The sequence below is a fragment of the Carex rostrata genome, chromosome 16 (genome assembly GCF_964058835.1).
Source record: "Carex rostrata chromosome 16, lpCarRost1.2, whole genome shotgun sequence".
Lineage (NCBI taxonomy): Eukaryota > Viridiplantae > Streptophyta > Magnoliopsida > Poales > Cyperaceae > Carex > Carex rostrata.
This window is the reverse complement of record NC_135933.1, coordinates 6765906-6837994: the sequence shown is the minus strand read 5'-3', so window position 1 is coordinate 6837994 and position 72089 is coordinate 6765906. Positions and strand designations below refer to the sequence as shown.

General features: G+C 34.6%; 5 protein-coding genes and 1 long non-coding RNA gene across 7 annotated transcripts; 2 read left to right on the top strand and 4 right to left on the bottom strand.

Annotated features, from left to right (window-relative positions):
• Positions 1–16829: 16829 nt before the first annotated feature.
• LOC144567854 (uncharacterized) lies at positions 16830–23932 on the bottom strand. The gene is made up of 4 exons (XM_078318055.1): positions 23653–23932; positions 20919–21499; positions 19355–19530; positions 16830–17727 (listed from the first exon to the last, which is right to left on the bottom strand). Exons 1-4 carry the CDS (start codon positions 23678–23680, stop codon positions 17274–17276), a joined length of 1239 nt encoding a protein of 412 aa, XP_078174181.1. The 5' UTR covers positions 23681–23932; the 3' UTR covers positions 16830–17273.
• An 11995-nt stretch (positions 23933–35927) lies between these two features.
• LOC144567762 (Translin family protein) lies at positions 35928–39024 on the bottom strand. The gene is made up of 8 exons (XM_078317934.1): positions 38873–39024; positions 38672–38784; positions 38470–38549; positions 38226–38367; positions 37563–37712; positions 37153–37354; positions 36955–37074; positions 35928–36082 (listed from the first exon to the last, which is right to left on the bottom strand). Exons 1-7 carry the CDS (start codon positions 38952–38954, stop codon positions 36977–36979), a joined length of 867 nt encoding a protein of 288 aa, XP_078174060.1. The 5' UTR covers positions 38955–39024; the 3' UTR covers positions 35928–36082; positions 36955–36976.
• Positions 39025–39582: 558 nt separating this feature from the next.
• LOC144567192 (pentatricopeptide repeat-containing protein At1g80270, mitochondrial-like) lies at positions 39583–42890 on the bottom strand. Its single transcript, XM_078317268.1, has 3 exons — positions 42611–42890; positions 41612–42146; positions 39583–41079 (listed from the first exon to the last, which is right to left on the bottom strand). The coding sequence occupies exons 1-3, from the start codon at positions 42649–42651 to the stop codon at positions 39823–39825; spliced, it is 1833 nt and encodes a 610-aa protein (XP_078173394.1). The 5' UTR covers positions 42652–42890; the 3' UTR covers positions 39583–39822.
• Positions 42891–43559: 669 nt separating this feature from the next.
• Positions 43560–45061, top strand: LOC144567199 (uncharacterized). The gene is made up of 4 exons (XR_013515363.1): positions 43560–43786; positions 44381–44438; positions 44570–44636; positions 44893–45061. It is a non-coding gene; the product is annotated as an uncharacterized LOC144567199 (long non-coding RNA).
• Positions 45062–65494: 20433 nt separating this feature from the next.
• On the top strand, positions 65495–68198 carry LOC144567182 (F-box protein At2g32560-like). The gene is made up of 5 exons (XM_078317244.1): positions 65495–66743; positions 67014–67093; positions 67365–67543; positions 67637–67711; positions 67863–68198. The coding sequence occupies exons 1-5, from the start codon at positions 66165–66167 to the stop codon at positions 68048–68050; spliced, it is 1101 nt and encodes a 366-aa protein (XP_078173370.1). The 5' UTR covers positions 65495–66164; the 3' UTR covers positions 68051–68198.
• Positions 68199–68508: 310 nt separating this feature from the next.
• LOC144567183 (uncharacterized) lies at positions 68509–71232 on the bottom strand. Of its 2 annotated transcripts, none has more exons than XM_078317247.1 (6): positions 71063–71232; positions 70540–70939; positions 69769–70042; positions 69546–69656; positions 69067–69200; positions 68509–68955 (listed from the first exon to the last, which is right to left on the bottom strand). In XM_078317247.1, exons 2-6 carry the CDS (start codon positions 70929–70931, stop codon positions 68934–68936), a joined length of 933 nt encoding a protein of 310 aa, XP_078173373.1. In that variant the 5' UTR covers positions 70932–70939; positions 71063–71232; the 3' UTR covers positions 68509–68933. The 2 variants fall into 2 exon arrangements, with proteins under 2 accessions (XP_078173373.1, XP_078173372.1); XM_078317246.1 differs by having other exon boundaries at positions 68509–68969; positions 71063–71225.
• Between the last annotated feature and the right edge of the window lie 857 nt (positions 71233–72089).

Here is a 72089-nt window from a genome sequence, read left to right as displayed (position 1 = left end):
GGAATGCTATGAATGCACTTCTCTCATTTACGGTTTGAGGAAGAATAAAGCATCATTGGTGTACAACAAACATGGCTTCATGTCTTGGAATGATAGTCTCCAAGCCCCGTGCCTCTAACCTGGATATTAGCAGACAAAGTTATTGTTAATATAACAACAGTCAATGATCTCTAGAATAACATTCGGCAACAATTTTTCTTGTTTATCTAACGATTTGTAGAAACATTTACATGTTGAAGCTAGCTTTGGAATAAATCTTTAGAACGAAAACCAAATCGTTGACAATTCAAAAAGTTCGTTGGCTAGTTTAATGCACTGTTTGAAGAGCACTGTGCTAAATCGTATTGTTTTTTTTTTTTGAGGAAAAATAAGGGTCTAGCTCATATTTGATTGATAATTGCGGTTACAAAAACCGTAAACCGTAAACCAAAATTACAAGTGCTAAATCGTATTGTTACTAACGGTTATAAATAAAGAGCTCGTTTTCTTTATTTAATTTTTTTTATTAGAATGAAATGAGCTAGAGTGATGCGCCTGAGCAGGATAGAGTTGCACCATGAACATTACCTAAATTTTGCATCATAATTTTTTATACTGAGAAAATTGGCATCAAAGAAACTAACGATTATGATGAAAGAACATATTGTCACATTACAAGGATTAAATTTTGAATATATTTATTCTCCAAAGCCTCATCACTAATAGAGGCCCGAAATCGGGGCACATTCTTATCTATGTACAATATGCATTCATAGAGTCTCAAAAACGGAAAAAAGAAACAAATAAAGAGGCAGCCTTAGTTTTTCTCTCAACTTATAAGGTGTTCAAACTAAACGGTTAGCATTTTAATTTGGCAGAATTGAGTAATTACTCAAAACAATCTGAACACGATTTAGTTGGAAACAAATAAATGGGAGAGGATCGGTTCTACTTTTCAATACTTAAATTTATTTTTATTCATAAAATCAGAGTACAAAATGTGCACTTATGCAACTGCCTATTTCTGAATTTGAAAATTTTTTAGTCCAGTTTATTATCTATTTCTGGTGAACAAGTTTACTATCCTTGACCAGAGAGAAACAACAAGGAGGATACGTAGTGGTTTGGTCGGGCAAGCGGGTTAGCGACACAATAGCTCAGGCTGATGGGAGTTCGGCACGGATCATGCCTTTCTCTGACCAAATTCTTGAGTCCGCCCTGTCTTTAATTTACGGAAGGAATAATGAGGAAAAATTACGCTTACCAAAATGGTTTCGGTATCGTAAAAATAATTTGCAACTAAATAATTGAACTAACATACAATGCTAATAATAGGTTCGAGTTGCACAAGTTCACGTCTACCAAATAGACGGCCTGCCAGGTAGCCATCATTAACACCAAGTTGTTGAAGTGTACGTCTTGCTCCAAGATCTGCTTCAACACCAAATTCACTAAGCTGGATTTGCTACACCGAGAAGGATAAACAAACATAGAATGACATTTCGTGGAAGCCATTTTTATTTCACCTCATCACTTACATCAGTTTATAATTTGGTTATCAAATTCTTGATGATCCCTCTCCTTGTATAGACAAATAGAAGTCAACGTTTTTCTCCACTAGTGCCTCTAACATGTTTGCAACTTGTATTCTTAATTACTGTGAGAGGCACATGCATACTGCATAAAATATACATATTGTTGATTCCGAGGAAAATAAAATCAATTGCATAATAAAATATAGTAAATCATTGAGTGCCAATTTGGTCTCATTATAGAGTAGAACTAGGGTGTTCTTAAGCTCACCAAAGTGTTTGGTGAGCTTGACTCCAAAATCCGTCAAATCGGTTTCAAATGACGAATCCGAACCGTTGGAACCCGCCTATTTTACGTGTGATGCGTCTACATGTGAAATTTTTAAACTTTCGAATTAGTTTAGTATAAAGTCAAGCGGTCAAAAAATGTTCAAAAAAATGAATGCACTAAAATTAATTTATTAACCTTCTAATTTTGACCAATTGACTTTATACTAAACTAATTCGAAAGTTTAAAAATTTCACATGTAGATGCATCACACGTAAAATAGGCGGGTTCCAACGGTTCGGATTCGTCATTTGAAACCGATTTGATGGGTTTTGAAATCAAGCTCACCAAACACTTTGGTGAGCTTAAGAACACCCTAGTTCTACTCCTCATTATATATTTATTTTCAAAGTTTAAAAAGCTGATTTAAACAGGTTAATATAATCCTCATATTAAAACAATATGTAGTGTTTGGATCATCAAATTTGACATTTTTTTGGAACTTTTTTTTACTCTTTCTTTTAGAATTTTTTAGAATCACTATTTTTCAGAAAATTGTGGACTATAAAAGAATTTTTTTACAATCACTATTTTTCAGAAAATTGTGGACAATCAAAAACAGTGATTTTTAAAAATTCTAAAAAACAATAATAAAAAAGTTCCAAAAAATGTCAAATTTGATCTCCAAGTACATTTTAATGTGAATATAACATTAAACGGTTCGGTTCGGATAATCGTGCACTTGCAGCTAGTGGCGGAGCCACCTATATCCAGGGGTAGGCAGTCACCTAGCCCTGAATTTTGAAATATGGTACAAAATTTGTATATAGTTGGTTTGGATTTGGGTTTTGTCTACCTCTGGATTTGAGTTTTGTCTACTCCTCACTGAGTCAAAGCTCTCAATTAGTGAAATTGACCGAGTCGTTACAATTTTGGTAGTCTTTCATCAATTTATTTTGAAATATTCCGACAACAAGAAGGTTAATAAGAATAATGTGATAGTGGGACCATAATAAATTTGTTATTTTTTTGTGAAAGGAATAGACTAAAATGTTTTATAAAGTAATATGCTGAAATTTAATGTAATGCATTAAATTATTTTTATTATGTTTAACTATTCAAAATGAGCTGAATTATAATAGAAGAGTCTTGTGAACTATGCTTCAAAGTAAACTTTAAAAAAATTGAGTTTTCGATCTAATTCGGTGAATTTCTACCGATTTTCTCGATTTTAAATCATGGTTAATTATCGATTCCGCTTCCAATAAAAATTATTTAATAATATTTTATAATTTAATAATTTAAATAAAATAATAATAATAATAATAATTAATATAATAATAATTTATTTTGTTGACTGCTTGCAGCAATGAATATTCTTTAGGCGATTTCATTTTTTTTTTTTTCGCCGCAAGTTGTAAGGACCACTCTTTTGCAGCCCCCTTTTATCCGTTAAATATGTCCGAAATGTACATATATATATAGTAGTATATCAAAGTAAAGAGAACGAAAAAGACTATTTAATCCAAGTTAAATTTCGGTAACTGTAATGATATATTGAAAAGAAAAATGAGAAAGGCTTTTTTATGTTTTCCTTTTTATAAGAAGAAAATTATGTCCTGTATTTGCTCGGAGCTGTCTCTATTTCTTCATTATCTATCTGGTGTTCCAGTCTGTAGTGTGCTGTTTGAGCTTCTGAAAATTTTGACCAATCTTTTGTTCCAAAAATGAGAAAATTGGGAATGTCAAAAGATGTCATGGTTTTTTACTGATCTTCTACTACTTAACAATCAGTTACTTTAAGCACTGTATTTCATCATGCTTCTATAAGAATGTTTGCTATGTGTCATATGTCTAACAACACTGCGCAATAGGCGCAGCTATTGAACGGATGAAAGAACCGTCCCAGCATCATCCATACACATGACACAAACATTAACAATTAAAGTATTGTTAATAATTGGTCTTGGCTTTGTAAAAAAATACAAGACCAACGTGAACTTGTTCGTAGATTTGTTCGTGTTGTGGAGAAAAGACAGGCCCATCGGAATATGAGCTACTCTCCACTATGGAAAGTAAGACAATTTTATCGCCCAGAGGAGCAATACAGGTTCAAACAGAGAATCAATTTAAAAACACCTTCCTGCTATTTCTGGCTTTTTTTTAGGAAAACGGTGTGATCTATTAATTGGAAAAGAGTCTTACATGATTACAAGAAGTCTAAAGCGGTAATAAAAACAGTAAGCTATTGAAACTTTCTAACAAATTGAAACAGCTTCCCTAATTTCACCCGCCTTTTTCCAGCAGTGAACAGAATAAACAAACAGGGGGTTCCATGTAACTTTCTTTCCTTGCGTCTGACAACTCTTCTCCTTACCAGTAAGTTGAAGTTGTGCTTTGCCTTCGCTCTAAGAACCTGGTTCCTTACCAAAAAACAGTCCCCCCCATCTTGAAAAACCTCTAAAATATGGCAGAGCTGGTAAAACAGAAAAGAATGGTGTCAAGTTCAGTGACCATTCCAGTTGTTACCATCTGGTCTTCTCATCGATACCTTTATCTTCCTCTCGGTTTTTCTTTTCTTTAGCAAGATACTCTAAATGCTGAAATTAATCAAATTTGTTACAATAATGGCATTATTGGTCAATTTTTTTCTAAAAAGAATGGTAAATTGAACAAAAAAAATACCTTAGGGCAGGTTCTGATGTTATGAGGCTCTTTGGTCTGACAATAGCTGCAAGTTCTTCACCATCTGACAGTGGTCTCAATGACAGGTTTGAAGCGTGCCGGTCTTTTCTTTATCCTCTTGCACTGTGACAAGGGAGGATCAAGATATGTATGTTCCTTATCTCTGTCTTTTTATCCTCTACTGCTATTGTCTCGATTGGTACAGACAACTCTAATTTCTTAGTTGAACTGGTGTTGGGTACCATAAGTCTCACCTCATTCATTATATCACCAATCCTTGACCTTACAACTCTAAAGGCAGCACTAGAATTTGAAGCTAAGTCTTCAAGTTCTTTGAACTCAAGGCATAGAGTGGCCTTTCTAAATGCTTACAATGACTCAGATTCTCCTACATCCATGCTTTGCTCACCAACAGATCTCTTTACATTAGCATTAGCTTCCTTGCACCATCTCTTTAGAATATATCAAGAGGGTAGGTGCTCCATACCAACATGATGTAGCACCTTCATTGCATGCTGACATAGGAGGCCTTCAAATTCAAACCCTTTGCAATTACATGAGAACTTTTTGTTGGCTCTATCAACTTCAACCATGTAATTTTCTGGAATTCAATTAGAAATGAAAGGATTTGTCCTTATAATAACCTCATATAGAACATCTCTTTCTCGCTCAACGACAATACCTAATGTACTCTCTTTTAGTATTTCCTTAAACACTGAAAAGTTACCTAATGTACTCTCCAGATTTGGAAATTCTTAATTCTTCAAACCCGATATAAGGGTCATCGCCATCCATCTGTTTTATATCAAACACAAGTATATCACCAACATATATATTTTACTTGAAAGGCAACAAATTAAGTAAAACACAAAAACATCATTATCCAAAGCTTTATGGGACCGTGGTTCTCGTGATTAGGCGATTCCAAGGAAGGTGCCGAGCTGATTGAGACTGCTATGCTACATGAAGCAGCTCCAAGTGACATCTTGCTGCTTGTATTCATTCTTAAATGTATAATTCAATCCTAAAAAGTTAGCTCTTATAATTACCTCATGTATTAAGTAGATAGAATACCTAAGAGTCTAGTGTCATAAACCAAGAGAATCTCATTGTCTTTTATTAGGAACAAGATAAAAAGTTTCTTTTCAACTTAGCAAACTGACAATACATTCAAAATATGAACATATATATATACATTGAAATTTGTTATAAGAAGTCGAAAATTCAGAAAGTGGTGACTAGAATTTTTTCTAAGTTTTTGCATTTAGATAACAAAGAATATATATATATATATAGAGAGAGAGAGACCAAATGACCGATCCAAACCGTTCATCTTGTTCTCCATATGACCGATCCAAACCGTTCCAAAATCACTGATTCAAATTTTATATTTTTTAGAATTTTTTTACTATTTATTAAGGCACTTTAAAAATCTGAAAATCCGGATGAACAGTAAAAACAGTAAAAATTTCTAGACCACTGAATCGGCGATTTTCAAAATAACTTAATAAATAGTAAAAAAATTCCAAAAAATATAAAATTTGGTCTCTAAGTACATATTAATATGGAGAACAAGATGAACGGTTTAAATCGGTCATTTGGTCTTTGAATCGGTGATTTATGATCCAATGCACAAGGATGCCTATGCATTGCAATGCACCATAGCCCATCTCTCTCTCTCTCTCTCTATATATATATATATATGGGCATGGCTAGAGTATTCTCTACCTTCAATTGTGTAAATATTCAGCTAAGAATCGATTGAACTTATCTGATTGTGCTAGTCTGAACTATTAATTGCTTCCGTAAAAAACAAATCTACCCCTAACTAAGGAGAGAACTACAAAAATAAACTGCAATTTCTTATTTGCTAAATCAACTACAATTGACCCTTAATTTTCCAATCGCTAATTTGCTATATGAAATTTCAAGAAATAGTCTTCGAAACAATTTCTGAACAAAAATACTACATATTAGAGTTGAATCCAACTAACCAGGATTAAAATTATAGAACAAAAGGGGAGGTGGCGACCAAGACTCCCTAGGGCTTCCAGGGTCGGTTGTAGTGAACAATGAGAAGAGGGGTCGAGGGGAAGAGGGTCGAACAGATGAACCTGAAGAGATCGAGGGGAGAGAGAGCGACCCCTTCTGTAAGAGAGGCGAAGGCAGCACTCCGCTGGAACTCTCAGCGCGGAGGGAGGCCGGGGAGAATAGATGGTTGAATGGGAGAGAGAGCGGAGAAAGAGAAACACGGTAAATTTAAAATATTAACGGAACGCTCTGTTACGGCCATCATCTTGCGTGAATTTTTACACAGATCGGACGTTCTCTGTATCAAAGCACAACCAGCAGTGTGTTTGGTACCATGGCTTTACTTTTTTATTATTTATTAATTACTTGATACTTGATTTTGTACTTAATAAATGTAAAAAATAAATTACATATACACGCATCACTCGTATAGTAAATTGGTTTTAATATTTTATTTTTGTCATTTTAAACTAATTCAATAGAAATTAGAGAATTAGGATAGATAAGTTTAGTGGATTGAATTCGGGTAGGGTACGGGTACCTCGGGTACGGGTAGGGCGGGTAGTCGGGTAGGGCGGGTACGGGTAGGTCGGGTAGGGTTTTAAAAAAGTGTACCCTACCCGTTTCAAACCCGTGCCCGTCCCGGGTAACGGGTACCTCGGGTACGGGTAGTCGGGTAGGGCGGGTAGGGTACGGGTATTTTTTTTTTTTTTTTTTTTAATACTGTTTTTTAGTTTTTTTTTCTGTTTTTAATATTATTTTTTTCGGCGGCAAAATAATTTTGAATTTTGAATTTAAAAAAAACGGGTAAACGGGTAAAGGGTAATGGGTAAACGGGTAAAAGTACACGGGTAAAAGGGTAAAGTAGGTCGGGTAAACGGGTGCGGGTACGGGTAAAACGGGTGCGGGTAGACGGGTTTCGGGTACGGGTAAAACGGGTACGGGTTGGGCGGGTTTTTTCCCGAATCATTGAGTCCGGTCCGTCTCAAACCCGTACCCGTGTACCCGTTTACCCGCCTATACCCGGGCACGGGTACGGGTACCTCGGGTAACGGGTACGGGTCGGATAAAACGGGTCATACCCGTTCGGGTAAAAGCAAACCACTAGATAAGTTGTCCATTTTAATGAAACGGGTATTTTATGTCTTTTTAAAAAAAAAAAAAATTGTCTTCACTCAAAAGCTGATATCAGCAGTGTTATTAAAACCGGACCGGACTGGTTGGTTCAACCGGAAAAAACCGAAACCGGTCACCTGTCCGGTTCGGTTCTTTATAAACATCGCTTCAGTTAATGAACCGCTCAAAAGGGGTTTAACCGGCCGGTTTTATTAAAAAAACGCTAAATCAAACCGACCCAAATTCCCGGTTCAAAACAGGTTCGCTTGAGTTTTTCATTTCCTCTATTCGGTATTGTCCTATTTAAACGTGGCTCACATAAACCACTTACAAACACTTTCCATGGCTCACGTGCACCAAGCTTAGATGGGCGAAGAGGTCTTCTATGCCATCTGAGAACACAAACAAAAAAGAAGATGTCCGACAGAGAGGAAAGCAAAACCAACAACGAAGGTGGAAAAGGACAAAACTGACCTTCTTAAGACAATTCCTTGTAGCCACCAAAATAAAGAGATGAGGAGAACATACTCGAGTCGTCAGTTCCAAACTTGGTCATTGAAATTGAGAAGAAAGGAATGCATTGCTCGGACTTGACTTAATCAACTAGCCAATTCAGGGCACAAGACTCTAAACCTAGATGCAGGTTGGCTCGTGGGAATTTGACGATGCTTCTTGATTGTTTTATTTAATCCGAGGTAGAGCCAGCATGATGAGCCAACAAGAAATGAAGTTGAAAAAATTGAACAATTGGGATTAAGTATGCACCGTACAGAAATGCAATACATTTTTTGTCATATTGATATGTTGAAAAAGCACAAAAATATGTAACATGCTGGAATAGGATATGCTTGAAGGAGGCCGGCAATATAGCATAGTATGAAGCTAACATAATATAATTTATTTAAACAATTGACTTGCTTTGTTAATTTTGTAGAAGTATATTGCTACCCTTAATTATAAAGATTAAATTTATAGAATTATTTGTAGGCATAAAAGTAAATATCATCTTGGACTTTCATGTTATAAGTTGTTATTATTTAAAAAAAATCAGCAATTGAACCGGTTGACTCACCGGTCCAACCAGTGAACCATTGACCCGGAAGTTTACCGGGTTGATGTCCGGTCCGGTTCTGATAACATTGGATATCAGGAGTGTCAGTTGATTCTACAGCAGTCGAGAGAGCGGTTTCTCTGTTTTTCTCTGTTTTCTAGCTCGTATAAAGAGGGGGAATACCGAAATAGGCCTAACCGTTTAAACCATTTCTTTTTCAGAAATCTACTCGATTAAGCTTTTAATATTTGTGTTGCCACCTCCTGTATTCAAAATATTTTTTAATCGCATAATTTTTAACAAATTAATTGTTTTGTTGAACCATTTTTCTCCACAGAGGACTCATATATTGTTGGATATTACACTTGAATTTAAATTAGTTCAATAGTCAAATTGTATTGGTTAATATACTATAATTTTCTAGATGAGTTAACTGTTTAGATTCTTTAGGGTATTTTAGTAAGTGTGAGACCATGGTACTACTTTTGAATTGCACAAAAATATTTAGATCAAATATTTTCTATCTTAGATAATTGTAATTTTTGTTTTAAATATAAGACTTGATTGGCACATATATTTTACTATGAAGATTATATTGTACAATTAAGATTAATTGTTTGAACTTTAAATTTGAAAATATAAATTCATAGTACAAACCAATCAGAGTCATGCAGAGACAGCAGAGTACCATAGCCTCACTCTTTAGGGTGTGCTCCAGAGAGAGAATTACTTCATTAAAGGAAAGGAAGGGGAAATCTGTTAATTGTCGGGTTGTCCAGGGGTGGAGCCAGACTTTTAGATTATGGAGGTCAAACATGAATGAGAGTTAAATATATAAAAAAAATTTACTATGAATGAAGTCAATTTCACACTATTCATAATATTTTAGTTTAAATTATATTAAAAATAGAGTATAAATACAAAAAAAAAAATGAAAATGAATGGGGGTCAACTGACCCCATTCAATGAATGCAGATTCGCCTCTGGGGTTGTCTATGTCGTTCACCTATTCCATAAGAGAAGAAACAGAGAGGGAGCGAAGGAGAGGAGTTACTGTTCAGAGGGGAGCAGAGAGTAGTGTGGTGTTAATTTTTAGCGAAATCTATCACCTTCAATTCGAGATGTAGCAATTATTGTTCGGAGGGAGAGAACTCTCATTTCTCTTCCTCACTTCCCTTCCTCTTTCTCTACGGTCTCTGATTTTGGAGCACGCCCTTAAGTAATTGTACGAGTTAACTGCTATTTAGTATGTTTTAGGTCTTTTAAAATTTATGTTGGAGTCTATATAAAAAGGATGGTGTTATTAGAAGAAATGAATAAGAGCAGAGAGTGTAGATTTATTAGAAAATTTTAGGCTCTCTCATTTGTACGTATTACAAACAAATACGGTACAAAAGTTGGGACTGCAGCGGCCTGAATTGGGCCTTTGATAAATAAAATATAATCTATGCAAACCCATTACTGAAATTTCAGACTTTCAGTGCTTCCCATGTCCCCAACAGCGTTGTATCGTTGAATCGCTAACAAAAATCTTGTTGGGAAATTCATTCATTTGTCTATACAAGTTATTGCATCATCATTTTAAATTTAAATTCTTCCTGTGTGAGGCTTTTAGCTTGTACAATGGTCAATGTACGAGCACCTAACATTACGGTCCTTTAATTTACGTGAGGTTAGATGCTGGCCAAGTGGCCATATTCGAATAGAAACAATCAATACTTTCCTTGGTCCCAGTAACTATTAGGTGGTGGATTAACGGATGATATTATGACCGCCACATGATTTTTTTTTTCTTTGAGAAACCAACTGATGCATGTGCAAGTATATACTTCAATTTGAATATATGTGATGCATATATAGCTCAAGTGCATATCCGGGGCACATACCTTCTTAACTTGCGACAAATTCTGAATTAAAAATTCACTCGGTATTCATAGAACTATGATCTAAAGAAAAGAAAGAATGTGGTGCACACTCTCCTCATGCGAAGTAACTGCTTGGGCTCCCAAAAAAGAAATAAGAAGAAAAACTACCTCAAACTAATTATATTATTTTTCTCACAGATAAAATTACAGAAACATGAGCATTATTGCTAATGTTGGTCACCGTCACCATCGCCGCCACCTGCACCGCCACCAACCCCAACACCAACCCCGATACCGACCCCAACTCCAAGCCCACCACCGCCACCTAGGCCATGACCTCCACCAAGACCGCCTCCAAAACCATGACCACCGCCAAGATGACTAGCTGATTCCCCACCTATGCCACCGCCACCACCAAATCCGCCACCATGTCCCTCACCACCACCAAGTCCACCGCCCCCTCCGCCACCTCCACCTCCACCGCCACCCCCGCCGATTCCTCCTCCCAAACCACCAAAACCAGCCCCGGCTCCAAAACCTTCACCATGGCCACCACCAATGCCACCACCACCACCCCCGCCACCACCACCTCCACCGCCACCTCCACCAAGCCCTCCAACTCCACCAAAACCAGCTCCTCCTCCAAAACCTTCACCTTTCCCTCCTCCAATGCCACCACCAGAACCACCACCACCACCACCTCCGAGCCCACCACCGGCACCACCAACACCACCACCAGCCCCAAAACCTCCCCCTTGACCACCACCAAGACCACCTAAACCGCCACCCCCACCTCCACCAAATCCACCACCACCTCCGATGCCACCTCCTGGGCCACCCCCAAGACCAGCTCCTGCACCAAATCCATGCCCTGAACCACCGCCAAGACCTCCCCCACCTCCACCCCCAAAACCACCACCACCTCCAAAGTTTGACATTCCGCCAAAACCGTACTTGCGGCCTAACACACCTCTCGGTCCACCTAAGTGACTATCTTTTCCTAGAAGGAGGAGGAGGAGAAGAAACGGGAAGAAGGGCTTTTCTAAGTACATCTTTTACTAGCTTAGCTGCTGTGTTACAAGCACTGTGTATAGAGGACTGGTCTTTATATATAGGAAAGCATGCAGAGACCAGCTTATATAGTAGCTTACTACTAGCTCCTCCACTTCTTCCTACTCAGTCGGTTATAAATGCACAAACCGAACAGGTGGTTGGATCGCAATTAGATAATTGACAGAGAATTTATGATCGATGTCAACGTTGACTTCAAAAGGTAAGCCAAAATAATTAAATACTGGTATATAGTCTCCTTAAGTCAATTTTGATCATTAAGATTTCTAATAAGGAAATGCTACATTGCTACGACTGCTTCGATGAAAATAATTGTAGTGATCAAACATAAAATATTTCTGGAGCCTTCAGGATATTGTGCCACCTTCCTTGTTTACTTCAATAGATCTTCTATGGCACTCTTCAACAGATAAAGATCGCATGCATGCACTTTGCATGAGAAACCTTTTATGCTATTGCTGACACAGCAGCACATTAATGGCATTGCGTGATTCCTTTTCTCAGTACATGAAACAATTGAAGCGAAAAAAAAAAAAAAGTACATGAAACAACGCGGAAACGTTGGTTGTGTAGGGCTGAGGCATTAAAATGCTTGTTTGACCACTTAGACCACTTGGGCTAGGTATGCAAATGGATTGGATATTATCGGTTCGTATCTGGATCAGTGTATTCGAATTGCTGCAGATACGGACATAATTTATGCGGATACGGATACGAATACAATTTCAGTTTAAAAGCGGATATGAATAATCATTTATATCCGTATTTTTTTAATAAAATTCGGATATATATTTAGATAATTATTTGTATCCAATTATATATCTATATATTTTTTACTTTTCAAATATCTATTTTTGTGCGGATACAAATACAAATATATATTTTTTTATTTATTTGTTTTATAATGATTATGATTTTAGATGAATATTTTTTGTTGGTATCTTTTTTTTATTAAAAATATGGTTATATTGGTGATTAATTTTTGTTAAATATATATTCTATAATAGCATAACAATTTTAATATTGAAAAATTATTTTGATCATCGTACTGATCGAATATCCAAAATTATTTTTTTATTTTTTGTTATTTTTAGTTTCCAATGAAAAATGATTTATTAAATAATACGTTAATTTTGTTATAATATTCAAATTAATTGTTCAAAGTACATTCGTATTTGTTTAATATCTTATTCATATTCATATTGTTTAATTAATATCTAGTTCATATATGTTTAATATTTGACTTGTATCTGTATTCGAAAAATAAAATCGAATGCGGATATGATTTTATCACTATCTGATCCGTATCTGTACGTTGCACTCCTAACTTGAGACATTTACACACACTTCGGTACTTCTCTGTGTAATCCTCCCGTATATATGAAGTGCCCCTGGCTTTGTGCACCAAAGATAATTAATTCGGAGAAGGGGGAGGAAATGAATGCGTTGTGGAATGCTAACAGGACCTCATAAGTTCAAATCCAGAGGCTGAGAACACAGATATCCTATGGCATAAAATGACTAATAATTATACACAGAAATGACAGGTTGGAAATTTAATATTCTAGAGTTAAAATGTCTCATTAAATGGTTTGGTTCGACTACTTCAATTTTAAAAATAAAAATATAAAGCATGACTGGAACAAAAACAAATAGACGTGTTAATTCTATTCTTTAAAAAAACGTCATTTGAGAATAAGGATCTGCCACTCGTAGGTGAGGCCCACACTCCATACATTATCAAATAATTAAGTAGATATAATAGCTAAACTAAATATAATAAATTAATTAACTACAAAAAAAAAACACAACAAGTAGCTAATATGTTTGCATGAACACAATATTAATTAATTAATTAATTATCATAGCAATGTTCAAGAAAAATATATGAACTTTGATTAATACGATAGATATTACAACAAGAATGACCAAGTATATTCAGTTTGTACCGATTTTTTTAAAAATACCCATCAAAAAAAAATATTTTATTAAAAATAACCAGGTTTCAACCAAATTTTTAAATATAGCCAAACCGCGGATTTTTTCCGCGCCCCGAAATTTTTATTTTTATTTTTTTTTTCCGAGCGCAGATATTTTCCGCAGCCCGGATTTTTTTTTTTTTTTTTTTTTAGAGTTTGGAGTTAGGAAATTAATGTTTTTTTGGAATTTTTTTGTCCAATTTTGCATCTCTGATTAACATACCAAAACACCTCCAAAAAACATGAAAATTTACCGACATGCTTTCTTGACTTCATAGAATAAGTCTGTGAAGTTTCATACAAAATCTCAAAACAAATCGTGAGATATCGGCTCTCAAAAATTGCCCGAACTGCTGAAGGAGTGCTTCTGAGCCCAACTTTGCACCTCTGGTTAACATATTAAAGCACCTTCAAAAATCATAAAAATTTACTGACATGCATTTTTGACTTCATAGAACAAGACTGTGAAGTTTCATACAAAATATCAAAACAGACCGTGAGATATCGGCTCTCAAAAATTGTCCGAATTGCTGAAGGAGTGCTTCATGATTTTTGAATGTGTTTTGTTATGTTAATCAGATGTGCAAATTTGGGCTCAGAAGCACTCCTTCAGAGAGAGTTCAGTTTTGTTATGTTTGAGTTTTGATTTGTTATGTTCAGTTTTATTATGTTCTTAGTATATGTTTTATTATGTTTCAGTTTTCAGTTTTGTTATGTTTCATTATCTCACAGTCTATTTTGAGATTTTTTATGATTTCACAGTCTTGTTCTATGAAGTCAAGAATACATGTCGGTAAATTTTCATGATTTTTGAAGGTGTTTTGATATGTTAATCAGAGGTGCAAAGTTGGGCTCAGAAGCACTCCTTTAGCAGTTCGGGTAATTTTTGAGAGCCGATATCTCACGATCTATTTTGATATTTTGTATGAAACTTTACAGTCTTATTCTATGAAGTCAAAAATATATGTCGGTAAATTTTCATAATTTTTGAAGGTGCTTTGGTATGTTAACCAGAGGTGCAAAGTTGGGCTCAGAAACACTCCTTCAGCGGTTCGGACAATTGTTGAGAGCCGATATCTCACGATCTGTCTTGAGATTTTGTATAAAACTTCACAGTATTGTTCTATGAAGTCAAGAATACATGTCGGTAAATTTTCATGATTTTTGAAGGTGTTTTGATATGTTAACCAGAGGTGCAAAGTTGGGCTCAGAAACATTCCTTCAGCAGTTCGGGCAACTTTTGAGAGTCGAGATCTCACGATCTGTTTTGATATTTTGTATGAAACTTAACAGTCTTGTTCTATGAAGTCAAGAATGCATATTGATAAATTTTCATGATTTTTTAAGGTGATTTGGTATGTTAACGAGAGTTGCAAAGTTGGGCTCAGAGGCACTCCTTCAGCAGTTCGGGCAATTTTTGAGAGCCGATATCTCACGATCTGTTTTGAGATTTTGTATGAAACTTCAGTCTTATTCTATGAAGTCAAGAATACATGTCAGTAAATTTTCATGTTATTTGGAGGTGTTTTGATATGTTAATCAGAGGTGCAAAGTTTGACAAAAAATTCCAAAAAAACATTATTTTCCTAACTCTAAAAAAAAAAAAAAAAATTTCGAGGCGCAAATTTTTTCTGCGGTTTGGCTATTTTTAAAAATTTAGATGAAATCTGGTTATTTTTAATAAAATATTTTTTTTGTGCGTATTTTTAAAAAAATCGGCAGTTTGTATAACCATTCAGGAACTACTTTAATAACCAAATGTTAAAAAAAATAAAAAAATAGATAAATATTAAAAATAAAGTAAGTGTTTACAAATACATGCATGTTTGTTAATAACATTTGTATTGGAAACTCTTAACGTCATATTATATACTAACAGCTAAATATGAATTTGTGTTATCTGTTAATAAATAATTACTACATAAATGTTTAATGTTTACACGAACATAATTAATACTCGTTAATATCAAAACAATATATTAAGAAAGAGATGAACTTCAATTGATGTCACAACTTAAATTGTTTTTTCGACACAAAATTATTTCTTCAACATAGTTATGCACGAGCAACGACATCAAGACTTTGAAGTTTATACAACCACAGAGTCGCACATGGATAGCTTAATTAATCTTTATGTGTGATAAAAGTAAATAAATATTTACAACATATTTGTTAATGACAGCTAGTGGATTAAAGTCGGGTAGGGCACGCGCGGGCCGGGTATATCTGGGCAGGGGCAAGGGTATTGGTCAGGCACGGGTATCACGGGTAGACGGGTATCTCGGGTATTTTTTTCAAAAACCGTGTCCTGCCCGTCTTATACCCGTGCCCGTTGTACCCTTGAGGGGCAGGGCGGTCCGGTCCGGTCTGGTTTTTTTTCTGTTTTTTTTTTTTTTTTTTGAACCGGGTGGGGGGAAAATCAAATTTTGGGTTTGAATTTGAATTAAAGTGGGTCGGGTATAAGGGTACGGGTAAGGGTAAGGGTAGACGGGTACCCGGGTAGGGTAAAGTCGGGTACAGGTATGGTCGGGTATTTGTCCAAAAAAACCGGTCCGGTCCATTTTTTGCCCGTACTTGCGTACCCGACCTATACCCGGGCTCGGGCACGGGTACCCCCGGACAGCGGGCACAAACGGGCAGGGTAGGATATACCCAACTCGGATATAATTAATACTCTAATGACAGCTAATCTTAAAATTGTAATTTATATCATGTGCTCATTTAAAAAAGCTTAATTGTTTCTTAATTAGAAAAACCTATCGGCCAACAGCTAAAAATATGTATGAACCCAATTTCTCCTCATTCTTGACGTAATATAAACATGAGTAGAGTTAAAATATTACATTGTTATCTTTGTTTTCAAAGTATAAACAATTAATCCGAACAGCTCGATAATTGAAGACCAAATTATATATTTTTTAAAAGTTTTTTTATTATTTTTTGTAGATAGAATGATAGATATAAAAATATTGTTTTTTTAAAGAATTTGTGCCATTCAAAAGCAGTGATTTTGACCTATCTATAAAATTAGTAAAACAATTATAAAAATTATAAAATTTGGTCTCTAGATATAATTTAATATGAAAATTATGTTGAACGTACTTTGAAAACATATATAACGATGTGAAACATGATTGGAACACAAAACCAATATAGCATTTCAACCCTACTCTATAAAGATATCAGATCCCAAATTCTTAATTTTTGAACTAAATTTATAATTTGCAAAGATAAAAAAAAAACCAAGTAATGTAAGCACACCCAAACTCAACGAGCTGTTCCATTTAAGTTAAGAAGCAAAGATGTCCACAAACTTAGATTATTATAGCATGATACGATAATCCTACACAGCATCTGGTTCTGCTCCCATTCTCTCTTCTATCAACAGGAGGTCAAGTTGTTCACAGAGGTTAGATTAGATAACAGCCAGACATTACGCTACTTCAGAGTCTTTCGAAGCGCCTTAGCAAAAGACGCCTTTCTGCTAAATACACAGATAAATCTATTTAACATTACAAACCCATCATGGGGTTAACCGCCACCTTAACCTCCTTCAGTCTTAAGCCTCATCTTAACAAACCCACGCAACTAATAGTTAAAGAAACCAACACAAAGTCTTGTTAACCCCATTTTATACAATACAGAAAGTCGATAACCTGCTGGTCACAAACTGAGTTCACATTCCTATTTGCATGACTATGGGGTGGCCCACACAAAGTAGTTGCACACAGCACGTCTAGTAGGAGTCCATTGGCCACACCCAAAGAAACACCGGCCCTTGGTGGGCCCGGGACGGCAGACCCAGTTCTTTCTACTGAGCACCCCACAGAAGCAGTATATAGGCCCGACAGAATCCTTCATGGGGTCTGGAGTTAAATAGTGATAGGGCTGCGTTGTGGGGGGCACTTGGAAGGGAGGGTCCTTTGGCTTAGGTGGGGAGGTAGGGTCAGAATGTGACATTGAATTGGTAATTGAGAATTTGAAGCCCCGATGCATCAGGAGGGCAAGGAGGCGGGCAGTGTTGCGTGCGTCGTCAAGGCCGCAGTGCGCACGGCCTTCCCACATCAGACCTGCCAGCTGGACTGCGTCTTTGAGGTTGCAACGGATTCCACCAAAAACCTCCATGAATGGAACCTTTAGGTTGATCCATCTGCTCATGGCATTACATACAATCAGCACATTTTAATTAAGTTTTGCTTCTTTAACAAAATACAAGGAATACTGCATTTGCAAACAAAAAATGCAAATTCCTTCTACTTGCAATTTACCACAACCATTTTTGGGGTTGTTTGAGAATAATACCAAGAAAACTAACATCAAGCAAAGCAAAATGATGGCCAATAATCCCAAAGAGTGTACATTAACTCAATATATTGGACTCTACCAGCATTAACAAACTGGATCCTATCAATTTTATAAATAAGAAGTTCATGTATATTTAAAAGATACAACTTTGATTTATTAGGTTTTAGTTCAATCAGTGTTTACTGAAATCAAAACCTCAGAAAGCAAGCACTAAGTTACTGACAAAAAGAACTCCCAGTAAACTTAAAAGTGATGTTGCCAATAACTTTATCGAAATTTAAGCTGTATGCATAATGTCCCACTTTGCTAGCTGTTGGTGCTTGGTGGTATAACTTGCAAAAGAAAAAAACATGAAGATGACTAATCTTTGGGACTACACTCCAAAATGGCATTCATTTAGGGCTGTCAATGGATAGGATTCAGATCAGCTACTAGCATGATTTAAGTACGAATCAATAAGAATTTACCACATGGATATCCATATCCATTTCAGAATATGAGGATCCAAATCCGAATCCATACCCATTATCTTAGCGGATTTTGGATCGAATTCAGACAGACTTGGACCATATTTTGGATTCGTATGTTAATGTGTAAATAACATAATAAATGCATGACATAAACGGACATGTAGTCAATTAGCATTATAAAGGTACAAATTCAGACAGCTTTAATTAACTTATATGACATAGTGACATCCTTATATTAAATGTTAGAGAAAATTCATAATAAAAAACAATCAGATATAGCAATCTTTCTATCAAAAAGTTGAAGAGGAAAATGTTTTTTTATTAATATTATTTATTGGGTTGATACTGATTTGGATTTGGAACCTAATGCTAATCCATAAATTAGATGGATCCTCTTTCGCATCCCATATAAGATCAGGTCCGCGTGCGGATCCATTCATGTGGATTTGGATCGAGTTATCAAACTATAGTATCCATTGATAGCCCTACTTTTACTTATGCCTATGCATGTGTTAATTGAAACTTCCATCGAAACAAAAGGACAAAAAGTAAATAACTAAATTCATTACATGTTGATTCGTTATACTATTTAACTGACAGATCACCTGATATGACCAGTATTAAAGTCTTTTTCTGCATTACCAAGAAAATCCATCTTATATTTTACTTACCGTTAAATTATAAGATTAAAATGAACCCAATATGGAAACTGTGAATTTGTATGGACACCCCATTTTTCATGTTCAGTTTGATGTCTCCAGAACAGATTTGTTGCTCATCAACACTTCATTGCCACACTTAAGGCAACAATTACAATTCCCTGATACTGGTACCAAAACATGGTATTCCTGAATAACCAGGGGGAGCCCCAAAATGACCTGACTAGTTGCAGATAGTACAGGAATACTGTATGGATAGAAGTATGGTACAACTGAAAAGCTGCAAATCTTCTCCTCAAAAAGGGTGTAATAATAATCTACATATATTTAATTCGCAGCTTACTGATTGAAATAGGGGGGCTTCCTAATATGCTTGAACTTGCACTCAGACTCGAGCATGAAGCGGCAATCCCAATTAGACCATGTCACAACAGCAAAATTTTTGTGCTTGATCCCTTTGTCCTCCAACCACTTATCATGCATTAAAAGAGCTTCACTAAGGGGCACACCTCTGTCAACCTGGAAGCGGAAAAACAAAAATGTTAGGTGTATATATATAAGGTAATATGGCAACGGTCAGCACAAGTAGTTAAGTCTTTGCTAATAATATCTATCTTAGGTATTTAACAAGGTTTGCATGATTTCTTCTAAAACAATGTTGCATATTAGAATATGCAGTGTAATTCAGCTCTTTATACACCAGTTGGTCCCAATAGAACTTTATTTATCGGTACATATTTGTATATTTTACAGTTTAGCACGAATAGATGTTACCTGTGAGTTCAGTCAGACACTTCGAGATTAAAAAAAAAAAAAAATGTTAATACTCCAAAAGGAGCAACAATGGAACATATATGAAGAAAGAAAAAGGGGTCTTTCAGACCTGTACCAATTATCAAGGCTCGAGTTACAAGCTCAATTTAACCTCCTTTGTACTTCATAAAACAAAAGCTAAAGCCGCTTATTAAGTAAGCAGTTAACAGAAAAGTTAAGGTAGTTTCACTGCAGGTCATTAAACTAGACCTTAGTTCCACAATTTGTCCATCCACAATCACTTAACTTTCTCTTGGTCTAAATTGGGCCAATCTTTTCATTTTCAGATCAAGTTATGCACGGATCATAAATTGTTTTGTCAGATTTTTTTATTTCCCTAACACATAACAAGAAAAAAAAAAATCATATGAAGCATCAAATCCCACAACTTACTTGACTAATTTTACCAGAGTGATCCAACAAATTGACAAATCAATTCATAATTTGTACGTAATTCTAACTAGAAATAAACAGAACCAGCCAAGTAAGGCCAAAATGAAATTTCAATTGTTGTGGAGGGACAAAAGTTCTGTCAACATGGGGTATAGTTTAGAGACCTCCAGTGAAATTAATTTGAAAAAGGATCTGACCTAATAAGATACTACCTAAAAAAAATTCAAATAAAACTATCAAAGTTAAGAAAACAAAAATAAAAGAAAATTCAAACAAACAAATGAAAAAAGACGACTAAATGAAAAGAAAAAGAAGGATGATAATCATGATCTCCCAGTTTACAAACAGAAAACATAATTATCATCATAATAATCATAAACTCAAAAACCTTCACATAAGAATGCATGCAAAGAAACACTAACTGTGCATGATGCACAGTTCCAATTTTTTCCTTTGACAATTAAAAAGATTTGCAGTCTAGAGGAAGATCATATGAAAAGAAATTGAAGGAACTCGTTGTGTAAAAAGTAATTTTACTGTATAGTTGAGTGAAGTTCGCCAACAATACCAATAAATAGCTCTTTACCTGATTAACACAACCTGAATTAGCTTTGCATTGCATGTAACATAACACATTTCATGAAAAATAAATAAATAAATAAGCCAGTGAGAGACATCTACATTGTAACTGCGTAGCCAACCTGAATTTGTTGAATGCCAGTAAGCTCCTTGCAGAAGTCAGTAAGGTGTTGATGGTAGGTGGGCCGCACATAGGTCTGAAAGGAAGCCTCTAGTTGGCCAGTTGCACTATTAACCAGCACTGAGGGGAACTCAATTATCTCTTGAGGGTGTGGGTTTCTATCCTTGTCGCAAGTTGCCTCAAAATCAATTACCACAAAATATTGGAACTCTTGAAAATTGGAGTCGAGCTGGGGCACACCTTGTGAAAACACCTTGTGTGGGAGGTGGTACTGCAAAGGGAAGTAATAATCCTGACCCGGCTGGTAAATATAATGACCCATTTGGCACTCAGGCAAAATGTAGGGCGGGAAGAATTCTTGATAACAATAAGGTCTGTTGTACCCATAATTTGGAGGTGGAAGTGTGTCCCGTATTAACTTTTCAGGCCAACCTGTGTTGATTTGGTTTTCCATTTTCTTGTCATTGTTGGGTAGGTGCAAGGCTTCAATTGTACTCCCCGGCTTATCTTGACAACTGAACTGGAGAGGTCCATTTGGCCTGAGGCACCCAATTGACGCCTCTCCAATTGCTTGCATTATTTCTGTATTGCAAATTTGTGGATTAAACGGTAAGCATAAACCAAAATATTCTAGTAAGAATTATATCTACATGGAGTCTTACGTGAGGCACCCAATTGATGCCTCTCCAATTGCTTGTATTTTTTCTGTATTGAATCTTTGTGGATTAAACGGTAAGCATAAAACAAAATATTCTAGTAAGAATTACATCTACATGCAGTCTTACCTTATAAAATTGAACAGAGAAGCAAAATAGGAGTTATCAAAGTAATACATAAGAAAAAAATTAATGGTTCCAAAAGACAAAGTTAATTTTAAAACTCCAATGAAGTTTAATTTAGATTGATGTAAAGCCAAGTTTAATTTAGATACACTAATTTAGTTTTAGAGTTTCTAAAGTTCAATCAAACTACTAAACTTAGGTGGCTCATTTTAGAGAGTTCAAAGTAGAGCAAGCAGTAGCCAAACATAAAAAAATTCCCTATATTTTGACACTTTCATGTGAGTCTCCCTCTCCCTCTCTCTCCAAAAAAAACAATACAAGGAAGAGGCCAAAATTCCTCTCTCGATAATAGAACTTGCTCAGAAAAACAAATCAACATCTCAACCCACAATGAATTCAACAAATCATTTTGACACTCCAACAAGAGCTCAGGTGAAGAACAATGCTTCATTCCACTTATGGTAATAGAATAAAGCCTTGCTCTAGAAGAGTGTGTGCAAAGGGTAGTGATGGGAGGGGAGCGGAGAGGGGCAGCATATAAAGTTCACCTACTCTCCCTCTCAAAATTTGTTGCTCTGGAGCAAGCAAATGAGTTGCAGTCACCCCTCCTCTCCCAAATTCATATCACATACGGTAACAGAAAATTTCTGTTTGCATCAGGACCATCCGATCAGAATTTGCATGAATATTGAAGGGCCCCACGCATTCCACTTCGGGCTAGATTGGCCTGGGTTCTGATCGGACAGTCCGGATCTAAACAGAAAAATTATGTTATCTCAGATGATATGGATTCTCCCCTCCCCTTCCCTTATAACCCTCTTCTGGATCACGGCCTAAAGCTTAGCACTGAAGCTGGGACCAAACACGCATAAATCAACTGAGAAAAGGTAACTTTGATAAAAGAAAAAAAGAAACGTCCACTCTCAAGAAACCTTATTTTAACTACACCGCAACAAAACTGCTAATGTTCTCCCAACTTTACCCATGGGTGCTTTCTCTGTTTGGTGGACTAATTATTGCATATATACTCTATTTCTCTATTTGCATTTAAAAAAAGGTATCTGTTTTCAAAACCTCTAAGGTGAGCAAAAAACCCCCTCCCCCCCCCACCACCTCCCAGTTTTTTTTGTTTTTTTTGTGAGAGTGGTTATATGGGAGGAAGGAAAGAGAAAGCAGAAATGCATATATTAGTGTTGCTCCTGTGTTCCAATTTTATAAGGAGAATAGAGATAAATGGGTTAAATTATTCTATATAATCCCCTTAAGTTTCATTCACCCAAATTTCAGGTGTAATTAATTTTTAGCACCACCCCAATTTAAGGTGTAATCAATTTTACATCATTCGTCCTTTCCCTTCCGTTCCCTTCCCTTCCAATATTTTGGTTTGAAAAAAAAGAGTTTATGTGATTCACGAGTACAAGTAGTAAAATTCCAGAACCAGGAACACTTTTGGGCAATTTTACAGTAACAGCCTTTACTTGTTAAATTTCATAACAAAATAATTTGAACTGAAGTTAAAAAAATTGTCAATTTTTAACTTCTCGGCATTTGTTATGATTGTCAAGTCTAAAATAAAAACCCAAGAACAAGGCGAGAAGACGATTTGTGACAAGAGAAGTCCCAAAAAGTTATAATAACAAAAAGAAATGGAAGGGACTAATTCTACAGAAGTTCACATTGTCTTTCCTTGCTACAATAACAAAAATTATTAAATAGGTTTGATCTATAGCAAATTAGAACCCTGATCAAAATTGGAAATTTGTCTACAAAACGCTCGCAAATTACTTTTTTATCTCAAAGCAGTTGGGGAAAAAACAAAACAAAACAAAATTAGAATCGATCAAAGACTAGAAAATTTGAAATAGAACCAACCAACTAATTCTCTACAAATAGCAAGTAAATTCTACTTATAGTCAGAGACGCAGCCATCCTATCCTAAATTTTTTGAAGTACCTTTCTTAAAATTAGCACCTTCCACCATTTCAAGCCATAGTGCCTCGTTGCTTCAACGGTTTGGAAAATCTATCGACGGCACACGATCCGATTATTAAGCGATTTCCCAAAGCGACTGGCCGCGTTTTGGGAAATCGGAAGAGACTCACCGTCTGGAGTTACGCCGATTCTTCCTTCCTTCTACCCACCCTTCTAGTTTGTTTGCGACTGACTGATTCTTCAGATTTGATCAAAAGATGGATGCGGTTTTTGATCGGGAGAGGAGAGAGATTTGGGATAGCGTCCTGCATGGTTTTCTGTGGTCTGATTTAATTTAACGGACTGGATTTAGTTTATACGGGTGCTTTTTTTATGTTTTTAAGTGGGCCCACTTGTCATCTTCTCAGTAACAGTGGGCTGTTATAGTCAATAATAAGTGGATGTGAATTTCCGTAAAAAATGGTTTTGCTAATTAAAAGAAGAAATGTATCTGTACTCAGTAGGTTATATGTTATAAAGAGGAAATAATGAATATATATGTTTCCATTAATTAGAAATTGTTAGATCAATTTTATCTCACTTTCAAATAAATCATATATTGATGTAGCACTAGTAATCCTCAAAATATTTGTTAATTTAGTCATCTTACTAAATTGTATTTCATAAATTTTTACAACTATGTTACAAATTAAACGAACAACATCATCCCTACAATTGTACAAGATTTTTTCCTAATTTAAAAGTTAATTCTTTTTGTCATAAAAACATTCCAAAATAAATTTAAAAATTATTAATTACTGATGTGACAAACAAATTTAATTTTACAGTTACATGAATGGCCAGCTATTATTTGATCTTTTTATTTAGTTGGACTATTAATTTTTTTCTAGAATCTCTATTTTCTGTTTGTAATTTATTTTTACGGAAACTGCATGTATGGAATTTGTTGTCCAAGAAGGTATGGTTGTCCCGGGAAATCCGGCTTCGGTTTTTTTACATAAACAAATTGGTTCGATGAAAGTCTGAACCGGTTTATCCTAACTTTGAAGGAGTGCGTATCCTCTGAGATATCTCATATTTTGCATGACCGACGTGTCCGGTGCCTATTCGGGAAGACTGTCGGGATCAGTATTATTTGAGCTTTGTGATTCGTGCGGAACGTATCTGAACGGTTGAAATTTTTCAAAAAATCACGCAAAATAGGAGATATCTCAGAGAATGCGAATTCACTTTGAAGGGGGGTCATATCAATTTTTTTGTAACAGTAGCATGTAACCATTGTGTGGTGTGTGGTGTGTGGACTGTGGACTGTGGACACAGAGAATAAGAAGTCAAAATAGTGTGGCTTGTGACTCCGCGGATGGCCCATCCTCTTAAGAAGATTTCTTGGGCCCACGGATACATACAGTCGTAAGTACATGGTAAAGTTGATACCAGTTTAGACTTTAGATCACAGTGACAAATAAATTATTTTTCGGCGAGGTTAAAAGTTCGTGTTTTGAAAATAATTCAGATATAATTCGGAAATGATTCAGAATTGTTCGGATCAGGTATCTCAGTCCTGCAAGAGAGTAAAAAAAAATGTTAAGGAAAAAATTCGTGAATAATTTGAAAAAAAATCGGAAAAAAAATCGGAAAAAATTGGAAAATTTGCGAATTATTCAAGTTTAATTCAATCAAAGTTTGGTTAATTCAAGAATTATGCATTCGGTTCGGCATCACAAAAAAATGAATTATTCGTATTTAATTCGCGAATCTTGTGACTATGCTTTAGAGTCCATTCCAACCCGCTACATATTTGTTAACGTTGTTTCCGTGTAAAGGTAATTTTCACAAACCAGAAACACCCTAGGGTTTCAAATTTTGAAAAACCAACGGTAGAGATGACGTCCAGTTATCCATGTTCCGCCAATGAAATCCTTAGGCTGTGCTTCAGTTGAAGGGAAATATGGCTCATTAAAGGGAAAGATGGCCCGTCCAGATTAGGGCCAAGATGCCGGGATCTCGGATCAGGCCTTGGATCGAGACGCCTTGGTCTCGAGCTAGGCCATGTGATTGGGCTGCCATTGTTATTCTATCTTGGGCCTTTTGTTTATTCTTGGATTGTTTTCATCAAGATGGTTTTAACCCTAGTTATCCTCTGTGACCCAAGATGTAGTTTATAAGGGCTCTGGGCACATGACCCTATCATATTATATATATATATATATATATATATATATAGAGAGAGAGAGAGAGAGAGAGAGAGAGAGAGAGATGGGCTATGATGAGTTGCGAAGTAAAGCGACTATTTTACTTCACGCTCATATTTTGCGATTTTTAAGTTCAAAACGTCGATCCGAACTGTTCATCTTGTTCTCCATATTGAAATGTGCTTGGAGACCAAATTTTATATTTTTTGGAATTTTTTTACTATTTATTAAGCAATTTTGAAAGTCGCTGATCTGATGGTCCAGAAAATTTTACTGTTTTTTACTGTTCGCAGCAAAACAGCAATTTTAAAAAATGCTTAATAAATAGTAAAAAAATTCCAAAAAATGTAAAATTTGGTCTCCAAGCACATTTCAATATGGATTAAACATCTAACGGTTCGGATCGGTCGTTTGGACTTTCAAAATAAAAATACGGTGTGAAGTAGAAACGCGTTTTACTTCGCAACTCACCGTAGCCCACCTCTATATCTATATATATATATATGAGGGATCAAGTTACAACAATTTTTGAGTTACAACAAGCATTTTTTATATTTTCAAAGTCCAAATCGTCGATCCAAACCGTTAGATGTGATCTCTACAATAAAATGTGCTTGGAGACCAAATTTTACATTTTTTGGAATTTTTTTACTATTTATTAAGATGGGTATAAAAACTAGTCAAATTCATACCATTGAATTTTGTACCCATCTTAATAAATAGTAAAAAAATTCCAAAAAATGTAAAATTTGGTCTCCAAGCACATTTTATTATAGAGATCACATCTAACGGTTTGAATTGACGATTGTCTCCAAGCACATTTTATTATAGAGATCACATCTAACGGTTTGAATTGACGATTTGGACTTTGAAAATGTAGAAAATGCTTGTTGTAACTTGATCCCTCCTCATATATATATATATAGAGAGAGAGAGTTGGGCTAAAATGAGCCATGGCTCATAGCGCGTTGGTGAGCTATGGCTCATTTTAGCCATTTTGAAAATTCAAAGAACCGATTCGAACCGTTCATCTTGTTCTCCATACTAAAATGTGCTTGGAGACCAAATTTTACATTTTTTGGAATTTTTTTTACTATTTATTAAGCATTTTTGAAAATTGCTGATCCGATGGTTCAGAAAATTTTACTGTTTTTTATTGTTCACAGCAAAATAGCAATTTTCAAAAATGCTTAATAAATAGTAAAAAAATTCTAAAAAAATATAAAATTTGGTCTCCAAGCATATTTCTTTTGGAGATCACATCTAACGGTTTGGATCGGTCATTTGGTCTTTCAAAATAAAAATACGGCGTGGAGTACAAACGTTTGGTGAGCCATGGCTCACCCAAGTCAACCTCTCTCTCTCTCTATATATATGTGTGTGTGTGTGTGTGTGTGTGTGTGTGTGTGTGTGTGTGTGTGTGTGTGTGTGGAATATGCTAGCATGTTATGCATAGCATAGAGGGCCTCCGTGCAACGGCTCAATATTCGACTTTTCAAAATCATAACGGGCGATCCGAACTGTTAATCTTGTTCTCCATATTAATATGTGTTTGGAGACCAAATTTTACATTTTTTTGGAATTTTTGTACTATTGGTTTAGATTTATTGAAAATTGCTGTTTTTTTATGCTCCAGATTTGTCTGAAAACAGCGATTTTCAATAAATCTAAAAAAATAGTAAAAAAATTCCAAAAAATATAAAATTTGGTCTCCAAACACATATTAATATGGAGAACAAGATGAACGGTTCAGATCGACCGTTAGGATTTTGAAAAGTCAAATATTGAGCCGTTGCACGGAAGCCTCTATGCTATGCATAGCATGCTAGCATATTTCTATATATATATATATATATATATATATATATATATATGAGATGGGCTATGGTGAGTTGTGAAGTAAAGCGACTATTTTACTTCATACTCATATTTTGCAATTTTAAAGTTCAAATGTCGATCCATATTGAAATATGCTTTGAGACCAAATTTTACATTTTTTGAATTTTTTTTACTATTTATTAAGCCACTTTGTCGCTGATCCGGTGATCCAGAAATTTTTACTATTTTTAATGTTCACCTGGATTTTCAGATTTTCAAAGTGGTCATCTTTCATAAATCATAATAAATAGTAAAAAAATTCCAAAAATAGTAAAAATTAGTATTCTACAAGTTTATTATATAACCAATTTATTGGGCTATTTAAATCAAAGTTTGAAGGCTATACGATAAGTTTTTGAGACCGTAGCACGGAATAGCCTTATGCTATCTATAGCACCAAGACTTACTCTTGTATAATACGTGCTAGAAGAAAAGACACAAACGTACAACCGATTAGCGCCTACATAATTGTACAATTTTTTTTTTAAATGATTCATTAAAAATCTATGGTGCCGCGTAATAAAGTACTCTAACTTATATGTATTTTATTGGACTTTCTTGTAAATATATATATATATATATATAGAGAGAGAGAGAGAGAGAGAGAGATGGGCTATGGTGCATTGCAATGCATGAACCCCTTATGCATTGCACTATAATTACGGATTTAAAGTTCAAACGACCGATCCGAACCGTTAGATGTTTAATCCATATTGAAATGTGCTTGGAGACCAAATTTTACATTTTTTTGAATTTTTTTACTATTTATTAAGCATTTTTGAAAATTGCTGTTTTGCTGTTAACAGTAAAATTTTCTGGACCATCAGATCAGCAACTTTCAAAATTTCTTAATAAATAGTAAAAAAATTCCAAAAAATGTAAAATTTGGTCCCCAAACACATATTAATATGAAGAACAAGATGAACGGTTCAGATTGGTTGTTTGGACTTTAAATCCATGATTAATAGTGCAATGCATAAGAGGGTTCATGCATTGCAATGCACCATAGCCCATCTCTCTATGTATATATATTCGTGAAAAAAAGTGTTACGGAAATGTATGTTATCATAAGATTAAATTTTTTTGTTTGCTATTTATTTATCGCCAAAGCTGAATTTCTCTGGTCCTTGAAAGGGACCTTTGATCCTTTGCATCGGTTTTCTAAGAAATATGTAATACTTAAGCACCAATTTTCATTAAATTAACATATATGTAATTTCATAGTCATATTCGCAAGATAAAAAAAAATAGGAGCTGGCTACCACATAATGTCGTCATCATATATTTTATTAAAAAATATAATAAATAAATCAATATTTAAAAACAGTAAGTAAGCTTTAATATTTATGTTTTCGACAAAAATGAATATAATTTGAGAAATACAACTTGTTTTCGATAATATAAATAATATATTAAAGTACTAATATCTTGACAAGGAAAAGGTTTGTAAATTGTGTGCATAGTTTAGATATAGATCTCAAATAATACGGTAATATTCGTAATATTTGGAAATAATATGGATAATAGTTGAATTATTCGTAAATATCTGTTTAATTTGTACAAGTTTCGGAAATCTTATTATTGCGCTGCGAAGTATACTTCCATTTTTCTTCAAACACTTGGTCAAAATTTCGCCAGGGATAACAGAGTCTATACTCTATATAACAAGGTATCTTTCTTAAAAAAAAAGAACAAATGAACAAAAAATGTTCCATACCTATCCATTGATTTCTAGACCGGAGAGGATTTGCAGTATTTATTGCGGGACCCGCCCCCGGATTCCACAGCGCCAGCGGTAGCCCGGTACTCCATCCAGATCAGCTGAAGTAACTCAAAATTTGAGTTTAGATCCGAACTGCCCGATCAGAATCCGTGCCAATCAAGCCCGAAAGGGAATGCAGGGAAGCTTTAATATTCGTGTACAATAAGGTCGGGCGGTCCGGATGTAAACTCAAACCTCTGGGGTAGATGTAGCCGTTGAGCGGAGCTTGTGGAGCCAGTCATGACTCATGACTCGTGACTCACGACTCACGAGAGTGGAGAGAACATTAGGTGACTGTTCGCGTTGAAACGCGTGCATCCGGTGGATAGAAGTATAGAACACTGGGACCATCATTTTCAATTGTACTTCTGTAGCCCTTCTCTGTGTCCATGTTGGAAAGGTAGTTCGATGAATTGTTTTTATAAACCATAATTAGAAAAATGATTTTTATGAAACTAACGTGATTATATATTTTTTACAAATATTACAAGAATCAAAATGTTATTTCGGTTCCAAAATTTATTTGTTTATTTTTTGGACCGAAATGACAATTCGATCACAGGTACTTTTACAGTTTTTCAATGTATTTTTTTTCTCGAAATATGTTAAAACGGTTGGGACCGAAATGACATCTCGGTTCTTATTTTTTTTTTTAAAACAAAAAACAAAGCAATCAAGTTAGTTTGATAATTTTTTATTTATTTATGGTTTCTAAAAAAATCTAATTCAATCATGAAATCTAGGAGACTATAAATTTAGAAGAGAGTTACTTCAAACAAATGCGGATAACGACAAAAAGGAAAGCAAGTCAATCCACGTAGGAGGCTACCTCATCTCTAAATAATGCATTGTACACGAATTATTGTTATAAAAATATATATATAACTTATGTCAATTTATTATGTGAAAATCAGTTTTCTACACGAATCAGAAAATTGATCTGTCAGATGTTTACTTAATTTATCTCGATCGTCAAATGCATGAGTACTCACCTTGTTCATTTTTTGAAACCAATGATTAATTTATATTTGAAATATTCTAATTAGACCGGACAGTTGAAATCTACTTGAGGCCTTCGTTGATTTTCATATAACCAGGGAAAAGTTCTACGGTCCAACAACCCTCCACGAAAAGAAAAAGGGAAAAAAAAAACACACATTTTTCTTTATTTATTCAGTCACAGTAAAATCCTATCACTATTTTACTTTGGGTAAGACGTTCTAAAATGACCAATTCTTTCAATTCCTCTCTTCATAAATTTGGGTTCGTTCGATGAGAATGAAACAGAAAAATAAAGTGTTTTTTTAAAAGAAAAAAAAATAGAGTGGAAAAAATATTTTATTTTCGTTAAACAAAGAAAAGAAGTGAGTGAGATTGAGAAATTAAAAAATATATATATAAAATCAGGTTTGAAAATTTGTAGTCATACTCTTAGTTTTTACATTTTAGTCTCTCAACTATTTCTCTATGAGCTAATTCTCTATGAGAGAAGTGAATTAGAGAAATTATTTTCTTTCAAGATATGGATTTGACTTGTTTATCAATACTCTTCCACTCTTTCACTACTAATCGAACATGACTGAAATAATGAGAAATTGAAGCAAATTCCAAATTTCAATTTTCTTCACTTTTCCTCTATTCCAATAGTTTACCAAACATACTCAATTATCCAGTATTATCCTCCAGCAGTAGCAGTAGCAGTAGATAGCCAATAACCTGTATCTTCGAGAATCAAGATTGCATGTGTGGGTTTATAACTGTTGTATCTATCTTATTATTTAGGAAGCGTCTAATTGTCCACAGAAAAACTGTCATTTGACTTGCGCAAATCCTGTAAAATTACTAATTCAATGCTGTAACTTGTATAACAAATCTTACAAAAAACACACTTTAAGTTTCTAATATTCAGCGGGACCACTTTATGTACTTGCAACTTGCATAACTTGTCAAACTACCTGTACTTGATGCGGGACCACTTGATGTACTTCTCTAACTTATAGTTAATGACAGTTTTAAAACTTTATAGAACATTTTAAAATTGAACTACTTACCAAACTTGCAGTTTTTTCAAAATAATCCCGGAAATTAATTTTTTTGAATCAAATTTTCTTTATCAAAATTAAAATTAATTTTAATTTTTTTTCAATTATTAATATTTATATATGCATCTATATCTTATAAATTAAAACTACACATACTGTAAACACATAAATATGCAAACTATAGAACTTCAATACTGTAAAATTTTCAAATGTAAACTATAAAACTGTAAATCTAAAACCTAAAACATTGTAAAACTGAGATAAACACGCTGTAAAATTCAATATTATAAATTTAAAAGATGTAAACAGTAAAACTAACAGATGCAAACTATAAATCATCAATACATCAAATATACACAACCATATTGTTAAACATTAGTAACTGTTCACAAGATGAATACTGTAAAATCATAAGATGAATACTGTAAAATTAACGGGTGAATACTGTAAAATGACAAGATCAATACTCCATATCGACTCTTTATCATCTCTTTCTCCAGATTTTCATACTGTAAAATTACAAGATGAATACTGTAAAATTAACAAGGTGAATACTGTAAAATACCAAGATCAATACTCCATATCACCTCTTTCCTCCAAATTTCCATAAGATCAATACTCCATATGCCTCTCTATCATCTCTTTCCTCCAGATTTTCACAAGATGGATACTGTAAAATCATAAAATGAATACTGTAAAATTAACAGATCAACTCTCCATATCGCTTCTCTATCATCTCTTTCCTCCAGATTTTCACAAGATTAATACTATAAAATCACAAGATGAATACTGTAAAATTAACGGGGAAATACTCTATATCGTCTCTCTATCATCTCTCATCCATGTCCCCTCTCTCAGATCATCTCCTCATATATCCTCCATATCGAAATTCGACAGAAATAAAGAAATAATTACGAAATCCCTTACTACATCAAATCAAACAACAAATTCAAATAAATTGATGGCGATGGAGTATAAATTTCTCGATCGAATCCTTAGATATGCATAAATTCCAGCTACAAACTACAAATTTGTGAATCCTACTCTTTTTAAGTGAAACATCATAAATACTTAATCACCTTGTAAGAGAGGAAGGGGTGACTTCTCTCACTGAAGAGCTCCACTCTGATCAAATCTGACCCATGCATCATGTTGATGAACTCTTTTGCTCCAAACTTCGCCGTAGCGAGTGCTTACACCACACGTACATGAACCACTTGCGTTTGTCATCTCCGACCTAGAATTTGTCATCTCCGATAGGAAATTTGTCCGATTGCATCAAGCGCTTGAGAAACTTGAGAGGAGAGAGGTCCATCGGGAGAGAAGAGAAAGAGGAGAACGGGAGAGATTGAAAATAAAAAAACGGAAACAAATTCTTTGTCGTAAATGGAAATCCGATAAAATAACAGTGTGGGGACCGGAGTCCGTTAAAATGGATTAAAAGATACTAAATAAGACGCTGTGGACAAATCGTGGACAAAAGTTAGTGGATGTAAACCTTTTCTTTATTATTTATATGAAGTAAGAGTTGTTCGATATATATGTCATGTTGAAATGTAAAGTGAGAAGCATGATACTTTCTTTTAACAAACATGTTACCAAGTGCCCTGCTCTATTTTTTGAAATGTATTTCTTTAACCTGATCGTTAAAAAAAAATGAAAAAGTAGAGAAGGGGCTGTAATTGTAAATAATTTATTTATTTTTTCAGTTTTTACCCTTTTTTTCCTGTTTTGAATTAATTGTAAATAATTTATATCATTATTTTTAATTATTTTTGTCGAATTTTTCAAATTTTGACAAAATTTCCAAATTTTTAGAAAATTAAAACAAATATTGATAATAAAAATGTCTACTACGCACAAATATTGAATGGGGAATACAGCCAAATGGGTCCCTCTGTCAGTGAAATATTGATACGTCACTGCTCTTTTCCCAATTTTTTTTTTTTTTACTTTTCTCTTCTTCTAATTTTTTTTGTCCCGACTTCTATAATCTCCTTTCTCTTTCAAAGAGAAAAGCTCGGTTTTTCTGCTCATCTCCTCTCTTTATTGTCGGTTTTGTCTCTTGACTTCTATCCTGCTAACCTCGTTTAAAATATGATTTTATTTTTCTAAATTACTGTCCACTTGTCCAACAAGTCTCCGTACCATTTTTGGTACATCATGTGGAGCGTTGTATTTGGCATCTGCCAAGCAACGTGGCCTATTGTGCCGTTTTAAATGGATGTGCGTGTCATTCAAGCATGTAGCACCGCGTGATAAATGGTGGCCCGCGTTCGATGAGCATATAATCAAAATTGGCTCGAACAACTAGGGCCGGCCAAAAAAGCTCGTAACTCATGGATCATCTCTACCTCGCTCGCTAACAACTCGTTTGATAGTGGACTGAGTTGTTAACAAGCCAGTTCGGTTTAAGCTCGGATCAAAATAATCAAGTTGAACTAGAGGTCAGCTCGGACCGAGCCAGCTCGGCCCATAACAAGCTATACTGTATAGCCTCGCCCCCATATAAATTTTGTGTGGATTTTTATTCTATGTGGATTTATAATATTTAGTTGTATGAATTTAGTTGTGAATTAGCTTGGCTCTTGGTATATATTTGTTGTGTAAATTTATGTATAAATTCTATTATATTTTATGGCTTGGATTATTTAAATAATCAATGGGCTTTCTTATTTTATATTTTTGAATTTGTATAATAGCAGTTCAATAAAGCCCAGCAAGCTAGCTCGTCAGCTAACTCGAGTTGGCCTATCACAAGTTCAAACTGGGCTTTTGACTTAGGTAACCTAAGACTCACTCGGTACAGGCTCGAGTCAAAATTAACAAACCGAGCTAAGAACCAGCTCGTTGACAGCCCTACGCACAACGTGACAGTATGAATCTTGAAGCAAGACATACGAATTTCACGTGAATCCAATGAATTTGACTAGGGCTGTAAACGAGCTGGGTTTTAGCTCGGCTCGTTTATTTTGGCCCGAGCCTGGACCGAGCGAGCTGGACCTAGGTCACCCGAGCCGAAATCCCTGGCTCAGCTTGTGACAAGCCAGCCCAAGCTAGCTCGCGAGCTGACGAGCTGGCTCGTTGGGCTTTATTGGGCTGCTATTATACAAATTCAAAAATAAAAAAAATAAGAAATCTCATTCAAAAAATTTAAGAAATTGTCCCGCAGGCACATCTTCAAGCAACTAAAGTCCATATCCTTTCTTCTCAAACCGAAAATACATTAATTTTGCATAATTGCGCCTTTGAAAATGGGACTAGACTTAAAATTATACGGGACTAAACCCTAAATCCACTGTAGCTTAACGAGCCAAGCTAGCCCGGTCCGAGCTGATCCCTGGCTCAGCTCGTTTATTTTGGCCCGAGCCTGAGCCGAGCTGGCTCGTTAACAGCTCGGTCCACTACCGAGCAAGTTGTTAGCGAGCGAGCTAGAGGCGAGCTACAAGTGAGCCGCGAGCTTTTTTGACAGCCCTAAATTTGACCACCAACTGCACTTGAAACTGATTTTGATCCAATGAATGCGCAAATGTATTGGTTTTCAAAAACTTGATTAGACTACATAATATTCTTCAGTGCTTGAACTTTGTTTTTATTTTTTATTTTCATTTTTAATTTGCATTCCACAAGTAAAAGACTGGCAATAGAACTGACTAAATTATTTGCCACTGTCAATTCGCATCACGCCATCTTATCGTTGAAACAAAATTCTGAATCTCAAAAACAAATTGCGTGTGAATTTGTCACGTCCCTGGCGAGCACGGGTCGATTTCAACCCGGTTCTATGTCACGAAGAAGGAGAAAGAAGAACTGGGTGGCAAGGGCAGGCAAAATGGATCACGGTCAGGATAATAATTGAGATTAGTTCACTGTCAGGTGGAGACCGCTACTTCAGAACTGGAGGGAGAAATGGACAATAGCAATGGAGCTGTCCAGTGAAAGTAGGTTAGAGGTTTGTTACGCCAATTCAGCTGACTGTGGTGTATTCAAGCAATTCAATTATATGATTCATTCGATAGAGTTAGAATTTTATTTCTTAAGCAATGTCGCCTATAAATAGGCAGTAAGGGTAATTAGTTGGATTAGACTATTATCAAGTATTTTGAGTGTTCTAGCTTTGTTTTGGCCTTGTGCCGTGTATCCCATTTTCCTTTGAATTTTCAATAAAATTGTTTGATTGTTCTCTGTTCGTGTTCAATTCACATCGTTCTAAGCCTCGTCAGATCTAGGATCTGACAGAATTCAATCAACTGCAAAGGAAATTTCCATAGGAGCATAATGTGATCCAAATCAATATGACAATATCCCCTACAATGACTCAGATCCACTGCACAATAATATGCAGTACTGCAGAGGACACAGTAAACATGGTCACTATGACATGTTGTTTTCACTGGTATAGCTGCCACAGAACACATGAAAAGTTTTAATGCATAATTTCCATGGTAAAGTGTTAATAGTTGGACCATTAGTACGAAAGAACCAAACAAAAACTTCCAGCAGATTGAAGCAATCAAATTTGCTACTAGCTGCAACAGCATGGGTCCATGTGCATTATGCTTCCATGTAGAAAAATCCTATGAAAAGAATAAAAACAGAACATCTAGTTTATTAATATTCAGTCAATCACTGAATGGTGGAACAATCCATTACTGACCAATTTCAAGAAATGCAATTATTTCTGCATTATATATTTCATGTTTTTTTATTTTGTTATCTGTTAGAAACAGTGAAGTGAACAAGGCAACCAGTTCTTCATTCTTAATAAAAAGTTTGAGAAACAACTTCCGGTCATCCCAAAAGTCAAAACCCTAGTTGAGGGGAGTATCTCAGTCTGGCTATTTGTGCATGCTTGACCTACACTTAACCTTATAAAACTCAAATCCTCCTACTGTATTTCTAGTATCACCAGCTGATAATACAGTACATAGAACTAGAGGAATTTGGGGCTTATGGGAATAACTAAAATTCTAAACACAGTCAAAACTAGAAGTACAGGCAATCAAACCCAGAATTAGTGAATCTTGACCTGACTGGAAGACATGCCTGACCTGTCCCAAACTATATTTGAACAAACCCTGGAAAGTTGGACAAGTCAAAAGGGCTAAATCAGACTGACCCCACACCAAAAATTTCTATAGACCCAACTAGAGGCCCGAAAGAATGGTGAAGGATCTATACATGGATTTCTCTGTTTGTTCACCTGTTTGACATTGGCATCTATACCTGCTACTGAACTCACAAATAGGCCTGATTATACGAGCCCTCCTAATGTAGCCTAAATCAAAATTCAAACAGGTCTAGTTTGGATTTCACCTTTACAGGCCCATAATGTACACCTTTACAACCAAGATTCCTCCCTTAATATAATGGGCTTATTCAATCTTTGTTATCAATTATTGTTTATTTATTTCAGGTAAATTAGATTATGAAGCAAGAGAACAAGTACCCAAGCAATAAGAAAAGCTTCGCTACTCAAAGTCTGAAACGCCAAGGAACGAGAAATCAGGGTTGTCAGTTCCAAGAAGAGGGGTGTACTCAGATCCTCTGACATGAACGCTGAAGCATGCTATAAAAGCACACAATAGTTAGATTAATCTACTAATTATTACAATTTAAATAAAATAAGTGATGATGACAACTATACCATTTTCAATTTTAATGGCACTTTGAAGCATGACTTCCATTTTCTTCTTCATGTCAGCATTGTCATCCATCAAAGGTACAATAACAATTAGCTCCCTGTACAAATCTCGAACAAACTGGCAAATCTTTTGTGCATATTCTATTTCTCCATCTGAAATTCGACCAATTGCTAGCCTCATCAACTCCCCAGTTACATCTGCAACCTAATTACAAAATTGACAGATGCATCTCATCACTACCAATTGTAGAAGGTCAAAAATCCCTCCAACACCTCCTTCCCCTCTCCTCCCCCCAATCATACATTAAATACGAAAGCATGCACCAAATTGACCTCATGTCCTGGTACTTCCACAGGAAAAAAGAAAAAGCTATGTTTTATACTTTAATTTTAGAAAAAGTAGCATTTCTTACCCCTAGAAGGTAATCAAGAACATTTATTTGCAAAGGCTCAATAGTTGTATCACTTAATGCAAGCAGAGAAGAATTAATTTCTGACAGATTAAGCAATGTCCCAGTTTTGCAAAACCTACATAAGGTTGCTGCTTCGATATATTCCTGCACCTGAAACAAAAGTCACAAGATTTAAAAGTAGTAATTTCTCAAAAGCACAATACAATATGAAAGCGAAACTGAGAATAACCCAGGCAACTGCAATCATTAGTTATTTTGGAAACAGTCAAAATCCCTGTAAAAATTCTGCCCCTTCCATAATATTTGCACAACAACATTGTTTCTCTTTAGTGTTTTCTCATGAAATGAGTGTCTAAAAGTGCAACAGAATTGGAATTTATAGGAGAGGCATTCAATTTGGATGAGAAAATCATTTTCATTGCCCCGAAGTTCACGTCTTGTTCTGATTAATTAGCATAAAGTGGTAAGTCATTTGTTTTACTTTGGCAACACACATGTAGTGCCCATGATAATAATGGTGTATTTTGCAAGGAAAACAAATTATGGGTGTATTCTCGAATTTCAAGAATTGCGGGTACTTTTGCAAAGGTTACTTCATTCTATGCAGTAGATCTATTTTAGTAGGTTAAAATATTTTTTCATAAAAAATTAATGTTTACTTACACCAGGTGTGTAGGCCCTTCTGAGCTTCCAAAAATCGGTCCCCTGTAACTCCTTTACTAATTTAGACATAAATTGGTTCGTCACAGCCGAAAGGTCATTCTCAGCTTTCAAAAGAACTTCGTCTTTGTTATATTTGCTTATTCTGATAAAAGTGGAAATGCATCAGTGATAGTATTATAATATTTCCACTTTCACTTTTTAATACCCTACTGAAGCTACTAAGATATTAAAAGTTGAAACTAACCTGTGCACTTGAAATATGACCTTTTTGCTGTTCATGGTCACATCTCGGCTAGCCTTCACAACCCTCTCCCTCTTCTCATTCTACACCAATAATCAAAGAAAACGATCAGGTTCTGTGAGGCATTTCTACAAACAGTTAATGCACGATTACTAATCCAACGGATAACTAGAGAAATCAAATGAAATCACATGAACAGACATACAAGGCTGTTGAGGTAGTCAGCATGCTTGGCGAATTCATCCTTCATGGTTGAATTCGTGGTCATGGTTCGAGGTTTCTTAGCTGCGTCAAGTTGAGAAGAAGACGCGCCAGCAACTACGAGCAGAGAGAAGGAAATGAGAAACAGTGAAAGCAGCTTTAGGGTTTATCGAGTCAAACAGGGATTACGGGGAGAAATTCTTACTCTGGGTAAAGCGGTGCGATTTGCGCGAGGCCATGTGGTTAAGAACAACGGAGAATCGGTGACAGCAGCAAGATTTGAACATGAGTAATGGTAAATGGTAATCATACAGTGACAGTCCCGCCACTGTGCTCTTTCGGCCTTTTTGGGGCAGGTGTCCAGGATAGCTGGATAGGCGTAGGCCGTTTCCATTTCCAAGTCAGTAGGGTTTTGAGCTTCGTGAGGCTGAGTCCGAGTCCAAATCCGACCCATTTAAGGACTTGGAATTATGAGCGGCCCATTATTTTGAAAGTGGTTTTCATTATTTGCAAAATATATGTCACCTGCCAAAAAAATTATGATCATAAGATCGATTTCTTCTTATGTAAAAATTCTGCAGTTGGTGCAGTGCTAATAATAACTCAGTACTGGATTGATCGCAAAATACAAGACTGGATCGAGCAAACCTTATTTGCTAGTTTACAAATATTGTTATTCCATTTGTTTCACTACCAGTCTAGAACAACAAATTATTTTTGCACTAAAGTAATTTAATCGTTTGATAATATTGCGACTGGGCTAGATTTTATCAAATCCTGCAAATTTAGGATCAGATGTCCAGTAGAACCAATACAACATTCCCACCTTGGTACTTTACCAGTTCCATGTTAGGGGCACCAAGTGTCAGTTGTCAAGGCATAAACTCTACAGAAAAGAGTAATTAAAGAGCATGCAAGTGCAAGCGAGTGTATATCAATTCTCCAGGATGCTGAAGGTTCTGGAAAAATATGGCAACATGCCCCACTGACATGCACGTTTGATCAATTACAAAACTAAGCTATAACTAGCCAAGCATTAAGCACCTATAGAAAAACAAGATGAAATAGAACAAAACCAGGCATCAGAACATAACAGTTCAAACTCTAAGAGACCAAATCTTGAACCAAAAACAAACCCGACTTTGACCAAACCAGTTACTCAAGCACCTCAGTCACAGGTGCCTTCTTAAATGGTTCGACCGCAAACAGCATCTCAGTCAAATTCTTATTAGGGAACATATTATCAGCCCTCAGTCTGTCTCTAAACCCATATGCTGGCACCTTTGCATTGATATACGCACTAAGCACCAGCTCATACATCCTCAACCTCCCAGAATATCCAATTTGCCTTGCCAAATAAAGCATCTTCTCTGCATTATGGTAATCCCCCTTCTTCGCATATGCTTCAAGCAATATCATATAGGTTTGGTACATTGGCTTGTTTTGCATCTTTTGATTCTTCTGGACCCAGCTTTGCAGCATTGAGTCAGCCTTTTCCACATCGCCTTCTTTGACATAGATCGCAACAAATCTGTCTAGGACTACCGGCCCAGTTCTAATGTTCTCATCAGACATCCGATTCATAAGGGTTTTTGCTTTATCAAACATTTTTTTATCGGCATAAATACTTAAGATAACATTATAGCACTTCTGAGGTAGCTTCCTGTATCGCTTGGACATTTCATCAAACACTTTCTCTGCTTCCTCTACTTTCCTGAGGTTAGCCCAGGCCCACATTATTGCAAGGGACTCATCCATTGTTGGATTCACGCCGCAAGATTTCCAGACCCGCTCTACATCGTCAGGTTTACCAAGCTGTTGATAGAGATACAACAGAAACTTGCGTCCAAATAACTTATCACTGAGATTTTCATCTTCCATCTCCTTTGCCATTTTCTCGGCTTTCTTAGTGAACCCGCCTTTAATATAATGCTTCGCAACCAAATATTTTATATATATACCTGGTTCAATCCCATCCTCCTTCATGGTGTCCAATAACTGCTCCATAGCCGGTATATCTCCAACAAGACCTTTGGTATCTATCAAGACCCTGTAAGTAAAGAGAGTTGGTTTCACATTCTCTTTCTCCATCATTAACAAAACATCCGCAATCTTCTTTTTGTCAGTTCTCTTGTAGAGAAGCAAGAGTTGGTTGCATGCAAATGCAGTTGGAGGAAAGTTCAGATCCCGCATTTTGTTGAAGGTCTTTTCAGCTTTGGGGACATTAAACACAGATACACAGCTGGCCAGAAGACTTCGGTACACGCGTTCGGTACACATGGATTGAGGTATTTCTGCTAAAAATTTCTCAGCTTCGAACAGCCCACGAACTTTTGCATGCAAGTCCACAAGAGATGAATACTCCATGTCAGTGAATTCATAGTGCTCTGATTTTTCCAGCCACTTCATAAACTGTGAAATCATGTAATCAATATGAGAGTTTACATGACAGTTGACAAGATGCCAAAATTTGCATGAGAAGTTGAAAAATATCATGGGAAGTGTAAGCATATTCATACATGAAGAACTACAAGAAACAAACTCTACAATAGAAGAAATGAAACTTGCAAAGCAAAAGAATACACTATCAAATAATCAATAACTGCACAGAAAACCTATGATATGTGATCATTGCAAAATATAGCAACAACTTCAGCACAAACTGGATGTTAGAGAAAAAGGTCTACATTAATTTCATGATCTAAATTAAGTTGCTATCCATCTAACCACTTGTACTTAGTCTCCTATTCACGTATTTTAATGAGAAAAAATCTAAAAAGATTGGTTGTGTCCAAATATGATGGAGTATATTGTCCAGTTAAGGAGACAAAAAGAAACTACGTTTAAGTATTAGCTATCCATTAAATTGTAGTTTTCTGCAAATAATGATAAATAGTGGATTCTTCAGGAAAAATCCCTAAAGACGTCTGAAAATAAATAGTACCTGAAAAGCTTTTCCAAACAATGTCTTTTTGCGTAATTGCTTAACAGCTCCGATAACTTCTTCTTTCTTAATGTCGTTTCCTTCCTTAACCCATTTCTCAAGAGACTCCTCCAAGGTATAATTAGGCGAACTCAAAATAAGCTCATATAAAGGTGATTCAAATCTCTTAACGTAGCTCTTTTTAATCAACTCTTCCTCCTCCAAAGCACTCTCTTCTTCATCAGCTGTCACATCATCAGACTCAGGGACTAATTCATCCTCAACATCCTTTTCTTCTGAGTCAGTATCAAGATCTGAGAAACCTTGTAGTCCTTCGGTTTTGTTGTTTGTCGGTTTGTTATCAATCTGAGATGAGAGGTTTCTGCTATGAAAGAATAGAGGAGATGACGAAAATGGACGAGTAACTGAGGTTCTTTGTGGGTGGTCAAAAATAGAAATAGGATAACTGGGATTTTGTTTTTCATCTATGTTGTTGTTTGGTAGTTCCAAGTTGGTACAGCAAGCACCAACGGTTGCAGATCGAAGTGTGCATGTCCTGAAAAATAAATTAATTTAATTTTAATACAGCCGTAATCAAATAGTGGTCATTTCATCTAAATTTTACATTGGTATGATATCCTTTTCCCCCACAATTCAAGCTAATATTCTCTTACATTTGACAATGGATTCTAAATTGTTATTGCAAATAGCAAAAAGAGACCATTTTTGCAATCAGTGTCATTTCTGTTTAGAAGGATTAAAACAAAGATCAAACAGGTGTACTCGAGTTGATCCATTTAATTTTTGCAATTTATTGGGGATCTCAACATACATTTCAAACAAAAGGGGAAGTGGGATATACTAAATATTGGTACAATAAGCTTAGAAAAGGAACTGAAATACTAAACCACTGAACTGACAAGAGTCTATTATCGATCAATTAGAAATCCAGGTGAGCTCAGCTTTAATAAATAGGTAAAACTGCTAGGTAAGAAAATATAAAGAGGTTGAGAAGCTTACTTCGCAGTAACGTGTTTCGCAGCTGTACGAAGAGACCACATGGCGCTTCTCCAAGTCCAAGAGATCTTCAATTGAAAAGATAGTGTACCAAAACGGATCGATTGAACAACCTAAGACGTTAGAAGGAGCGAACGGGAAAAAGGAAGGGAGTGGATGCTTAAACCCTAAACCCTCTTCTTGCTGGACAGCGGCGGCGAACTGGACTAGTGTTGTTTAACTGGGGCTTCTTTCGACTCGGCCTCATTCGGGTCGCGTTGTAGATTACGCCCGTCTCGTAGATTATGTTCAATAGTTCACAAAGCCTCGTTTCATTTTTTTTTTAGAGAAATTTAGATATATACCCATCATAACTTCATTATTTAGATATTTACCCATCAAAATTTTGAAATTAGTTATATCCCCATCCAAAGTCACTTAAATTATTCATATCCCCATCTACTATTTTAATCATTTAAAATAATGAATCAATATTGACAAATTAATAAATTGACATCTTTGTCCTCATTCTCAAAACTGTCATATCCTTCTCTTCCATTCGTTGATTACTGATTCTTTCATTTCTTCGTGTAATGTTGCCGACACAAGCTTCTATATGTGTTTGGTGAAGTCTGGGAGTAACGTGCTTAGGGATGGCAAAAAAGCCCGTTCAGCCTGGCGGCCCGGTCATACCTGCCTGACCTGCCCATTACCTGATCGGCCCGGCACTGTAATGGGCCAGGTAAGGCCAGGCTTAGAAACAGGCCAGGTCAGGTTTGGGATTTTATAGAAGCCCACAGGCTGCCTGCCAGGCCTATCTTTTTAAAAAGATATGTGAATTCTGAAACTCTTATCGAAGCCCAAAGTCCATACTTCCGAAAATTAGAAATTTTGTTTTGATCTGTCTCTGTGACTTCAGAATATAAAATACCATCTCTTAGGTTTAGGTTTAGGTTAGCCGCTCTTTCTCCTCATTTCGCCTCCACACAGACCTACGCCTTCCTCCGAGACTTCGGCTTTCGAACACCAAAAACCACACCTTTCTCCGACAAGCTTCACCACTGATCTTCCTATTTAATTCCGACAGGCACCGTTCTGCCCCGCTACTAGTTCTCCGCCACTGATCTGCCCCGCTACTACTTCCGAGAGCCATCTCATCCTCTCCGCACGAACTGCACCTCCCCAACAGTCTTCAAGTTGGTAACTCCGTAATTTTCAAATTTCAGTCATTAATAGAATTTGAATCATTGAAATTTAATCGGTTTTAATAGTTAAATCGGCAAGAAATAAATAATATAAGCTTCTAAAATTTGGACGTGAGGAAAAGCTGATACAAAAAAATCACTAAAGGGCCTTTTGTTCTTTACTTTTCATTTAAATAGAATTAGTTAATCTGGGTCTGTATTCTGTAAGGTGTAAAACTGGTATTTTTTTTCCCTCTTCTTTGATTACACATCATTCTATTTCATATTAAATGAGACCTTAATTCAGTACACAGCTTCACAAATCACACTAACATAGGACTTGTTGTCCTGGTACCAGTACCATAATTGGGAAGTAAGGTGGTTAATTAGGTTGGATTATAATATTAGATATTATTTCCAATAAATGATTCGGCGTTCTAATTAATACTTTATTACTTGTCTTCATGAAAAAAATCCTTAAAGGGTCTTTTTTCCTAGAAAAATAAAAAATTATGATCAATTATAAACCAACCCATTTAACTGGTAAAGGGCAGGTATTACCCCTTAAAGGGTCTTTTTTTCCTTTTAATTCAAATTAATAAAAATTTAGGCTACCGATTTGCTTACGCCAGGCCACCACTGATCTGCCTCTTGCAGTCTTGCTTAAGGTTAGTTTGTATAGAACAACTTTGATTTCTAGCACTTATGATAGTAGTATAATTTTAAATCATGTATCCCAACGTTGTCTCATTTTACTTGCTTAAGTTGACATACTAATTAAAACATTTTTTTTTCTTAGGCAGAAGCAGACAAGTTGATGAAAATTCAGGCTTTAAACAAACTTGGCCAAAACTAAAATTATCCTTGTAAGCTCTATCTTATCTTATCTTGGCTTATATTATACTTAATTGTTCTCTTTGAGACTTAGATTTTAAGTTTGCAATAGTTTGCATATAATTTGCATAGTTTATAAGTTGTGCATTTACTATTGAGTTTATTATTTGCAATTAAATTATGGCATAAGGTTTGTGTTCAGCAGTAGCAGAGGTTTTTTTTTTTTTGTGTTCAGCAGCAGTCAGTTTTTATTAATGTATTAATTATCTCATTTTTGTTAATGTTCAGCAGCAGCTGAAATTTTTTTATTGATGCAGCAGCAGTTTTTTTATTGAGGCAGCAGCAATTTTTTTTTCCAGCCTTTATTGATCAAGCTGATTGTGTTTGTTGTTTGTATTTGCTGTTAAGTATACTTTGATTGTCTTCTATATTTTAACTTTGTTGGATGTTAAATTGTTGCTGGATGTTAAACAATTTGAATGTTGAGGAAATTTGGATGCTGGAAAAAAACAATGTACTGCTGTATTTGGTGTATTTGGTGTTAAGGAAATTTGTGTGTCTGCTATATTTGGTGTTAAGGAAATTTGGATGTTGAAAGAAAAACAATGTCTTCTACATTTAAACTTTATTAGATGTTAAACTGCTGTTTTGTACAGTCTGTATTTGGTGTTAAATATACTTAGATTGTGTATACTATTTGGTTTAAACTGCTATTAAATGAGACCAGGCATGGTTGGGCCAGGCCGGGTAAGGCAGCCCATGGGCTGTGACAGGCAGGCTCAGGTTTGAAGAAAATGCCCACAGGCAGGCCGGGTATCAATTTCTAGGCCCGTTATAATGGGCCAGGCAGGACAGGTATAGATTTTAATCAGGCAGGCCGGGTATGGGATTGGTAAAATACCTGTGGGCTCGGCCCATTGCCATCCCTAAACGTGCTTGTAAACAAACTGATTCTTAGTTGGAATCCTAAAAGAAGCAAATTTCTTATTTGCCATCCAAAACCCTTTCAATTCCGGACTTCTTTGCACCGTATCTAGGAACAACACCTGATGCGATTGATATGCCTTATCAATTCTCATATTAAGAATTGTGCTATGGATATGCCAAATTATTTCTTAATTGTGGGATTCACTAAAGAATGATGAGGAGAACATTTATAAACAAGAGGGCGAAAGATATGCGAAGTATATTTTGCATATCTGGGAGGCGGCTTAAGTCATTCACTCGATGAGATTGGATTCATCAATAAAATTTGTACCAATGGGAGACTTTAATGATGACTTTTTGTTTGGAAACTCGTTACAATTCAGAACTTTAAGAACATGACAGAACTGTGTATCATGCCTCGAACTTGTGCTTAATACTAGTAAACTTAGTCTAGAAATATGCCATTTGTAATAAAACTAACTATATTTATTACATAGTATGCTGATTCTAGGTAGAAATAGTTATTATCTAATTTCAGTACGGAGAAGAAGAAGAAAAAAGCATGGGTGAGTTCTTGTCTTTTTAGACTTATCAAATTGATGGGAAGGTGCAGGGGAAGAGAAGTAAAAGTGAAGGGGCACGATCCAGTTTTCATAATAAGGGCAAAGGTGTCAATTTATTAATTTATCAATATTAATTCATTATTTTAAATGATTAAAATAGTAGATGGGGATATGAATAATTTAAGTGACTTTGGATGGGGATATAACTAATTTCAAATTTTTGATGGGTAAATATCTAAATAATGAAGTTATGATGGGTATATATCTAAATTTCTCTTTTTTTTATTTGACTTCAAATAATAAAATCATACAGTTGAAAATGATCTACCTTACAAGTTATGTATCTCAGTATTTATATACAAAAAAAATTAACGGGGTCTCTTAAAGCATCAGTGTTTACTGAAATTATGAGTGATATCGAAAGCACAAAAAGAGACAGAGGTCAGCTACGATTAACATAAGACAAATTAGTAGAATATAATGTATTCAAAGAGTTAACTACAGACATGAGCACGTGAAAGATAGCAGTCCACGTACTAGAATTATGACCTAGGAAATATTGTGTAATAATTGTTTAGAGATAGTATTATAGGCATTAGGTCATAGGACTAGTGTTCGGAGTCAAGGACGTAGAATTTAGAACTTTTGACTCCTGCGATCTATAGTTTAGGCATAATATAGTTGTTAATACTATACTATTAGTATTACTACTACTATTATTACTATTATTATTTTTATTTTATTGCTATTTTATTACTATCTACCTTAATTTTATGAGTATGATTGGGTTTTATTTCTAGCATACCCCAACTTGTTTGGGACAAAGCATTTGGTTATTGTTGTATAGAATCAAGTGGTCATTTTTTTTTTCAGAAAATGAATGCATTAAAATTAATTTATAAACATTTTAATTTCGACCACTTGACTTTATACTAAGTTAATTCTAAAATTTAAAATTTCTTAATGTAGACGCATCACTCGTAAGATTGATCAGTTTTAGCAATTTGAATTCGTCATTTGAAGCCAATTCAACATATTTTAGAGTTAAGTTTACAAAGAGACTTGGTGAATAGAACACCCTAGTTCTACTCATTATGAGAAAAACATATTCCTTTAGTTGTCAGATATGATAGTCATGCACAAAGGCAGAGCTAGTAAGAGAGAATGAGAATTAATCTCTATTTTTTTTTTCAAAAAAGTTGTATTTATACATAATTTTTTTAATATAATTTAGCGTAAAATATTAACACTCTATTTTGGATGGAGAGTAGAGGAAGGAAGGGAATGAAAAGAAAAGAAAATTTTCTCTTGAATTGTATTTGGTTGATAAAATTATATCGGAGGTGGATGGTACATGAGGGGAAAGATTTAACCTTACATGATTGTAATCAATAGAATCAATTTCTCTTTCGATTTGAGTGTTACAGATGAAAAGAAATTATGTTGCAAATATTTCCAGAGAAAATGATACAAATGCCCAACCCTATATTTTGCATATATAATTCTTATCTAAGTTTCTTTATAATTTCTCATTAATTTTTTTGAATTTTAATAACCAAAACAAGAAATAATATGAGACGAAAAGTTAATTTTTTTTTCCTTCATTAATCATTCATGTGATTCAAATATGAAGATGTTAAATATGTAAATTTTCTTTTATATCGTATTTCACTCACTTTTATTTTTCACCTCTCCTCTCTTCCTCTATTCTCCATCCAAATATGGTATACGAATATTATCAAATTGATCTTCATTCATAGTATGAAATTTTATAGAATTGACCTCATTCATATTTGATCTCTTTAGTTAAAAAAAAAAAAAAACTGACTCCGCCCATGATCATGTACAATTCATAGGATTAATTATTTGAAACTCTAATGCAACGGTGCTACATTATAATACTAGACAAAGACAGTATATTACTGGGATTATGGACTTCCATTTTTTATGGCGATTCAGATTTGTGTTGAATATATTGAGAAAATCTTTTTTGGGCTTGTGGGCTGACACTTCTGGATAATCTCCAATTGTACTAAAGGAGTTGCGATGTGTCTGATAGAATTGATTGTAGGTTTTAAATTGAGAAATATAGGTGGCTGTGGCCCCTGACTTAAAAGCCATCAAAAAATCATAATATTATAATAACACATGAAAACAAATATCTGATCAGAAACAAGCACCTTTTTTTTCTGTCATTTCCTGGGCATATCATATTATCTAAACAATCATATTTGATCGGACGTTTCTTATCTGAATAGTAGGTTCCTAAATCTTAACATCATACAATGTACTGACAGACAAAGGAGGAGCAATTTCGGAGGATAACATTCTGGTTGAGGTTTTGATCATGAAAAAGGAATCTGAAGCATGTGACAATGGATTAGGTTTGATTCCCTTGTTGGCAACTAATCTACACTCAGTCTGTATTCGCTGCATCCTAAATACCTCCTTTTCTTATCTGTAGGAGATGTCAGAAAAATTTCATTTCTCTCCATTTGTAATTAAATGGACGCTCCTGTACCTGGGAAATTCAATAAATTATACTGGCCTTATCTAAAACTCAACACCAACATGTTATCAATTGTCCATTCTTTGTTGCTAATGGAGAGGACATGAAAATGAGGTGTCAGAGCAACAGAATGTTAAGGTTTATCCATGAAAACAATTATGCCTCACCTAATCAATCAATCAAATCTACTTGGGGTCCACTCATATCTCTCCCTTGACTTGGACACTATAATATATATCGGGCAGTATGTTTTGGACACAGAATCTAAATCCGAAACCAATAACCACAAATTTAATAATTCAAAATATATTGAAAATCTGTATTAAATTATACAAAAGTGTTTTAGAACGAAAATTTAATTAAAAGAAAAATTGGAAAAACAGTTTGGCCATCCAGTCAACTAAAAAGTAATATGGTAAATTCATTTCATTTTTGTTGAGAGAAATCAATATTTGGTCTGATAGCAAAGGCAATGCTCTTCGTGAAAGGTCACATGTTTGAAATTTGGAATGAACAATTTTTTGTAGATATTAAACAGTTGGGTGGCTTGATCTTCAACCTTTACTCATTTCATTTTTGTTGGTTTATTTTTCCGTTTAATGTATGCCAAGTTAATAAAATTACATCATCATCATCACTATTTTCAATTTTCAATTTTCAAGTCATTTTTTCTATAGCATTTTAATTTGAACAAATTGTTAGTACAATCAGAACTAGCATTTTGATCAGTTACTTAATGATATTAAAAAAATATATTGCATGCAAATAATTTATATAAACAAAGGCTTTATGGGTGTATCCTATCCTACTTGAAAATTATGGATCATGGTCCGGTTTTGAATCCGACCCATTAACGTCCACTAGGAAGCAATAAATCAATTAATTTAGAGAGGTGTCACATTCACCACCTCACACCAATTAATCAATCAGATACGACTTCATTTTGACAAACATGAAGTTTCATTTTTTCCTTGATTGTTACCAATTTACTGAACTAACTTAATGGGGCTTTACCAATCCTGATTCCTTGTTACAAATAGAGCCAGCTTAACAGACTAACACAAAAGAATTAAAAGAAAAGGGCTCTTATAACGTGTCAAATGTCACCCCACAACACATCACTTGTCCCTGAATCTTGCTTTGTTTAGAACTCTCGATTCTCCAATAGGTGCACTTTTCTTTTGGGGAAAATTAATTGGCGAGAAATAAGCGCCAACTGTGGCCTCTTCCGTAAGGAGAAAAGTGTTAATTAATGTCGGTAATAGATGTTGTGGATAATGGTGTACCTAATAGGAAATAGCTAGGTTTTAATAAAGCATTTATTTAAGTAAACATCGTTGAAGCGTCAACACGTGTATAAATATAAGGGACGTGATATGAGTACCCGCACTCTCATCTCCCCATTATCCCCTCAATTTTATTTGTTCAATTTCATTAACATTTCTCATGATCTATAAGGAATTTTGCGAATCTAAAACCACTAACGTCTTCTACGCAATTTTATATTTCAAATGAGATCCATGATGACATACTTTCGAGCTCGTCATCACACAAGTATTTATACCTCGTCATTTAAGTATTTATATCTAGTATTTTTCACATATAACACTGCTGACATTTAAAAATATTAATATCAAGTATTACAAGTATTTATACATATGCACGGAAGTATTTATACCTATGTGGTCAACTATTTTTGTTAGAGAAAGGTTGATGCAGGGACGATTAGGGAAATGTGATGCGGAGATGAGGGATCCACGATTAGGGATAAAATACTTACAAGTATATGTATAAATACTTGCATGATGAGGTATAAATACTTGCACAATGAGGTATAAATATTTATGTGACGATGAATCTGAAAGTACGTCATTATGGATCTCATTTGAAAGATAAAATTGAGTAGAATACGTTCATGGTTTTAGATTCGCAAAATTCCTCATAGAACGTGAGAAATGTGGAAGATATTGAAAAAAAAAACTCACCTCTAAAAATATGTATAATTCTTCTCCCATGTAGTTTGAGTGGTCCCTCTATATAGTTATATCAAGTTAGACATGCAAGTATTAATATCTTAATTTACAAGTATTAATTTATTATCTTCTAAGTATTTATACCCATGAATTTAATTAAACTTGGAAGATCACAGTGTTGTGAATAAATTTAATTAAACTAGTTAGTTAAGTTAGTTTATGGGAAGTTAAAATCTGTTTAAGAGATTGAGGTACAATGTGGGTACTGGAGTGTGGAGATTGAAATAATTATTCTAAATATAAAACAAGGAAAATTAGTGTTGGTCAAATAATTTGTCTAAACTCTAAACTAAAGTGAATTATGTAATCAAAGGGTCAAAACTTGTATGAAAGCATATTTGCTGTGAACAGCCGCCAGCGTGCTGAGTTGTGCCTCAGGAATTAAACACGTTTTTTTTCCCAAAAAAATAAAATAAAAAAGGAAAGGCATTGAAAGGTATATATATTAGAGAATATATGCTTTGCAGTTTGCATTAGCCATACTTTTACATCTCTGTTATTTTTTGTAATTTTGGAAATGTATAGGTGGAAATTGGAAATTCTGTGTTTGGTGTGTTGAAAAAAAGAGGAGATAGAGAGAGAGAGAGGAGAAAGGGGAGGTAGCACAATTGGTTAGAAAAATGTCCTAGAGTTGTTATACCCAAAGGTCGAGAGTTCGATTCTCTCTCACGAACCTTGATAGCTACTACCAAGTTTTCAAAAGAGAGAGAGAGAGAAAGACAATTGTGAGCGTGATGGGGTGCTTTTAGAAAAAAAACGACAAGAAGACTAAAATTAATTTGACATCCACATCCAACTATTTTAGAGAAATAAAGATGGGTAAAAAAAAAGACCGGGTCAGAATTTAGTTTACCCATTATTTATGTGGTCGGATTAGAGAGAAATAGAGGAGAAAAATTAAAATTTTAGTTTATCCATATATTTATGTGGTCGAATCAGATTTTTTTTTAATTAGTAATGGTCAAACTTTTTTGTTAGCGCGAAGTAAGTTAATTCTTTTGTGTTAGTCGGATTTTAAAAATTTGTAGTCGGCTTTTAAATATGCAATTTTTCATGCAAATAATATTATTTAAATCAATAGATCAAAGACTAATTTTCATCTCCCAATCATATTAAAATTTTATACGAAGTAGTGATGTACATAATCCACAAAGTCATGTTTATTGTGAAGTAAAATTAATTAGGATTAAATTGCATGCTCCATTTTACTTTTCATATTTTACATCTTGTTTAGTAATATCATAGTTTAATTAATTTATTTAGAGAAAAGATATTAAAAATTAACATCTTTCTATTCTATAATTGTAGCCCCTACATATGGAATAAGCGTGAAGTAAGTTAATTCACCTAAAGAGTTAAAGAGATGAAATAACTCATTACGGATTAACTTATCTTGTACTCTATCTTATTCTCATTTTACTTTTTATTTGACGATTTAAGCGTATAATAAAGAATTTACTCTATTTCTTACTTCGCAACTTAACATGACCTAAAAATTAAGATCAAAACATTAATCAATATTATATAATAATATCTAATCATACAAGTCAACGTCAAAAAAATATAATCATACAAGTCTGAGTTCGTAATATTTTAAATCCAATTAGTTGGATTGATTTGATTAAACACTAGCTTGCTTAAGCATTCTTTATTAACCAAAATTGGATTGATCTAGACCTAATCAATGACAGTTTAAAAATCTACTACAATCAGTGCATAGTACATCACACCAAGCTCTACCTACGTCTGTGTATACGACAAATGATGTCTAATTTTCTATATTTCTTAATCAATTAAACAAGTTTAAGAGACTAATCATGATTTTATTATTTAATTTTTTTTTTATGGTTGTCGACTTGTTGTCGGCGATTGCCGACAACATATATATTGATAAAAAAGAGTATTTACAAAGTTCTAGTAAAGATAACTTCCCTCAACTCACTAACTGTACTCATCTCACTAATTGTACATTGAGTAGGTATTTTTTTATTAAAAAAAATAAATTCCATTAAGTGGATCTAAAACAGTAAGTAAATTCTCAACCATTATTGAGCCATCTCTCAACTTCTAGAGTGGTATCGTTTATCAAATACAATACTGCTCTCCGCTTGTCTGTAAACAGGCATCTATTTCTGTCTCTCTCTCTCTATAGTGCCCATGCACATGTTGCCCATACCACATGCCATAGAATTCTCTGTCTTTTTTGGAGTCCCTGACCCGACAATAACAACAAATATTATATATCCTCCCCATCTCTAAAAAAGATATCGTGTTGAGCCATCAAACCTCTCTCCATAATTGTTTTGCGTAGGCACAATCCCACATAATATGGTCCTTTGTCTCGACAATGTCCTTCCCACATAAGTGACATTCCGTTGGGATGGGGTACCCTTTGTAGGTCAGTACATTTTGTGTGAGGATTTTGTCATCCAACATTAGCCAAATAAATATCATTACCTTCATTGGTACCTTGATTCTCCATAGTGTCTTTTGTGTTGAAGAAATGAAACCCTCATTGTGCATTATAGTTTTTATTTATAGAGAGCTAATAAAAATGAAGTAATTGGTGCTGATTGTTACAATGGTACAGGGAACCATTACAATGGTAGGGTAATATGAATGGTTTGGAGTGCAATGGTGGATACTGTTGACAACGGTTCCACCAACGGTAATCCTCTGGATTGTTTAGCGTTATGTGATGCTAAATCTGATTTTATGCGTCACGGACTTTACTGATGATTTATTTATTTCGTTGCAACGGTTCCTGGACCGTTGCAATGGTAGATCTCACTTAAGTCAATCTCGAACTTATTTTACAAATTTTACAGATTAATTATTCTTTATCTTGAGTTAATGCTTTTGCTATCCATTAGCGTTATGTGATGCTAAATCTGATTTTATGCGTCACAGACTTTACTGAGGATTTATTTATTTCGTTGCAACGGTAGATCTCACTTAAGTCAATCTCGAGCTTATTTTACAAATTTTACAGATTAATTATCCTTAATCTTGAGTTAATGATTTTGCTATCCAATGTCTTGTTCTTCATGATTACATCATTGGTGTTGTATTGCAGTTCATTTATTCATTCATTCTCGATGTGTATTTATTAAATCTTCAATTGTTATGAACATGCACAATGTCTCAATAAGAAAAACTATAAAATGCAATTTAAATATGTTTTGCAAATGCCGTCGAACGAATAAGTCAAGGGCTCCCAAAACCAACAATATCTAGATCTACTAAAGCTTAAAAAAAGGTTATGGAGATCATGAATCACACTTAATTAGTTAATTAATTTAATCCATTGATCAACACCCACAAAAATTCTTACAGTTGGAATCACGGCGAACATATTAATTTAATGATTTAGTTGTTCTCACTTTAGGTCCTCTGTTTTTCCTTTGCTTTTTTTGCCAGAAAGGGAACGGATGCAAGTGATATATATGGTCAATGCACCAACGTGTGAATCAACTAACCAAAGAACCAATTACTGGAATTCAGGAGAGCTTTTTTCAAAGCTCGCTGCGTCACGGAAGCACACTCGTTGTGCATATGCGTCGTAATATAGTAATAGTAGAATTATGAATTCATAACCTTCTGTATCATACTAACTCTTAAGAATCTTTGTAAATAAAAGTTGGAGTTCAAACTAGCTAATTATTTAATATGTACATGTTTTTTTTTTATTTAGATTTTAAACATGCAACTTCATATAGAGAACATTATTTTTGTCACTACACTAAATGTTGATTTTGGTACTAACTCTAAAATTTATTCGAATGACTTTAAACGAGGAATTTAACCATAAAACAATATACTTTACAAGTGATACGTTTACATCTGATTTTTTATAAATTTATAAGTTAATTTAATATATTATTTGACGGCTTGACTTTATGCTAAATTTATTCTAAAATTTATAAATTTTACATGTAAACACATCACTCGATAAGATGATAAGTAGATCGATTTTAACAGTTTGAATTTGTCACTTGAAATCAATACAATAGGTTTTGAAAATTTGGTGAATTTAAGAACATCTTAGTTCTACTCTGGTAAACATACATGAATACTATCCCCACTTATTTTGATTTAATAAATAACACAAATTAAACGTCGAAAAATTATTAACAAAATTTTGAATTTAGAAAAATGAAATAAGAAATTTTGGTCCATGTCCATTTTAAAAAGAATAAGAACAAGAATATACAAATTTGACCTTAAAAATATATCATTTTTGTAAACACTTAATTAATTTTCTTTACCGTTGAGGTAGTTATTTTTAACATAAAGATATAAAAAATATGTCTATTTAAATATGTGTTATTAATTATTTACTTGTATAATGTTGTAAAATTAAAATAAAGTTGCAACAAAAGTAAAGTAAATAACAAGAGAGATAGAGAGAGCAATAACAGAATTTTATTCTCCACTATTGTATATAATATATGTTTCCATTCTCCATTTACAAAACATCTATTTATAAGCTAGAAAGAGATATTACAATAATAAATGAGAAAATAAATGCCCATAATAGTGGAGGTAGTGGGCAATGAAATGAGAGTTAATATTGGAGGTTATAGATTGAACATCCACATAAATATATTTTATAACACTTCCCCTTGGATGTTCATCTTTCATTATACGCTGTTAATATAATACTTCATGATCAATATTAACATGATACTTCAGGATCAATATGATACTTCAGGACCATGTACTGCCTCATTAAAAACCATACCAAGAAAAACTCATTGGGATAAAAACTTGGTTAAGGAAAAAAAAGTACAGTGCGTATAATGCTTCCCCTCATTTTGATATCATTGAATATGTCACACCCCGTAGCCATCCTGTACAAAATGCGACAGGGTCCCTGCCGTAAACATACAGTTTCCCGTATGCCTACAAGGCAATTACGATTCAATTCCCAAATTCCCCAAATTAAACCCCATTCAAACATACAGTTATACATATATATCAACACAGTACTACGAAATAGATATAACCACATATACCAATTCAGTTCCAAACATACACAAGTGTCACAGCATACAAAAATCTAAGTATATATATATATATATACATATCACCTCACATACACATATATATATCATACATATATAAAAGTAGCACCATATAACCATAAACCCAAAACCTGACAAGTATCATAGATATCATACAAGTCACTGGTGAAAAGGACAAATACCAAGGCCTAAGACTGCCGTGCCTCTCCGCTACCAGCTGCGCCAGATCCTGAAAAAGAATAACCCAACGGGCGTGAGAATAAATTCTCAGTGCGATAATTTGCCACAACGGATCCCTGGACTTGGAATCAAGTTTTATTTTCAAAAAGAAATCACATTCAACACAGTGCATATATATATACAGTATATAAAGCTAAATGCATATACCTGACAGCAGTTAATCAAATGAAATCACAACAGAGGAATTACTAAATCGAATCTCAAGTTAAAGAACATATAGGGCTTAATTCTTTTAATTACGTCTGGTAGCAACTACAGATGTACCATCCAACTGGACCCTTCGTTCCCGTCGACACCTGTAGGGTTCCAGACACCTACAGATGGACCACCAATTACCACCCTAATGTTGACACCCATCTGTAGTGCTTGGCTTAACCGTTTCCTAAGTTTCTGGTTACAAGTCATATTCAGAAAATTCACTCAATTCCTTTAGAACGTAATCTCAATCGATCATTCAAATGCATATCACGCCGGATAATGCTTTAGACGTTCACACTAGTCACCCATATTCATACAATCCACAAATCATCACATTTGCCCCTGCCTCAACCGGTTGAGGGCTTACGGCAGCCTAGATAAACTAAAGCTTTAGAGTCCTACCAAAACCTGCGCGCCAGGTTTTGCAATTTCGTCACTCTTTGGTGACATATTCCATTCCTTTCCTTTTTCCAATTCCGGTGACTTTTCATCTAAGATCAGATCATAATAGATCGACACAATTATAAACCATACCAGTATGCAAGTCATTCAAATTAAAGAATTCAGATTCAATCATATTTGGGCTATGCTTATGCAATGCACAATTCATATAATGCAATCAATAAATATTCAACATGTCAAACGAAACAACAATTTAATTCTGAAAATAAAATATCAGACAAGTCCAGAAACCCCGCACCTGAATAAGCTGCTCGTATACCAACCTTACGTCTCAGGCGTCTCGTGAGATCCCGAACTCGGTTGCCTTATAGATTCTATTTAGATTGTATACAATTAGGGTTTAATCAGCTATCGTTACTATATAATTAACATTCGTATAGATACGGTTCGATATTCCTTTGATTTGGCTTAAAATACACCATGTATAACAATTCTGCACTGTAATTGCGGCCCGTAGCCCAAACAATTGCGGCCCGCAGAACATACAGTGCAGTACAGTGAAACATATCAGAATTTTGGTTAAGTACTGGGCCTTCTTGCGGCCCGTAAGGGTACTGTTGCGGCCCGCAATGGTTTGACCTGCTTCAGGTCCAGAGACCTTCTCGGGATTCACTCCCCTCTTGCGACCCGCAAGGCATTTCATTACGGCCCGTAACATGTACAGTACACAGTCTAAAAATTTGGTTAAGTATCCTGTCTTGGTTGCGGCCCGCAAGGCCCACTATTGCGGCCTGCAATTATGGTACAGAAATTCATTTCCTTTGGTTCTTAATCCGTTCGATCGAGGCCCGGTTTAGGTTCAGTTAATTCCCGCATTTTCCCGATCATGTATAGTACTATAGTTGGTACCTTATATCACATTTCATCATCCTATATATATATACATATATTCATAACAATTCACACTTTGTCAAATTAAACGATAATTTGGTCGATACAAGTTTGAATACTCGATTAAACAATCAATCGGGTTTCCAATCGAAATATAACAACCAATTCCAGAATTTTCAGAATATCACAACTTTAATAACCTTTTCAAATACTAAACCCTAGCTCAAGAACCCTAAACTCAAATTCACAATTTCAAACTCAACAATCAAACAATTGGACTTGAATACAACAAATTGAACTCAAATTCAAGCTTTAAGCAAAACAATTCCAAATCAATTCAAAGCTAGGGTTTTCAAATAGAACTTGAAAGATAGAGATATATGCCAATTTAATTGCTTAATCGAGTAGAGGGTTTCGTTTGGATCTCGAATCTACAGACGGTTCGATCGATCGCACGATTCTCACCCTTTCCCTTTCTCTCTTCCTTTTCTCCCTTGCGCACTCTCTCTCTCTTTTCTGTTTTTTTTTTCTCACGGTACCAATGGTACCGATTGGTACAAGGAGGTGCTTATGACAAGAATTTGGTAAATTTGCTAATAAGTCCCTCTATATTTCTTATATTACACAAGGGTACATTTCATACATATAAGACCTTATGTAACTTTTAATGCATCCTATTCCTTATAAATTCAACATTACATATATCTACAAATATTTGTAATTGATATATATATATTTACATAAACTCATTTATTTTATTTCTAATGCATCTTAGCAAATCTTTAAAATTTATACTCACATATATACATGCACAATTATACACACAAAATTCACAATAATAAAGATATACATATAAATATACATATATGTTAAATTAATATGTAAATTTCTTTATTTTCACTTCTAAATGCATATTTTGCAAAATAAACCCTCATATATATATATATATATATATATTCATTATAATCGAGTTCAGAACGTTACAGAATATCCTTCAATCGATGTAGAACTATCTTATTTGTGAGTTGTACAAAAACCTTTGTCGGTAAAGATTTTGTGAATAGGTCTGCCAGATTGTTGATTGATTGGACTTGGCAAACATCTATTACGCCTTCCTTTTGTAGGTCATGTATCGAAAAGAACTTTGGTGCAATATGTTTAGTTCGATCTCGTTTGATATATCATTCTTTGATTTGTGCAATGCATGCTGCATTATCTTCATATAGCGGAGTAGGATTTACCTTGATGTTTTCAAGTCCGCATTCTTCTTGAATATTTTGAATCATTGACTGTAACCAAACACATTCTCGACCCACCTGGTATAAGGCGATCAGTTCGACGTGATTTGAAGATGTAGCTGTAAGAGTTTGTTTTGTCGATCGCCATGAAATTGCAGCTCCACAATAGGTGAATAGATATCTTGATTGAGATCGTGCTTTATGTGGATCCGACAAATATTCTGCATCTGCATATCCAATTAAATTGGATTTTGTATCATTTTGATAGTATTACCCATATCTCTAGTTTAATTCCATTCCAATGTCTTCTGGTTGGTTTGGAACTATATCTTGCTAACACATTTACTGCAAATGCAATATCGGGTCTCGTATTATTTGCAAGATATAATAATGCTCTGACTGCACTTAAGTACGGTACTTCAGGACCAAGCACTTTTTTATTATTTTTTTGCGGTCGAAAAGGATCATTTTCTGCATTTAGCAATCGTACGACCATTGGTGTGCTCAAAGGATGAGTTTTATCCATATTGAATCTCTTTAATACTTTTTCAACATAATTTAATTGATGGATAAATATTCCATTCTTTAGATGTTCGATCTGCAGGCCGAGACAAAATTTTGTTACACCAAGGTCTTTCATTTCAAACTCATTCTTCAATAATTTTGCAGTATTCTCAATCTCTTCAGGAGATCCAATAATGTTTAGATCATCAACATACACTACAATGATTGTGAAACCTAGATTTGATCTTTTAATAAAAACACATGGACTAATTATTTTATTTTTATATCCTTCTTTTAGAAGGTACTCACTCAGTCGATTATACCACATTCGACCAGATTATTTTAGTACATCTCTCTAGGTTTTGACTTATATGCTTCAGGCATTTTCAATCCTTTTGGGACTTTCATGTATATATCACTGTCAAGTGAATCATATAAATAGGCTGTTACAACATCCATAAGTCGCTTTTTTATATTTTATGCAACTGTGAGGCTTATTAGAAATCTGAGAGTTATCGCATCCACTACAGGTGAATACGTTTCTTCATAATCAACTCCAGGTATTTATGTAAAGCCTTGTGCCACTAGCCTTGCTTTATATCTCACAATCTCATTTTTCTCATTTTTTTTTATGACAAATACCCATTTGTAACCTACAGGGTTAACATCTTTGAGCGTTTGGACTACAGGTCCAAATACTTGCCGCTTGTCTAATGAACTTAATTATGCTTGTATGGTATCTTTCTATTTAGGCCAATCATTTCTATGTCTACACTCTTCTAGAGTTTTTGGCACATTATCTTCTTCCTTTATAACATCGCTTGTTATAGCGAATGCAAAAATTTCATCAACATGTGTTTTATTTCTATTTAATATAGTACTATTTATTACATAATTTATAGAAATCTCATAATCATTTGGTACTTGAGTTTCTTCTGAAACTTCATCAACCTCTTCTGGGGTTTTATCAACTTCTTCATAAGTTCTACCATTAATCTCTTTTGGGATTTTATATACTTCTTCAGGAGTTTTACTATCAACCTCTTCTGGGGTTTTATTGACTTCTTCAGGAGATTTATCATCAACCTCTTCTGGGGTTGGACCAACTGCTTTATTCTGCTATTTCCTTTTACGTGGATTTACATCCTTAGAACCAAGTGGTCTTCCACGTTTTCTACGCACATTAGATTCATTAGATATTTTTGTAATGTCAATTCGAGCAGGTGCATTTATAGCTAGAATATGTGATTTAGTAACTCTATTCATATCTGTGAATGCATCAGGCAATTCATTTGCAATTCTTTGCATATTTATGATCTTTTAAATTTCGAGTTCACATTGACCACTTCGGGGGTCAAGATAAGATAACGATGAATTCCAAGTTACTTGTTTATCCAGCTTTTGTTTTTCTTCCCCTAAATTTGGGAATATTGATTCATTGAAATGACAATAAGTAAATCTTGCTGTAAAAACATCTCCTGTTAATTGTTCTAAATATCTAATAATAGAAGGAGAGTTAAAACCAATATAAATTCCCAACCTTCTTTGAGGTCCCATTTTTGTGCGTTGTGGAGGAGAAATTGGAACATATACTGCACAACCAAATATCTTTAGATGGGACAAATTTGGTTCTCTTCCGGAGACCAATTGTAATGGGGAATATTTATGGTAAATAGTTGGTCTTAATCTAATTAGTGCGGCGGCATGTAATATGGCATGTCCCCAAGCGGAAGACGGTAAACTAGACCTCATGAGTAATGGTCTAGCAATTAATTGTAATCTTTTAATCAACGATTCTGCTAGACCGTTTTTTGTATGAACATGGGTCACTGGATGTTCTACCGTAATTCCAATAGGTATGCAATAATCATTAAAAGTTTGAGAAGTGAACTCACCTGCATTATCAAGCCAGATTCTTCTGATTTGATAATCTGGAAAATTAGCTCTCAATTGGATAATTTGTGCTAATAGTCTAGCAAATGCAACATTTCTTGTTGCTAACAAACTCACATGTGACCAGCGTGTTGATGCATCAATTAACACCATAAAATATATAAACGGTCCACATGGAGGTGTAATAGGTCCACATATATCTCCTTGAATTCTTTCTAAAAATGAAAGAGCTTTAGGTCCAACTTTATTTGGAGATGGTCTAATAATTAGTTTTCCAAGAGAGCATACTTCGCATGTCATATCTTTTGATAATATGATCTTCAAGTCCTTTAGGGGATGCCCATTTGCACTTTCAATTATTCTCCTCATCATTATATTTCCTGGATGACCCAATCTGTCATGCCATAATGTAAATAATTTTGGACCAACTAACTTTTAGTTAGTAACAGCTAACTTCGAGTTAGCAACCATATTTGATTATATTTTATTTATATAAGTACTATATAATCCAGATGACATTACTTGCATCTTTTCAATTATGATCTTCTGGTCATTCTTAATAGATGTGATATGAAGATACTCGCAATTTTTCTCATTCATAGTTTCAATATGATAACCATTCTTTCGAATATCTTTAAAGCTTTGTAGGTTTCTTCTAGATCTACTTGAATATAATGCATCATCTATTATTAATTTTGTTGCTTCGGGTAACAAAATACAAGCTCTTCCGGAGCCTTCTATTAAATTACTTGTGTGCCAAATATAGTGTGAATATTATTCTCACCAAGATGCAATTGGAAAAATATTTCTTACTTTTCAATATGGTATTAGTTGTTCCACTGTCTACCAGACATGGATCTTCATTACTTATCATTGCGTCAGTCATTTTCCTTTAAAATGCAAAAATAAATTACTTTTATTCATTAAACTTATTTGCATATAAAAATTTAAAAGTAAACTAAATTTTTATTAAACATAAATATAAACTTCTATACTACATTTTTTTCCTAAGTAATAATATATATTTCTTCATTGACATTATGGAAGAAATCTGATACATCAAGATGTGTATCCATATGGTATTCATTTTGGGATCATTTTCAATAAAATTAGTTTCCACATTTTTTTTTCTTAATTGAGGCTTGATAAAGCTCTACAAAATGCTTTGGCGTATGATAGGTACGCGACCAATGATATGTCATCCCACATCTGAAACAAACATCTTCAGAATGTTTTTCTTTCTCATTTTTCATTAATACGTATTTACAACGTCAAGTTTTTACTACCATAACCTCGAGTTATGATAAATGAAAAAAAAAAAAAGATAAATTCAAACTTTGTGAGATTTGCCATATGTATTACGAAATAGATACAAATTAACTTCATGTTATTAATGTCATAACTTCAGGTTATCAATGTCATAACTTCAGGTTATCAATGCTATAACTTCAGGTTATTAATATCATAACTCCAGTTTATGAAAATGGAGATAAATAAATATAAACAAAAAACGTAAATTGCATGAATAAATAAATAAATTTAAATGTATTAATAACTTCAAGTTAATATTATATAACTTCAGGTTATAATAAAATATTTTATTTAATAACTTCTGGTTATTAAATTGCTTGGCTGCGCAATTGTAAAATTTAATTTAAAATAACTTCGGGTTATATTTTTGTCCAATGATCTATAATAACTTCCAGTTATTATATTGATTTTATATAAAAATTTCTATTAAAACTTCAAGTTTTTTAATTGAGAATAACTTCAAGTTATTATTCATCCAGTGGCTTATAATAACTGCTGGTTATTATATTAATTTTATACTAAATTTCTAATAGAACTTTAGGTTCTAAATAGAAACAGTTCCTGGCCAAAACAGATAGTTCCTGGCAGAAAAAAAAGTGCAGAAAAACAATGTGTTCTGCTAAGGCCGAAACAGACAATTTCTGGTCGAAACTGAGGCCGAAACAGATGCACAGAAAAATATTTATAACAATAACTTCAATTTATTATTTTATTCGGATAATATGAACTTCGGGTTCTTGATAAAATTTTAGTTGTGATAATAACTTCAGGTTATTACTCTTATTATTATATTCAGGTAATATAAACTTCAGGTTCTTGATAAACATTTAGTTTTGATAATAACTTCAGGTTATGATTCCATCATTCACTTCAAGGAATGGTTCTTATAAACTAGAACAAATATAATAAAATTTTTGAAGGAAATTTAAATTAATGAAAGATATAATAATTAATCGCACAAATTACTTACATGATTACTTAGCAACTTCTTCCGAGCAAGTCGTGCTGATAATGTGTTGTAAAATTAAAATAAAGTTGCAACAAAAGTAAAGTAAATAACAAGAGAGATAGAGAGAGCAATAACAGAATTTTATTCTCTACTATTGTATATAATATATGTTTCCATTCTCCATTTACAAAACCTCTATTTATAGGCTAGAAAGAGATGTTACAATAATAAAGGAGAAAATAAATGCCCATAGTAGTGGAGGTAGTGGACAATGAAATGAGAGTTAATATTGGAGGTTATAGATTGAACATCCACATAAATATATTTTATAACACATAATATATATTGTTAAAAAAATATTGCTATTGAAGATACTCGTGACAAACGCAAGGCGGATGTTATTGGGGGAGGGGCCGTGGGCAGGGGCGGAACTAGAAAATTTAAATAAGGGAGCTAATCTATAAAATATAATATGTAAAAAAAGACCAAAAAAAAAGTGTAGTTTGTGGGAATTGAACCTATGACCTTGCACATACCAACTAGAGTACAAACCACTAGACTACTAATACTTTTATTATTTTATGAGAGGGGCTAGACTATATAAAAGTTCAAAAAATTTAAAAGTTTAACTAAATTTTAATATACATAATTACTAATTTTAAAATTATAGGGTAGCTTAGCAATCCCTACCATACACGTAGATCCGCCCCTGGCCGTGGGGGACTGGCAAATGTTATAAACACTGCCAAATGTCTAGTTCAAATGTTTAAAACATGCATCTAGCAAATAAGTCTCAAGTATGACATGTTTCATTTTGAAGAATTAAGTTTGCAAACACATCTTCTATCACAATATGCATTTGCTAAATGCAACTTTGAAATTTCTCTGTGCATAAAATAGATTTATCCAAATTTTAAAAGTATCAAATATTTTAAAAAAGAAGAATTTCATGTATACCACTCGAAAATTATGAATTACATATTTCCTCCTCTAGATTCTATAATAACGAATTTACCATCCTAAATTCTAATAATCTACATATTATTCAATTAATTAAAAATAAAGATTAATTATATTTAATAATATATAAAATATAATTATTTTTTGAAAACCTTCGCAGAAGTTGCGAAGTTGTGAGGGGGAATCAAACTCTCAACCTTTGGATACAACAACTCTAGGACTTTTTTCTAGCCAATTATGCTATCTCCTCTTTACAATATATATAATATAATTAAGTACCTAAATATGTTTCCCCTTACTCCTGTGCAAAAATTCTGATCGCTCCTGCCTTCTTTATCGTGTAGTGTCAAAATTGTGCCCCTTCCCCTTCCTCATGTGTGCTAAATCTCTCATTTTTTTCGCATGTAATCCTATCCAGAACCTTTCCAATCATGTTAGTTGGACCTGCTTTAGTTTATGTTTGCTTTATTCTAATAAGGAAATGAGAGCCGTACCAGGAAAATTATGGTACAACCATACGATACATTGAAAATATGATGCATGAAGAGAACTGAGAGTATGATTTTTTTGAAAAATATAATAAAAAGATGAGGAGAGAGAGAGAGAGAGTACATGAAGAATGACTTCAGTTCTAATTAATCAACATAACTAATTTGAGTTTTAAGTATATATGATATATAATTAAATTATATCGGATAACATGTAAGTTAATTATTACATTTTTTGATGATAAATATGTTATTATAGAATTGGAGGGAGAGTATCTAATTTCATAATTTTTGAATGATATATATGAAATTCCACATTTCTATTTTAAAATAAATTTCCTTCTCGCATCCCCTGAATTTCTGAAGATTATATCTATTTGATTTCTGTCCATGCCATATTGCCGTCACTGTACATAAATATATTGCCCATGCTGTGCAACTTTCAAAGTCCAATCAAATAAAAAGAAAGTTTCTATTGGTCGAAGAGGATGTCATTTACACGTGCCACTTTGTATTTGGAGTTTTGGACCCTAACTCAGCGACACACCGAATATTGAAATGCACCTAGTGTGTACGCCCACCCTCTTCTCCATTCATCAATAAATGGAGAGTCCCTAATTGTCCTTAGCAGTGTTTTGACAGGAGCTCCTTAACGTCCATGACTTTAGAAATGGAGATGGAAAAGCACCGCAAAGGAAGCAAATAACAATAAATGCCAAAGGCTATTGCAATATTGCTAGGTTTACCAAGACTATTAAATAATCTTACACAAAAATTTCTACCTCTCTCTTTCCCCTTAATTATTTTTCACCATCTCTGTTTTTTTCAGAGAATAGAGAAGGGGATTGGAAGAAAGAGAGAGGGAGAGAGACTTGATAGGCCGAGAGAGACTCAGAGCTGAGGTGGGGCATGTGAATGCCTCGCCAAAGCTTGATCTTTCGTTCTGACCTTTTACCTGCTTTTAATTTAAATTCCTTTTTTTTCAAATATTTTGATCGGTTTGGTCTCACCTAACACCTATTCATGTTTATTTGGTGCAAAATTAATTTCTCTCGTACGAAGGGATATGAAGAGGGCTCTCTTTGCTCAACAAGTGTCGCTCTTACCTTCCCTCCACAAATTGCATCGGTTTAATTAATTTTTAAACCAAAAATTGCAGTTCAAGTTTGGAAGGTGTCAGTTCCTTTGATTCGGTGAATCTATCTTTGCTAACCTTTAGTGGGTTTCCGCGCGTCAGCTCGCTTAGCATCCAATAAATAATTGTTCTTTCTTCGATCCACGAAACATTAAAAAAGTGTATAATTTGTTTTATAAAAGATCTGCACCTTTTCTGTGCAATTGGGTCTCTTACCTCGTTCTTTAATACTCGTGTGGAGGAACCAATCAGGCCTCACTGTTGGAAATAACCCATCCTTTTCTCATATCTGATGCTTTTCTTTCTTCTAACCTTTCTCTCCTTCTCCTTCTTCTTCTACCAAGACCTCATCTCCAATTCAAACCGGATTAAAACCAAATTTCTCTCTTCAAACATGTCTCATAGAAAGAAATGGGTCAACAACAGGGTGGGAAATGTAGAAGAAAGCGCAGAATGTTCTGTATTGGATCTGCCTGAATTGACGCTTGAACTAATTCTCAGTAAATTGCCACCTAAAGAGCTTTGCGCCATGGCTGGGGTTTGTACTGAGCTGAGAGCGAGGTGCAGGAGTGACTACCTGTGGGAGAGGCACTTGAAAGAGAAGTGGGGTGGAGTGGTGGGTCCCATAGCGCAGAGAAAGTGGAAATCCTTCCTGGCTTCAAGTAAAAGCTTTGAACTTACTTCATTTGGGGATAGTCTGGGGAAGCAGAGAAAATGGATTTCTTGTGTGTGGCCTTTTTCTTGGATCAGGTCGACAATCGGTACTGCTGAAAAGGAAAACGGTATTGTACCAGATGATTCGGTCATGTCTTGGTACCTCTCGCTGGAGAGTGGAAAGTTTTGGTTCCCTGCACAGGTGTACAATAGAGAGGTAATAGGGATCATTTTGTAAATTTCTGTTTTTGTGAGGGTTTCTTTTGTAGATTATTATTTTTTTTTTTTTTACTACGGTTTTGCAACTTAAGAACAAGTTGATTGATGCATTTCTTTGATTATTATCGGCATGGATTCCAAAGGTTCTACCTTTGGTCATTTTTTTATAGCAAAGTGTCTAATTCATGCTTTATTGTTTTAAATTTATACAACTTTTATCTGGAGTTTATTTAATTACCTTTTTTTTTTTTCAAATTGTTAATTGTAGCATGGTCATGTTGGATTCATGCTTTCATGCTATGATGCTGAAGTTAGCTATGACAGCCATACCGACACATTTCATGCAAGGTATATACAGACATATTAAATATAACTTACTTTAATCTGAGGGCATTAATGTAATTAGTCCACTTCTGGAAATGTTTACTGGTACCAACATGTACTAGTAACAGCCTCAACTGGTACTGTATGATGCAATGGAACATTTTGTTGAGAATTCCTTACCAATCCAAAGAAAAAGCAATCCATTAATGCAACTGGTATAGTCATTGTTACCAGTTCAAGCCCACTGAAGATGTAAAATCATTTTATGCTATGGTTTTTATTCTGGTCATTTTAGATATCCACCGCATGGAAGGAGAACTATAGTACAAGAGGAGGGGGTGAACTGGGAAAGGGTGCGGGCCCCACCTGTCAGCACTCTGGCACATGATCTACATCCTTCAGATTGTCTAAAAGATCTTCAACCAGGTGATCACATTGAAATCCAGTGGAGAAGGAACAAGGAATTTCCTTATGGTAATTAATATTCTTCATTTTATATTGCCATCACTGCAGAATAATGCAATTATAATTTTTGTGCAAACTATTAAAATTGAGTCTGTATATCAGGATGGTGGTATGGAGTAGTGGGTCATCTTGGCTCATGTGATGGAAATGCTCATTTCTGCCAGTGTCATTTGAGTGGTAAGACCTTGATATTTTTTTATTTTATTTTGTGGTTTCATTTATTTATATTTTATTCTGTTAGCCACCCCAAACCATACTGTGCATCAGTAATTGTCAAAAATGAAAATTTATGATGTGAGAAAAGGAATTAAATATGAGTAATTTACAGAAACTGTGGTGCTGGAATTCAACCAGTACACGGGTGGTTCAAGATGGAGACAGGCAGTGATCTGCCGCAAGAGTCACAGAGAGAAAGGTAACGAGACAGACGGATTCTATGGAGGGGTAAGAAAGCTCCAGAGTGAAGACGAGATCGCCAAGTGGCGCCAGCTATGGCCGCTCGATATATTGGAATAATATATTGTCATCATGTTGGAACAGGAAAGGGGCAGTGTTGGTTTGCCACATGTATTTCTATGTTTTGGATGCTCATTGAAATCAATTATTATATTGTTTCATTTGTAGTATGATTATTCTCAATTGTAATATAATTTACTTTCAGCTATATGATTATTTGGAAGTTTTCTTGTTAGTTTCTAAAAATCTATTTAGTTTTGGTTTTAAATTGCCAGTGTTGGATCTCGTACATCTTCATTGTGGTAATGTCAGAAACCTGTATCAATACTATTTATGTGTTTTCTTCTTCTTCTTAAAAAAAAATATAAAAAATACTATTTATGTGTGTCATGATATTAAATGTTCCTTTTGTCATTAAAGTATAAGAAAGTATCAATGAGACAACGTGAATATAAAAGGAAAGTATGTGATTTAAGCAGTGCAAAAGGAAGATTGAATATAAACTGACAGCAAGTGCATTCAAGCAAGGCAAAAGATTAACCCCATAACCAACAAGGAAATCGATCAGTACTTCAATCCTTCATATCTACTTCTATCAATTTTTCTAATGCTTAATAACATATCTTGAGTATTCATAATTTTCAAAACAATCAATCCTATTAATTTTTCTACTAAAAATATTATAATATGCAGCCAAATTAACTGATTTTTTTCTGAAAAAAAGCCTGAAATGACTACTGACTATCAAAATTTAGCTAGATCTTCCTAACAAACGCATGTAGCTTGTAGTTCGTTTAATATTAGGTAGACACAGTCCATCTACATAGTAGCATATTACATACGTTTAATTCTTTTTGCACGAAAATCATGTGGAGTCCACGTTTCTTCAGGCTCGGTGCATGGAGGGTTGAACATTAAATTCATAATTGCTCTGTCTAAGACATTAGTCTCCTTCTCCACTGGCTCTGCTTTGTATGCCCTGAAGTTAGCAATCCATAATTAAATTAAAGACCGATGGCACACCAGTACTGTTAAATAATGTGAAATGGATACAAAAAAGATAATGCTTATAATACCTCGAACTGGGATTAAAGGATGGGTCAAAATGAAATTCAAGTAATTCATTCTTGCTTTCATCCAGTAGCTGTCTTGAGTCATTTGCCAACCTGTAGCAAGCATCTCTAAAACAAATTCGTGTCCTTCCATTCATCTGGAAAAAAATCAAAAAAAGAAGGTGGTCTTTCAGTTAATTATGTTTCATATGGGTACCTGTCAAGCCTTTACTATTAGGGAAGAATGCACCATATGTAAGAAATGCAATCTCAGATTCCAATAATGCACTGGTAAAAGTCCATACTGGATCCAGGCTTATCAGTACCAAACAGAATAGGTACAGTAAAACCTGCTAATAACTGAACCCAATAACAGGAGTCATTAGGTTCAGAATTCAGGTTATTTATAGAAAATTAACTCAGACCTACAATTGAAACACTAATTTGGTTTGGTTCTGCCAGGTAAAGTAACATAGATTTTGCTAGGTTGGGATATGACTTACCCTTGACAAGGCACCCTCAAGCTCGCGGAGCTCGAGAGCTGTTGCTTCAAAAATCTTTGCTTTTTCCACATCAGCAACTAATATACTGTTCTCTGTGATGCTTCCACTGGGCTTTATAAATAAAAAGAAACAAGATCTTCTTGGAAACAAAATTTGAGAATATTAAGTGACTTGCACTAGACAAATCAACTTGTTATTTTGAAAATAGAAAAAAACATCTTACATTCATTGAGGTTGAGGAATCTAACGCCATAGACCCTTGTGACATCATTGAAGGATTTATTGATAGGTCCTCTTGAAGTAGGGAAATGCCGAAAGCATCCAGACCATTTTTAGCCGCTATCCCATTTTGATAAAAGATGTTGTTCATAGGATCATTAAACAAATTTGTCAATATATCCTCTAAAGGCTGTGGCTTGTTGCATGGATCTACAACATGTTGAGATGGTTCAGCTGTATGTAGCATAGCTCTCATGTCTTCATCTGATAGTGAATTCCTACAATATGACATATAACCATTTAAATACTGCAATTTCGGCTGACATAGAGTTTTACCACGAGGTCTTTACAGGTTACACTGATTCGATTTGTTTCAAACAGTCTGGCACAATACAAATCCAATATTACTTTCTCGGTAATTGGTAATTAGATGTATATTACGGTACTAACTGACAATCTACCATGACCTGACACCCACTCAATTTGAACCCGTAACCCATTTAGCAATTCTGTTAAGCATGTGGCTAAACTTCTACTGATCAACTACTTTCAAACTTTCATCAGGATACAGAACCAAGAAACTGCTAATTTTAAAAATGTCGACCATAGGATTTCCCCAACCCAACCCGACCCAATTACCAGACCCACTTATAAATAAAGAATGCAGATCAAGGTTAAATTAGCTCTAACTGACCCATTGCCACCTTTAATTTGTTTCTAAGAGACTTACTGCCACTGGTACGTAATTTATATAAACACAAGTTCATGCACTAACATGATCTCATCCACTTGATCCAATCCAAGCACCCTGCAATCCGGGACACCTTGAATGCACTCCTCGAGGCAGAAAGAATCCGGGTCTTCACAACCCGACCCTTTAACCAGCTGACACAAGCCCTTTCTTTGAGTATCCAATTTTGATTCATTTAAGGCAAGGTCCTCTGACAAAGTCGGTACAGGATTGTAAGACATGTCCATCGATTTTGAGCTGTCAAAGCCAGTATCCTCAAATGCAGTTGGTACGAAATTGTAAGACGAAAACTGGTCGAAGCTGGTTGATGTGGCACCATTCCATTGGTTCAAGTCGAAACTTGGATTTTCCAATCCCCCAGGATAGCTTGGGAACATATAATTGTTTCCGATTTCTTTTTGGAGATTCCACTCCATTTTTTAATCTGAAATTAAGACAAAAAAGGAAAGAAATTTGTTGGAAACTGGTATGTTTGCTTCAGCTAAGCATAACAAGTATTGGAAGAACCAATTAAACAACAGAGTTTAGAGAGAGAGAGAGAGCTTACTAGTGAATACGATTTGTATCTTCTTGTCTGTTAATAGAAGAAGTAATGCAACTTTTCTTTTGGTAGAGATAAGCAATAGCCAGTGAGGAGATAGAAATAGAGAGAGAGATAGAAAGAGAGAGTGAGGTTAGGCAAAAGCACATCTGTGTCTCGTATTGTCCTGTTGATTGGTTTAATGAGCTTTAAGTAATAAGAGGGGGGGCTTTATTTGTGGCTGAGGAGTTTGGAAGAATCAAAAGTAGAAACCCCCTGTTTTCCATTTCATGGACCATATTCATTTGCTTCTGACAGATGGGTCCCACCAGCACTCGAAGCAATCCGGTACGTTAGAAATTGACATCGAACCCAGTTGTCAGTGACCCGAACTGATCCGTTTTTATGGAAAATCGAACAAAACCCGGATTTGTTCGGAACCTATCAAAATCCATTGCCTAATTGGTCCAGTTGTTCTTTAATTCACGCGTATGAGCAATCGCTGAGGCCCACGTGGCAGTCAAAATACGGTAAGTCAGTGGTAGCTCTTTTTCTTGCTTTGTCGCCAAAGCTAGACCTTTCGATGCTCGCCACGTGGTTGGTCACTACTCCCTCTAGGGGAGCATTTTTGAAGATTAATTGTAGTTGGGAATATTCCAACAGATAATTGGGACATTTTCCGATACGACAGCTTTGTACAGTACATCACGAATTTTCCTCAAAAAAAAAAAAATAATAATTTTGTTGTTGTATTATTTAAAAAAAAAAAAATCGACATCTGACATCTAACTAGGGGTGGCAACGAATCGAACCGAACCGAACTTACCCTAGGTTTGAGTTTGATTTGAATTAATTTCGAACCGAACCTGGTTTGATTTGTTTCGAACCGAACCCATTTCGAATCGAATTAATTGTAAACTACACATTTTTCGAATCGAACCCGAATCGAATCACGAACTAAATTATTTTTTAGCAGCCCTAGTTATACTGGTAGTTTATACATTAATTTTTTCTCGCGGGACAAAATTCACATGGCTTCCTTTTACCGGTATGA

Excerpts from the sequence above, each read along its gene's own strand:
- LOC144567854 (XM_078318055.1), bottom strand. The coding sequence starts at position 23,680 with ATGGTGGAAGGTGCTAATTTTAAGAAAG. Across the intron at positions 21,500-23,652 it reads AGGTGCTAATTTTAAGAAAG|AAATAATGCAAGCAATTGGA; the intron begins GTACTTCAAAAA and ends TTTGCAATACAG. Across the intron at positions 17,728-19,354 it reads AAGCCCCCCTATTTCAATCA|ATGGATCAACCTAAAGGTTC; the intron begins GTAAGCTGCGAA and ends TGCCATGAGCAG.
- LOC144567762 (XM_078317934.1), bottom strand. The coding sequence starts at position 38,954 with ATGTTCAAATCTTGCTGCTGTCACCGATTCTCCGTTGTTCTTAACCAC. Across the intron at positions 38,368-38,469 it reads GTCATATTTCAAGTGCACAG|AATAAGCAAATATAACAAAG; the intron begins GTTAGTTTCAAC and ends CACTTTTATCAG. Across the intron at positions 37,355-37,562 it reads TTCTTGATTACCTTCTAGGG|GTTGCAGATGTAACTGGGGA; the intron begins GTAAGAAATGCT and ends TTTTGTAATTAG.
- LOC144567192 (XM_078317268.1), bottom strand. The coding sequence starts at position 42,651 with ATGTGGTCTCTTCGTACAGCTGCGAAACACGTTACTGCGAA. Across the intron at positions 42,147-42,610 it reads GCGAAACACGTTACTGCGAA|GACATGCACACTTCGATCTG; the intron begins GTAAGCTTCTCA and ends TTTATTTTTCAG. Across the intron at positions 41,080-41,611 it reads TGTTTGGAAAAGCTTTTCAG|TTTATGAAGTGGCTGGAAAA; the intron begins GTACTATTTATT and ends ATGATTTCACAG.
- LOC144567182 (XM_078317244.1), top strand. The coding sequence starts at position 66,165 with ATGCTTTTCTTTCTTCTAACCTTTCTCTCCTTCTCCTTCTTCTTCTAC. Across the intron at positions 67,094-67,364 it reads ACCGACACATTTCATGCAAG|ATATCCACCGCATGGAAGGA; the intron begins GTATATACAGAC and ends TGGTCATTTTAG. Across the intron at positions 67,544-67,636 it reads GAACAAGGAATTTCCTTATG|GATGGTGGTATGGAGTAGTG; the intron begins GTAATTAATATT and ends TCTGTATATCAG.
- LOC144567183 (XM_078317246.1), bottom strand. The coding sequence starts at position 70,931 with ATGGAGTGGAATCTCCAAAAAGAAATCGGAAACAATTATATGTTCCCA. Across the intron at positions 70,043-70,539 it reads GATCAAGTGGATGAGATCAT|GAATTCACTATCAGATGAAG; the intron begins GTTAGTGCATGA and ends GTCATATTGTAG. Across the intron at positions 69,657-69,768 it reads ATTCCTCAACCTCAATGAAT|CCCAGTGGAAGCATCACAGA; the intron begins GTAAGATGTTTT and ends TTATTTATAAAG.